This window comes from Euprymna scolopes, chromosome 41, assembly GCF_053919585.1.
Source record: "Euprymna scolopes isolate OS-2025 chromosome 41, ASM5391958v1, whole genome shotgun sequence".
Taxonomy (NCBI): domain Eukaryota; kingdom Metazoa; phylum Mollusca; class Cephalopoda; order Sepiida; family Sepiolidae; genus Euprymna; species Euprymna scolopes.
The window spans coordinates 33,778,486-33,850,574 of NC_136522.1; the positions used below are offsets into that span (position 1 = coordinate 33,778,486).

Consider the following 72,089-nt stretch of genomic DNA (forward strand, 5'->3'; position numbering starts at 1 on the left):
CTTTGCTCGGGCTGAATTGCTAGTAGAGAAATAAAATACTATATGGGTACTATTCAAAACTTGCCCAACCTGTGAATACACTTTATGTACGATTTCAAATGTTTAGACCAAAAATTGTCTGAGTAATTTCGTAGAGACCGCAGACCTAAATTTCTTTTTAAACATTTAGTATTTTGGGCTCAAATCAACATGCAAAGTTTTACCCATGTCCAAGAAAAATTTGGTAGAATCTGCAAATGTAAACTCTTTTAACTTTGACCTTTTTCGCAGTGAAATTTTCGCCCCAAACCTGATTAAGATGCTTGCCGCATGCCTGAATACCCGTTATGTATAAATTTTAAATGTCTAGACCAAAAAATTTTTTTTTTGTTTTTTTTTTTACATAGGCATAACCACTTATCAAGGCCCAGAGACCACTGGAGAATCAGGGTTAAGAGTGTACAGTAGTCAATTGGACAATATAGTAATTGTTAGTAATGGAAATTCAGTAAATGTTTTAACTTAAGTGGAACGGCTCATCAAGAACTTGTTTACGTTAGATTTGAAGACAACCATATTGTAGTCAGCTGGAAAGCAGGAAAACGGAAGACAATTCCACAGGCGTGCAGTTCTAATAAAAAAGCTTTGTTCATGGAATCTACGTTTAGGTTTAGGCACAGAAAAAGAGTGGGGAAATTATTGATAGTGTTTACAGCTAGACGAGTGATTCTTGTGAAAGTTTGGCGAGGGGGGACCATAGATTGAAGCTCAGTCGAACACTTTCCATGAAAATAACGATAAAACAGAGACAAACTCGCAACATCTCTTCTGTGAGATAGAGGTTGCAAGGAAGAGAAAAGGACATCTCCTACGAGGCTACGAAGTCTATTTTGAACTCTATCAAGGCAGGACAAGTCCTTTTTAGCAGCTCCTGCCCAGATGTGGCAAGAGTACTCCATCCTTGGACGTACCTGGCTCTTATATAGCTAGAGAATTGCATCAGCAGTGAGATATCTACTGGATCGATAGAAGGATCCCACCATTTTTCCAGTGGCCTTGGCAACAGATTTGATGTATGTGTTCCATTTAAGATCAGGAGTAAAGGTTAAGCCCAGAAGCTTGTTAAAACTAGAGGCCTCCCCAAAACGAGAGCCATTCATTTCAATTGAGGCCAGATGGGGATCAGAATGTTGATGATGTAAAGATAGAAGCTTGGTTTTAGATGCATTTAAAGTAACCAGCCACGCCTTTCCCCATTGTACTACATGCTCAAGATCAGAGAGAGAATCAAAGAGAACTTGGTCGTTTACTGTCTTAGATGTGCTACCATAGATGGTAGTGTCATCAGCATAAATGTTTATGAATGATGTAAGGATGTAATTTGGAAGATCATTAATGTACATCAGGAAAAGAGTTGGGCCCAGAATGGACCCCTGAGAGACTTCAGCATTAATACTGTGAGCTTCTGACTTTTGCCCATCAACTACTACTCTTATGAACCTATCAGATAGAAATAATTTAATAATTGAGAAGACATTTCCAGCTATACCATAGTTGGAGATCTTGTGAAGTAAACCTTTATGCCATATCCTATCAAAGGCCTTTGATATGTCAAGAACAATGGCCCTAGAAAGGTTGCCTCCGTCAAGAGATTCGCAAATCCTATGAGATATAACTGTAAGCACATCTGCCGTAGATCTATCAGAATGGAAACCATATTGTGTGTTACTAAGAAGGTTATTTTTGCTGAGATGGTTGATTAATTCTCTATTTAGCACAGATTCCAGCAACTTACTCATGATGCACAGGAAACTTATTGGTCTGTACTGAGAGGGGGATGAGCGATCACCTGAATTCTTAAATACAGGGCATACTGATGAAATTTTCCAGGGAGATGGGAAACTATTCTCCTTAAGACAACGTTTAAGCAGTTTTGTAAGTATGGCGCTAGTTCTGGTTGAAGTTTTTGAGTACTATAATTGGAATACTGTCAGGACCGGTTGCTTTACTGGAATCAAGGTTTTTGATTAGCTTGGCACCATCACGTACAGATATTTGTATATCACATAGCGTGTTTTCTAATGCAAGAGGAAATATTGGGGATTGTGGCCTTGGTCGCAAATGGTAGAATTAGCTGCAAAGATATTGGCAAAGAGTTTGGCTTTGTCTGATGCTGACGAGATTACCTCAGGTCCATTGATGATAGTTGGGATAGAGCACACACTTCTGTTCAGGATTCTGTTTGCTATTTGCCAAAACTGGTGGGAATCAAGCCACTGCTCAGCTACTTGACTTGACGGACTGAGCATACACCTCTCTTGCGTTCTTTATTACTTTTTTCTGGCAGTCCTGAAAGTGGCTTTAGTCTCCGTACATCTGTTACGTTTGAAGTAATGGAAAAAGTGATTTCTGTGTGCAATGGCAGCAGCACATTCTGGAGAGAACCTTGGCTGGCTGTTAGGTTTTTGCTGGAACTTTTTCGAGGGTATAAAACGGTCTATACCTACAATTAACCATTCCGTCAGGTCTGATACTATGAAAGACACATCCTTAATTCCTTAGCAGTTCAAATTTTCGACCCAAACCGATTAAAAAGCTTGCCCTATCTCTGAATACCCTTTATGTAAAATTTCAAATGTTTAAACCAGAAATTGTCTGAGTAATTTGATAGAGACCGAAACGGTCAATTTTTTTTTTTTAACTTTGACTCCTATTATGACCTCTTAACATTTATTGTTTTGGGCTCGAATCAAATTATTAAGCTAGATCCATGTCCAAGGTACCCATTTCTAAAATTTCAAGTGTTTAGACCAAAAATTGTTGGAGGAGTTTGGTAGAGTTCTCAAAGGTCAAATCGTTAAGTTTTGACCTCTTAATAGCCACATTTCTGTCTGAAAACCGATTACAAAGATTTTTTCAAATCTCAGTACACTGTATAGCAAATTTCGAGTCTGTAGACTGAAAATTGGCAGAATTATTGTGTCGGGAAATGTACACAAACCGACAGACAGACAGACACTTTCACCTTTATAGATAGATAGATAGATAGATAGATAGATAGATAGATAAATTCATGATTTATCTCAAACGCAAACTTATTTGCTACTAATTTACTATTGTTCTCAACTCCAAACTTATTACTTATAATCCACTATCCCAAAATTATTTGCTATTAATTTACTATTACTCTAAACGCAAAACTCGCTTATTATTAATTATTATTATTAATCTCAAACCCAAAATGATTTGGTACTGATTTACTATTTTTCAACTCCAAACTTATTTACTATTTATTCACTATTAATCTCAAACCCAAAATTATTTGCTATTAATTTACTATTACTCTAAACGCAAAACTCGCTTATTATTAATTATTATTATTAATCTCAAACCCAAAATGATTTGGTACTGATTTACTATTTTTCAACTCCAAACTTATTTACTATTTATTCACTATTAATCTCAAACCCAAAATTATTTGCTATTAATTTATTATTGTTCTCAAATCCAAACTTATTTACTCTTAATTCGCTATTAATCTCAAACCCAAAATGATTTGGTATTGATTTACTATTTTTCGCAACACAAAGCTTATTTACTACTTGCAGTTCAGCTCGTATATGCTCGAGCCCTTTGTACTGTTCATAACTTGCCCTATGTGTGAATATACTTTTGTGTAAAATTTTAAATGTTTAGACCAAAAATTGTCCAAGTAATTTCGTAGAGATCACAGAGGTCAATTTTTGTAAATTTTTACCCCAATTTTGACCCCTTAACATTTATTATTTTGGTTTCAAATCCAAATAAAATATTTGACCCATGTGCAAGTTACCTACATCTACAATTTCAAGTCTTTAACTTTGACCTTTAGCAGCCAAATTTCCGACCCAAAATTGATTAAAATGCTTACGCATGTCTAAATACCCGTTATATAAAACTTCAAATGTTTAGACCCAAAATTGGCTGAGTAGTTTGCTAGAAACCTCAAAGGTCAAATCTTTTGAACTTTTATATCTTGGCAGCTCAAATTTTCGACTCAAGCCGATTAAAAAAGCTTGTCCTCTCTGAATACCCTTTATGTAAAATTTTAAATGTTTAGACCAGAAATTGGCTGAGTAATTTGCTAGAGACCGCAGAGGTCATATTTTAAAAAACTTTGACCCAAATTTTTACCCCTTAAAATTTTGATTCCTTAAAATTTGTTTTTTTGTGCTCAAATCAAATTATAAAGTCGGACCCATGTCCAAGTAATCTACATCTAAAATTTCAAGTGTTTAGACCCAAAATTGGTGGAGGAGTTTTGTAGAGTTCTAAAAAGCGTTGAACTTTGACCCCTTAACCGCCAAATTTCTGTCCGAAAACTGATTAAAAAGCTTTTTCCCAAGTCAAACCTCGAGTCTGTAGACCGAAAATTGACAGAGTTCTTTGGTAGAGAAGTGTACACAGACAGACAGATAGACACATTTTCACTTTTATAGATATAGATTTGATATTTTTATATAAATAATTTATCATATCGTTTGTATTTTAAACATTAATAAATAATACTATTAATTCGAACCTTTTGTGTATTAATACTTTTTTTATATCATTTGGTATTTAAATATTAAGTTGTGGTATTTTAATATTGATAATTTATCTCATTATTTGATATTTTAATGTACACAATTCATCATATCGTTTGGCATTTTATATTAAAAAGTTTTTATATCTTTCGATATTTTAATATTAATAACTGATCATATCATTTGATATCTTTATGATAATGATTTATCATATCATTTGATATTTTTATATTAATAATTTGTCATAAAATTTGGTATTTTAATATTAATATTTCATCTAATCATTTGATATTTTAACAATTATAATTCTATCATATTATTTAGTATTTAAATATTAATAATTTATCATATAATTTTATATATTTATAAAAATAATTTATCATATAAATTGGTATTTTTGTATATATAATTAATAATATCATTTGATATTTTAACATTAATTATTTATCATATCATTTAATATTTTAATTATAATAATTTATCATACTATTTTAAATGTAAATATTTATAATTTATAATATTATTTGATATTTAAATATTAGTAATTTCATACCATATATCATAAGGAATGGAATATTAATTATCAATATTCTTTTTTATGCACATTTCTTTTATTTTTCGTTTTTTGAGGGGAGGAGGGAGTTTATTTTTATAAATGTATTTATGATATATTTTTTAATAAATGTGTTTCCATGTTTTCGTTATTGAAAACACAACAGATTAATCAAGGGTTGCAAAAAATCGTTTCATTTTTAACCAACTTCCGCAACCACACATGCGCGGCTAGCGTTCTTTCTTGAAATTGTTTTTTTTTTAACAACAACAACAACTTTCTTGAAATTGTTTTTTTTTAACAAGAAGAAGAAGAAGACTTCCACCAGGCAATGCCGGTTAGCGGGAACTGCTAGCTGTTAATATAAAAATACCAAATGATAAATTTTGATGATTTGAAATATGAAATGATGGGATAAATAATTATTATTAACATATCAAATGATAGGATGATATATAATTACAAAATATCAAATGATATGATAAATTATTAATCATAAAAAAACAAATAAGAATATAAATAATCAATATTAAATAGCCAAATCATATAATGAATCATTAATGTTAAAATACCAAATGATATGATAAATTATTAATGTTAAAATATTAAAAAATATAATAAATTATCATGGTAAAATTACCTAATTATATGATCAATTAATATAATTCAAAATATCAAATAATAAAATAAATTGATAATGTTAAAATACAAAATGATATGATATATTATTAATGTTAAAATATCAAATAATATTATAAATTATTTATATCAAAATACAAAATGATATAATAAATTAATATTAATGAAATATCTAATGATATTATCAATTATTCATGTTAGAAATACTAAATGATATGATAAATTATTAATTTTTAAATTCCAAATAATATCGTGAATTAATATTAATCAAAACATCAAATGATATGATAAATTATAAATATTACAAAAATAACGACGTGTTTAATTATTAATATTAAAATACAAACATGAATTATAAATTGTTATAAAATATCAAATAATATAATAAGTTATCAATATTAAATTACCAAATTATATGATATATTATTAATGTTGAAATATCAAATTATATGATATATTATTAATGTTGAAATATCAAATAATATGATAAATTATTCATATTAAAATATCAAATAAAATAATCAATTATTAATATTAAAATATGTAATAATATGAAAACTTAGTAATATTAAAATATCAGATGATATAATAAATTATTAATTCTAAAGTATCAAATGATATGATAAATTATTAATGTTAAAATACCAAATGATGTAATAAATTATGAATGTTAAAATACCAACTGATATGATAAATTATTAATATTTAAATACCAAATTATATAAAAAATATTATAAATATTAAAATATCAAATGATTTTTAAATTATAATTATAAAACTACCAAATGATAAAAGAAAGTATCAATAATAAAATATCAAATTATATAAAAATTATTTATATTAAAATATCCAACAATATGATTAATTAACAATTAATAATAATTAATTAATATTAAAACACTAAATTATATAACAAATCATTTATATTTAAATATTAAATGATACGACTAATTATGTATCTAAAAATACGAAATCTATCTATATATCTATAAAAATGAAAGTGTCTGTCTGTCTGTGTGTCTGTCTGTCTGCGTACTTTCCCTACACAATAACTCTGTAAATTATCAGTCTACATATTCGAAATTTGATATACAGGGTACTGAGATTTGAGAAAATCTTTGTAATCGGTTTTCAACCAGAAATTAGCATGTTAAGGGGTCAAAGTTCAACAATTTGACCTTTGAGAACTCTACCAAACTCCTCCGCCAATTTTGGGTCTACACACTCGAAATTTTAGATATAGGTTCTTTGGACATTGATCTAACTTAATAACTTGATATGAGCCCAAAACAATAAATGTTAAGGGGTCATAATAGGGGTCAAAGTTTAAAAACATTTGACTGCTTCGGTCTCTACAAAATTACTCAGACAATTTCTAGTCTATACATTTGAAATTTTACATAAAGGGTATTCAGAGATAGGGCAAGCTTTTTAATCGGTTTGGATTGAAAATTTGAGTTATCAATATATAAATGTATGTATGTATGTATGTATGTATGTATGTATGTCTGCCTAAAACTTTCGACAGAGGCGACGGATTTTCACAAGATCAGCATCGTTTTGAAGATTGACCCTTCAGAGGATAAATATCGAAAAATTGTCTAAAAACATTAATATCTTCACCTTCAACTGTGCACTTTTCGACAGGGGGAGATCGCTTTTTCGCAGATATTTTCGAAAGTCATCCTCTCCTTTCGATTGTCTAGCCTTAATTAAAACCTACGTGTCTTCCGGTTTGGCGATAATCGTAACAACAAAGACGTCAGGTTTTTTCCCGTTCTTTTCCTCTTTTGCGGTACGGGTTCGCGCCTGCCTTTCTACTACCATTTTTTTTTTTTGCTTAATATACACCTCCAAACACCCGGGCAAGGCCGGACACCCATGTGTGTGCAGTCAGCACAAACCCTGTTCAGGGTTTAACCGGCTTCCTCCGAAGGAAGAAGTTTCATGGGAGTATGAAATTCAAAAGCGGTCCCCAGTCGCATGTATATTCCCGTTAGGGGAGATGATGATGATGTTTTTGCAACATTTTGGAGGGAGGTGTCGACGTCCTCCTACATACAGCACCTGGACTTCCCAAATTGGTCACACATTTGAGTAATGACCAGGCTTAATGTTGTTTAACTTCGGTAATCTGACGGTAAAATACCAATGATATGATAAATTATTAATGTTAAAATATCAATTATATAATGAATTATTAATGTTAAAATTTCAAATGATATGATAATTTATTAATGTTAAATATCAATGGTATCATAAATTATTAATGTTAAACTATCAAATAATATGATGAATTTTTAATGTAAAAATATAAATGATATGATAAATTGTTAATTTTAAAATTTAAAGTGATATGATAACCTATTAATGTTAAAATATCAATGATATGATAAATTATTATTGTAAAAATTTCAAGGATATGATAAATTATTAATGTTAAAAAATCAAGGATATGATAAATTATTAAGGTTAAATTATCAACGATATAATAAATAATTAATGTAACAATATCAATATGATAAATTATTAATATTAAAATAACAAATGATATGATAAATTATTAATGTTAAAATATCAAATGATATGATAAATTATTAATGTAAAAATATCAAATGATATGATAAATTATTAATGTTAAAATTTCTAATTATATGATAAATTATTAATGTTTAAATATCAAATGATATGATAAATTATTAATGTTAAAATTTCAAATGATATGATAATTTATTAATGTTAAATATCAATGGTATCATAAATTATTAATGTTAAACTATCAAATAATATGATGAATTTTTAATGTAAAAATATCAATGATATGATAAATTATTAATGTTAAAATTTCAAATTATATGATAAATTATTAATGTTACAATATCAATGATTTGATAGATTATTACTGTTAAAATATCAACGATATGATGAATTATAATTGTTAAAATATCAAATAATATAATAAATTATTAATGTTAAAATAGCAATGATATAATAACTTATGAATGTTAAAACTTACAAATTTTATGATAAATTATTTATGTTAAAATATCAATGATACGATAAATTATTTATATTAAAATTTCAAATGATATGATAAATAATTAATGTTAAATATCAATGATATGATATATCATTAATGTTACAATTTCAAATGATATAATAAATTATAAATGTTAAAATATCAATGATATGATAAATTATTAATGTTAAAACTTCAAATTATATGATAAATTATTAATGTTAAAATATTAATGATATGATAAATTATTAATGTTAAAATATCAATGATATGATAAATTATTAATATTAAAATATCAATAATATGATAAATTATTAAAGTTAAAATTTCAATGATACAATAAATTATTAGTGTTAAAATTTGAAATGATATGATAAATTATTAATGTTAAAATTTGAAATGATATGATAAATTATTAATGCTGAAATTTCAAATTGTATGATAAATTATTAATGTTAAAATATCAAATGATATGATAATTTATTAATGTTAAAATATCAATTATATAATGAATTGTTAATGTAAAAATTTCAAATGATATGATAAATTATTAATGTTAAAATTTCAAATTATATGATAAATTATTAATGTTACAATATCAATGATTGTTGACGCCTTCTCTGTACTTCGTCTCTTTCTTGTTGACGCATTTGTATTTCTGCGAATAACTTGATAAGATTCTCCATTTTGTTTTTCAAATTAGTAAATCAGTCACTTTTACAATTTCCTTTCTTTAATAACTACGAACAACCTATTCCTTTTGTTACGTTATTAATTACGTACAAGAAAGAAAAAAAAATCCCTTCTTAGTACATTGAGAAAAAAAAATCACTTTTTTTTTCAAAACAGTCTACCTAATAAGTTCATGGTATCCTTGCGAAACATTTTTTTTTCTTTTTGTGTGCACTTTGCAGAAAGGGTTTACTGTAACTTTCAAGCTTTTTTTCCCCGTAGGCACTTTGAAATAAAGGTGTTGCTGTTTTTTTTTTAAATTTAAAAAAAAAAATTTTTTTTTTCAAGTATCCTGGGTTTTGAATTTCCTTTCCAAGTAGTCACAAAAAAATCTTGGTGTTTTGCAAGTATTCAGCGCTTGAATATCGCGTTCGACAATTTCGTAGTTGCTGCATTTTAAACATTGAATTCCTGAGTGAATTTTTTTTTTTCAATCTTTGACGAGTAAGTATTTCCCAAATACCACTGCTGAGTTTGATAGTGTATTTTCTCACGCGTAAATTTTTTTTCGAAATCCCGTCGCCACTGTTGTGTCTGTATCAATAACAACACGAACGCAGAAAGTAAAGGTAAAACAAATATATTAAGACGAAAAAATAATACATATTTACAAAGGTGCAGTTGTACTGCAGTTGGAACATTGTCCGGCAGAGGGGTCTTTCATGGAGCAACCGGCACATGTGTCTTGCCTATCCGGCGTTCGAACACAGCTCCCCGGTCTTGCTGACTTGATACCTTTATCTATATCTTGTTCACCCACGTATGCTAATTAGTGGGCGTCTCCACAACAATATCATTTGATATTTTTATATTAATAATTTTATCATATCATTTGGTATTTTAATATTTATAATTTATCATATTAGTTCGTATTTTAAAATTAATAATTGATTGTATCATTTGATATTTTCATATTAATATTTTATCATATTATATGTTATTGAAATATTAATAATTTATCATATAATTTGAAATTTAATTATTATAATTTTTCATATCATTTGGTATTTTAATATAATTAATTTATTGTCTCATTCGATATTTAATAATTATAATTTAATATACGATTTGGAATTCTAATATAATGAATTCATAATATCTTTTTATATTTTAATATTTATAATTTATCATATCATTTGATGTATTGTAATTATTATGAATTTATCATATCATTTGATACTTTTCTATTATTAATTTATCATATCGTATGCTGTTTTAATAATAATAATCTATTATATTATTTGATATTTTAATATTAATAATTTATATCATCATTTGGTATTTTATATTAACAATGTATTTTATCATTTGATATTTCAATATTAATAATTTATGATATCATTTGATATTTTAATATTAATAATTTTTTATATCATTTACTATTTTGATTAATATTAAAAATTTCTCATATCATTTGATATTTTAATAATAATCATTTACCATATTATTTGATATTTAATATTAAAGTTTGTCATATCATTTGGTATTTTTAGATTAATAATTTATTATATCATTTTTATTTTAATATTAAAAATTTTTCATATCGTTTGTTATTTTCATATAAAAACATTGTTATATCATTTGATTTTTAATATTAATAATTTCTAATATCATTTGATATTTTGATTAATATTAATACATATTCATATCGACCATCAATGAGATGGTGTGTGTTGTGTCTGTTCTGTAGGAGGAGCTGGCTGGAATTATTATGTCTCTCAGTTTTGTCCCTTAAACTGTTATCCCCCTTGGCCGGACATTTTTCTTATAGAGTTTCCCCTGACGGCAGGTTGACCGGTGTTTTTGTGTCCTAATTTTAGCTACCTTTCTAGCCGCATGGCTCGGTTTTTTATCTCCCATTATCCTTCACCGTTTTAGGCCATCTCTGGTAAAAAACAGTTGGATTGCTCCACTAACTTTCCGATGTCCCCGATGTTGTCTCTCCCATAATAAGAAACTAGCAGAAAGACGATTTTCTTCATTGAAGCGCAGCATTGACAACAAGTCAGAGACACAGAGACACTTCTTTTCATTCATGAAAAAGCTATTTGAGGATGGTCATTCTGAGGCTGCCCTCCTCACTCAGAAAGTGGGCATATCCTTCACACACAAACGCAATTATGGACCCAAAGATATCCTCAAAAGTCAATGGAAATTTACCAACATCTGGCTGAAACTTTCTGGGGCAGATGGAGAAGAGAATACTTGTCTTCGATCCAAACGCACAAAGTGGAGATCAGATAAACCCAACTTGGAACCAGGGAATGTGGTGTTGCTCAAAGACAATCAAGCTGTGAGAAACGAGTGGCCCTTAGGACTGATCACATACGTGTTTCCCAGTGAATACAACCTAGTGAGGAAAGTGGAAGTCAAGATTTCCAGAAAGGATGGCACAAAGCTCCTCCTCAAACCCATTACCGAGATTGTCCTTCTTTGTACCGAGAACTAGAAATCTTATGACCTCTAAGACGCCAGGCGAGGAGTATTATATCTCTCAGTTTTGTCCCTTAAACAGTTATCTCCCTTGGCCGGACATTTTCCGCTGACTTGACACCGGCAGATTGACCGGTGTTTTTGTGCTCTAATTTTAGCTGCCTTTCTAGCTGCATGGCTTTGTTTTTCATCTCTCATTATCCTTAGCTGTTTTAAGCCATCTCTAGTAAGAAACATAGTATTATCCACTTCTTAAAGACACTTTTTAATACCTTAATGTTATTTTTTATATTATTTCATTTCAACTACGAACTTTGTTTATTTTCTTTATCCACGTGTTCGGCCTCCTTGTTCCTAGCTGTATTGTTCATTTCCTTACGCATACGACTTCCCATTCAGCTCGTTTATAACTTTTTGTTCCTGCACTTTTTGTCTTTGCATTCTAAACAATGTTTTTTTTCTTTCAGTTTTTTACCATATCTACCTTCAATAAACCTGTTTATGGGATTTCCTGTTTTCAGAGTTTTGATTGCTAGTACGCGTTTAATGCTAACTGTTTAAGGATCGTATGTTTCTAAACAAACGCATCCTGAGGACAGTATAGGAATCTTCTCAGTCTCAATAGGGGCTGGCTGCTTGGTTTACTGCTTAGTAGTAATCCATTGTCGCTGGTTACACTGCTAATCATTTCGGGGATGGCGGGCTTGGTATGCAAGGCCAAGTCGCTATCATCCTCGTCACTGTCATCTGGATATTCAAGACGAATCCTCGGGCTGTTACCTGGATGAGAAGGGACCCTGAAGCAGTCATCTTTGTCGACCTTGTATGTACAAGCCCTTAACTTGGAGCCGGCAAACTTTTGAATGTATGTCCACTCATCTTGGACGAAACTAAGTATCGATCACGTCTTTATTTTTTGATAGGTTATTATGAAAGTACGCAATGTCTCTGACATTCACGTCCATATAAGGCCTACGTGCATGGTTGGGAGCTTTAAACCACTCACTGTAAACATGGTTGGTCTTGCGCCTACAATGCTGCTCTTCTATAAGATCCACATCATTGAAGTGGATGCGTTCATTGGTAAACTGGTCCCTATGATACAAGATTTCTCTGGGGGACAATCCGAGTGATCCAAACCTGCAGTTCAACGTGCAATAGAGAGCGAGAGTGTAGAGATCTGCGAACAAGCTGGGTCCAACTTGAGGAGCTCTTGTTGGACATCTTGGCCTTTTCAGCAAATGGGTTACAATTGACGTTTTTAGGGCTACCTATCTCTATTGTGATATGGTGTGAGCAGAAACTCATCATTTTTAGGGATTTGAAGCTGGGGGCAGAGTCTGTCCTTACGACAGCAGGTGGATGGGTCTGATGGACAAACAGGTCTTTAGAATAGCCTCCCGCAATGTGTTCTTTTGCTCATCTGGAATAAGGAGTGCAATGGTATAAGAGCTGATGTACTTCCGTAAAACAAAAATCAGCTGTCTTGATGATATCAGCAGCAAATCTAAACCCAAGTGCATTCGGGTGGGGTGGGGGGTTCACAGGACTGAGGAACAGCTACGAGTGGGGAGCTGCTTAATGAAGCGCATTGGGGACATGAGGATACAATTTTGATCACTGTTTGGGCCAGGTCCAAGGCATAGAAATACCGGCTCACTACCTGTTGCATCTGGTATTTGGTAGGGTGTCCCAGCTTAATATGCAGCACCATCAGTAAGGCATGTATGGCATGTTGCGGGACAATAATTGCATCCCGTTGTGGGAGAAGAAGACCCTTTCGACAAACAACTACCAGGCCATCCTGAGCTAATGTGGCACTCTGAAGATATCTTTTCACATCCTTAATGCCATTAAGTCGCTTTGATGGACAAGTTCCCTGCATCAGGTGTATCCGTGTTCGTCTATGGTCTGAGCACTCATTTTGAATTTCTTTCCATGTGGGACGGCTGGTATACAGGAGGTTTGATGATCCCTTAATTATCTTCTCAAGGGAAGTCCTAAAACTGGCGACCTGCTCCTACACCCGTAAGAAAGACCTGATGTGTTGGGTGCCTGCACTCAGGAGAATTACGGCTGGCAAAATCAGCAGGAAAGTTCGCTCTCCCCACAAGATGTTGGACGAAAGCCTGGAAACGGAAGACAGTTGACAGGAATGACGTTAATATGGGGCTGGTTGAGAACTGGCCTCGGCAGAGCTTCTCATAGGCCTGAACACAGGACTTGCTATCGGTGAGGGCGGACTCAACAACTGAATCAGATATGGGCCAAAATGTTTGATTGCTGCAGCAATAACCAATGCCTTGACTTCATAAGGTAACCAGGTGGGTTGATGGCCATGCAATCTCGCAGAAAAATGACCACAGAGCAGTAGATTCCCTCCTCTGTCTGTATACATCAGGGCACCAATACTGTGTTGTTTGACCGAACCGTCAATCGGATCCACAACTGGTCCGAGGACAGGGGTACATGAATGGTTTTTGCCAAAGTCAGGTGTTTCTGAGCAGTGGAGAATGCCTCACATAAGTTGTTAGACCAGTTTACAGCATCCTGTGACTCTTTTCCTGAAGTAGCTTCATCTAAAAAGCTAAGAAAGTAGGAACAGTTGGGAATGACACGGTTTAGGACCTTGCAAGCTCCTATCAACAGTCGTGGGAAGTTGACAGGAGCTAAGTGTAGCGATACAGTGGGGCCTAGCTTACAAGGATCTAACCATATCCATTAAAGGATAGTTGTTTGCTTAGAACATATTATGGTTTTGCTGGTGGATAATCCTAAATTAGAGATAGAGTTGTGAGGATAATCTACGCCAAACTGATGATAGGTCCTCAATGCTGTTCCCTCCACAGTAAAGATCATCAGCAAACTTTGCCACATATCCCTCCACCAGCAAACTTTGCCACATATCCCTCCACCAGCAAACTTTGCCACATATCCCTCCACCAGCAAACTTTGCCACATATCCCTCCACCAGCAAGTCGCCTAGTACTCTACACATTAGTTCCTCCAGAGTTGTTTCTGATCCTGGCATACTCATTGCGCACCTTGTATAGACACGCATGCCTCTGAAAGGGGCCACAACACCACAATATTTCATGGATTCCTTTGCCAAGGAATCCAATAGAAGGCACTAGTGAGGTCGGTTTTGATAATCCATCACCACTGACCTATCTTCCTTAGAGTTGAGTCAATGTTTGGCATGGCAGGTGGCCGAGACTTTGCATATCGACCAATGCTGGAAAATGCAGTAACTAGGCGATGACCTCCATTAGGTTTTTTGACAAGGAAGAATGGGCTCACATACTCCACTGCTACTTCGATATCTTCTGGACGGGAAAATACACCTATGCAGTACTCGGAGTCTGTTTTCATTCTATAAAGGAAGCCGGCCTCAAAGCTGGGCGGCTAAGTAGGAGCCACATTAATGGAAGCATTGAATTGACCAAATGAGCCACTATATCCAGGTAGATCCTCTCCAAAAAACGTCATAAAACTTGGAATCAAGCTGTTTAAATTTCAGCTTCTCTGCAGAGGATAACGTCATCTGGGTCGATGACCACACAGGAAGCAATGTTGTCATGGTGTTTGCTTGAAGTTCTGTAGGTACTCGGCATGTCAGAAGTTGTTGCTTGAACATGTTGTGACCTATGTATTTTTTGTGGTTCACTGGTGTTGTTGACAAGACACACATTTCCTCATACACTCCTTGTGATTATGGGTAGTGGCCAAGGCTTAACTGATACTACATGGCCTGAATCTCAACGAGGCTCAGTGGCAAATTCGTCTCATGTTGGGAGGGGATGTAGTAGAGCCATACCTGAATTGTGTGTCACCAATCCATATCTCAAACCTAATGGGTCTCACTGACAGGTCATTACTGCACATGAATGGGACACCGCCAAGTATCTCGGTATCAAGATCATGAAGCACATTGTGTCCTCTCTCTCCAGACTAAGCCTGATCTCTCCAACCACATTGAGGGGGGGGAGGATCCATCTGCTTGTTTGGCAGACTGGGAAGTTTTTGTGATTTTAGCGCCTAGGCGCTTAGCTGTTGAGTGTCGAATCATATTCCCAGTGGCACCACTCTCAACAACGATCCGTACCGGATGGTGATTTGAGAACATGTGGATGTAGGGGGATTGTTCGGTTTTCACTCGCCGTGAGGGTGTCATATTTTCATTGTCTATATGTAAATTGCTTAAGGTCTCTGGACAATCGGGCTCCTCATCATCAAAGATGTGAAAGATCTGGCGAGCCTTGGTTATATATCTATGGTCTGATTCAGGAAGGTAAATGCGTTCACTCAAAAAATGGTTTGTGTTGGGTCTCTTAGCCTGAGTACACAGTGGACAAGTCTTCTTCGGTTGTCGAAGTGGAGTAGAAAATATCCGGTTCACAGACGCTTCATTTCCCAACTCTTCAAGTCGAGAATCCAATGCCAGGGAGATCTCGGGCTTGATTGATGCTAATGTGCATGATCTCAAGTCCATCCCATAACATTGATTGACTAATTTCGGGAGGGCTGGAGGAAGTAGGCGCAACCAAGTGAGGACAATTAGATTCTCTAATATAGGGGGGACTGTCATGATGGCATATATTGGTGTCAGTGTTTAGTAAAGAGTCATCAACGAAGGTTGCAAGTCTCTGAAATAAATCTTATAGACGTTCGTCCGGTTCAAATCTTATGGAATCAAAGTCCAGAAATTGAGAGCCACTAGTCTGGAAGCCATAATGTTGTCTTATGGTTTGCCAAACAATTGTTGATGATGCTGAGCTCTTAACAATGGCACTCCGTGATATGCTGAAGCAGTAATTTGCCACTTGTCCCAACATCATCTCCGTAATATTATTTTTTTGGATAGCGGTGAGTCTGTTGACATCAGGTATTTCCATACCATCATTTGTGAAGCCCCGATGTGGATGAGCATGTGACTTTTTTTTCCAGTTTGTCTCAAGGAATGGGGCATAGTTGCTATCAAGAGACAGACAATATGCAAGGGTATTTCTCCATGCCTCAAAGAAAGAGATAGATTAATTATTTCCCAGGCACCAGGGGCGTGTGCAGACATACTGAATGAGATATACTTGAACAACTGGTATATGAAGAAGAGACACTTCGATAGTCCAGTCTCGTCACGATAATCCCTTCAGGCGGTCACCCAATTAGTTGGTGGGTAATATATTCCTTATTCAAAGAAAAAAAAATTTCATATTTTTACTCCTTCAGAATTGCCCCCACGCCAATAAATAAGGTATATCACACGAAACTGTTTGAAGAGACAAAGAGACTTTATTCTCGAGCGTACAGAACATAACTCAAAACAAAACAGAAAGCGCAAACACAAAAGGGAAGGGGCAGATGACAACTCAAATAACACTGTCATGCTGAGTTATCTCCCTTGACCGATATGGGATCATAATTCAATGCGTTAAATTCACGGTTGAAACTAGGACCTGTCTTAAACTTGTTCGGATGTGTTATGTTTTTGTTTGTGTGTACATTTTTCCTGGCCATCAGCAACAGCATCAGCGGAGTTTAAAAAAATAGAAGACGAAAAAAGTAAGCATTTCTAACTGATATTATAATTGAAACTGGTTGAAATAGCAGACGAAAAAAGTAAGTTTCTAAGTGAAATTTTAATTTAACTTTCAATTCACGGGTGAATCGAGGACCTTTGTCACACTTGCTCGGATCGATTATACTTTTGTTTGTGTGTACATCTTGCCTGGCTGTTGGCGACGGCATCGACGGTGACAAAACAACAATCGGAAAAAAAGGTAAGCATTTCCAACTGGATTTTTCGATTGAACCTGCTGGTATGAAACGAAGACATTTTGCTACATAGTCCCATTCAATAATTTATAAAGACGAAATTGTACTAATTAATATTCTTACAACATAGTTAGATAACCCACATAGTTTGAAACCATCTATTTCATATCAAAATGGCTTACCGATTGTTCATCTCTGAAGGAAGAGGGGAAAAATACTTGTAATAATTATAAAAACGATGATTATGGTAATCATTATAATAATCACTCCAGCTATGGAACAAAAATTAAACCATATTGGAGGCAGCATATCTAAGGATAGTAAGTACCCGATGTCAAACAGCAGCAATTTTAAATACCGGGTTGACATCTGGCGGTATTTAATGACCTTTCATGGCCAAAACTTGATCTTTAGTCCAGGTGAATATTTCTGAGATCTGATTTTTCATTTCTATGTACATCAAAAGGGTTATTCTTAAATCACATCTCCATGGTTGGAATATAATATAGGCCATCAACGCCAGAGCAGTTATTCGATATACTGCTGGCATACTTGACTGGAAGGTGGATGAATTGAAATGTTTGGACACAAAAACATATAAAATGCTTACAATTTATGGGACCTTTTCTAAGAAAGGGGATGTAGGTCGATTGTATCTACCTAGAAAGGAAGGTGGTCGAGGCTTACTTTGTGTTGAAGATGTTGTAAATATAGAAGAAGAAATCCTAACTAAATATATTTCTGAAAGCCATGAGATTCTTTTACATGAAGTGAAAAGAGAAAAAATGTTAAGACCTGTGATGAAGAAGAGTCAGCGATTACAAAAGAGAGAGGAAAAGATTATTTGGAAAGAAACTACACAGTGGATTCTTCAAGAATACTGAATTTAGAGATAAGGACAGCCGGAATTGGTTGGTCAGGGAAGATCTTAAAAGATTTACTGAGAGCACATTAATAGCAGCTGAGGAACAAGCCACTCACACTGAGTCCATCAAACACTACATCAACAAAACTGCAGAATCACTGATGTGCAGAATGTGTAATGAAAAGGAAGAAACATTGGCGCATTGTATCAGAATGCCCTATGCTAGTTCAACAGCAATATAAAAATGGAGACACGACAAAGTCGCTCAGATCCTACTCGTACACTGGAATATATGCAAACTCTATGCAATGAGAAGTGATACGAGCATAAACCAGAAGTAGCGCAGGAAAATGACAATGTCAAACTTCTTTGGGATATGCGCATACAGACTGATAAGGTCCTTGAATACTCCAGATATAATTTTACTAAATAAAATCAAAAGAATTTGCTCAATCATTGGCGTAGTTTGCCCTTTTGATAGCAGAGTGTGAGAGAAAAAACAAGAAAAAAAAATACGAAGATCTAAAATCTAGAAATGTAAAGAAGTCAAGGTGATTCCCATTGTAAGTGAAAAGATTGGAAACATAACAAAAAAGCCACCATAAATGGCTTAATCAGATTGACAAGACAATTTCTTTTATAATTTTGCAAAAGGCTTGCCTGTTGGGAACGGCGATAGTGTTAATGCACCTTGAATGTCTAAAGTCAAAGGAATTGACCTGTTCAAGAAAAAAAAATCCAACTAAAAACATTCAAAGGTTGAGACTATAATAATAATAATGATAATAATAATAATAATAATAATAATAATAATAATAATAATAATAATAATAATAATGATAATAATAATAATGTATTATGCTATCTAGTGTTTTAATATTAATAATTATTTTTCTGTTATTTGATATTTTAATATTATTAATAGTTTATTATGTCATATCGTATTATAATATTAATAATATATCCATTTGGTATTTTAATATTAATAATAATAAACTATGCAGTATATATTGAAAAAAATCTTAATTTCTTATGCTATTTGGTATGTTAATATTAATAATGATAATTTATTACGTCATCAGGCATTTTAATGTTAATAATTATTTATAATAAGCTAACGGAGGTGCCGGGCGTTGACCTGATTCTTTGTGTGTGTTCTATTGAAAACAACGCTAGCAAATAAATACTGGGAACTCAAGGAAAGCCAGTAGTCGAATGGAAAATAGTATGACAAGCAAACACCTGTAGAGACCTAGACGACCAATGTAGATTATGCCTTCATGAAAATTTTGCTATCCTGTACTTTAAAGAACCCCAACATCTATTAAACTGTAGGAGAGAAATAGCGAACAACTGTGTTCATAGGATAAAATTTACTCTAGGATAGAGATACAGAATAACTTTAAAAATAACAAAAACAATAGAAAATAAACAAATAAATAAAGAAAATAATGCATATACAAAAACTATCATGCATATATGTATGTGTGTGTGTATATATATATATATATATATATATATATATATATATATATATATATATATATATATATAACATTAAAAAAACCTAACCTAGATTTAAAACAGGTCAAGACACTAGATATCCAGGCTAAATAGAACACACACAAAGAATCAGGTCAACTAGAGGTCAAATGGGCTTTTGTCCTATAAGAGCATGTCCATTGGCTGATAGGAAGGGCACGGTGGATACTAGAAAGCTGATTGGCTAACTAAAATCTCAATAGAAGGTGCGTATATAAAAACGGCAGACAACCACAAAATTTGCGCATAAGCCTGAAGAATCCTAGAGTGGATGAAATGCGGAATATTCAGTGTAGCTTAATCGCCACATATATTTTATATATTACTATATATATATATATATATATATATATATATATATATATATATATATATATATATATATATATATATAAAAATGTGAACGTGTCTGTGTATCTGTCTGTGTGTCTGTCTGTGTGTGCACATTTCCCTACGCAGTAACTCTATCAATTTTCAGTCTACAGACTCGAAATTTGATATACAGGGTACTGTGATTTGGGAAAATCTTTGTAATCTGTTTTCAGTCAGAAATTTGGCTGTTAAGGGGTTAAAGTTCAACGATTTGACGTTTGAGAACTCTACCAAACTCCTCCGCCAATTTTTGGTCTAAACACTTGAAATTTTAGATATAGGTTCCTTGGACAGAGATCTAACTTAATAACTTGATTTGAACCCCAAACAATAAATGTTAAGGGGTCATAATAGGGTCAAATTTTAAAAAATTGACCGCTTTTTTTATACACCTCCAACACCCGGGCAACACCGGGCTGAAATGCTAGTCTATCTATAAAAGTGAACGTGTCTGTGTGTCTGTGTGTCTGTGTACATTTCCCTATGCAATAACTGCGTCAATTTTTAGTCTACTGACTCGAAATTTTATATACAGGGTACTGAGATTTGGGAAAATCTGTGATCGGTTTTGGCCAGAATTTGACTACCTCTACCAAACTCCTCCGATAATTTTGGGTCTAAACACTTGAAATATTAGATATAGGTTCCTTGGACATGGATCTAATGTAATAATTTGATTTGAGCCCAAAACAATAAATGTTAAGGGGTTATAATAGGGGTTCAAAGTTAAAAAAATTGACCGCTTTTTTTGTTTTTTTTTCTCAGCATACACCTTCAAACACACGGGCAATGCCGGGAACCCATGCTAGTATATCCATAAAAGTGAATGTGTGTGTGTGTGTGTGTGTGTGTATGTGTGTGAAAAGAGCATACCAGATGATGACCTTCAAGTGTGTGGCGCTCACCTAGTAGAGTTGCAAAGAGACATGTTTGAAAGATTTCACGAGCTTTTATTGGTAAAAATACCAGACTGTGTAATCAATCCATTCTTAGATGTCAGCAGTGAGGAAACAGAAAAGACAGAGGAAGAATTAATTGTAATCCAAAACGATATTGAGCTAAATCCGAAGTTCAAGAAATCGTATCAAGACTTTTGGCTACAAAAAAAAGGTCTCTGACTTCTTTCGAGTATTATGGAATAAGTTGAAGATATATTTTATTGCTTTTCCAACGTCACATTTGGTACACAGGGCTTTAGTGGAGTTGACTTTCTTCTTTCCAAGCAAAGGAACAGAGAATTACCAAACGTGGGAATCTATGTCTTCTTCTTAGTGAGTTTTAACTAGATGTTGAGAAACTAATATCCCTACACAATGTACACCCATCTTATTAGCAGCAATTGTGTATTTGTGTATTTGGGTAATTAAATAAAATTGTTCATTAAATTAAATATTATTTAAAAAAAAATGTCTTGTATTGAATGCTGTTGTTTTCAATAAAAAAAATGATCGAATGTTTGTATCGGAGGTAATTGTTAAGGTTACAATGATTTATTTGTTTTTAAACAAAATATTTTGTGTTTAATATTGTTGCTTTCAATTTGAAAAAAATGTACTTTTCTGTGTTTATTGAATGTAATTGTGTAGACAAAATAAAATGGTTTATTAAAAAATTTTGTTTTTGAAAAACAAATTTTGTGTTTAATATTTTTTAATTTTGAAAAACAAATTTTGTGTTTAATATTTTTTTAATTTTGAAAAACAAATTTTGTGTTTAATATTTTTTTAATTTTGAAAAACAAATTTTGTGCTTAATATTTTTCAATTTTGAAAAACAAATTTTGTGTTTAATATTTTTTAATTTTGAAAAACAAATTTTGTGTTTAATATTTGTTTAATTTTGTAAAACAAATTTTGTGTTTAATATTTTTTTAATTTTGAAAAACAAATTTTGTGTTTAATATTTTTTAATTTTGTAAAACAAATTTTGTGTTTAATATTTTTTAATTTTGAAAAACAAATTTTGTGTTTAATATTTTTTAATTTTGAAAAACAAATTTTGTGTTTAATATTTTTTAATTTTGTAAAACAAATTTTGTGTTTAATATTTTGTTAATTTTGTGAAACAAATTTTGTGTTTAATATTTTTTAATTTTGTAAAACAAATTTTGTGTTTAATATTTTTTTTAATTTTGTGAAACAAATTTTGTGTTTAATATATTTTAATTTTGTAAAACAAATTTTGAGTTTAATATTTTTTTAATTTTGAAAAACAAATTTTGTGTTTAATATTTTTTAATTTTGGGAGACAAATTTTGTGTTTAATATTTTGTAAAAAAAAATTTGTGTTTAATATTTTTTAATTTTGAAAAACAAATTTTGTGTTTAATATTCGTTTTATTTTGTAAAACAAATTTTGTGTTTAATATTTTTTAATTTTGTGAAACAAATTTTGTGTTTAATATTTTTTAATTTTGTAAAACAAATTTTGTGCTTAATATTTTTTTTAATTTTGTGAAACAAATTTTGTGTTTAATATTTTTTTAATTTTGTAAAACAAATTTTGTGTTTAATATTTTTTAATTTTGAAAAACAAATTTTGTGTTTAATATATTTTAATTTTAGGAGACAAATTTTGTGTTTAATATTTTTTTAATTTTGTAAAACAAATTTTGTGTTTAATATTTTTTAATTTTGGGAGACAAATTTTGTGTTTAATATTTTTTTAATTTTGAAAAATAAATGTTTGCATGTGATTATTAAGGGTAATTGTGAAGATTAAAAAAAATGTTTACAAACGACGAAATTGAGCTTGTGTATTTTATCATTGTTTTTTAAATACTTATTTTGTTTATAATACTGATGTTTTTACTTTGAAAAAAGAAAAAGGCTCACATGTGTTTATAGGGTAGGGGGCGCTAGGATCTTATTCTAGAAGACAAAGAGTGCCAGCCTGAAAAAGTTTGGGAAACCCTGTTTTAAACAGTATATTTCTGACAATGGTTAAGAAAATTGTTTGAAGTGAAAAAAAAAAAAAAAAAAAAAGAATTACTTTCATTGAAACAAAGTGGTTTTCTTCATGCTAACTCGCGGTGGATGATATTTCCCACTGCGGGGGATTGTATTTCCCACAACTAAATTGTTGAGTAATAGGCCCCATATATTAATTCCATACGACAAATAATAAATAAGAAAATAAAGCCGTCTGATATTTGGCTTCATGACAACGTCGAGTTGGTCAAAAAATCCTCACAACTTCATTGGATTTCCGTGATGGATTTCCATTTATTTATATGATGGAGGACTATAACGTTTCGTTTTGTTCAGGTTTGCTTTAAAAACTTTACGCGTGCTGGTGAGTTTAATTTTGCTTAGGAAATCAGGACAATATTTCACTCAACTGCCGTCTTACTCGTCAATTTAAACATCAGTGAAATGTCGTTACGATCTTAGTTTTGAACACGCACACACACACATACAAATAAAAATAAGATCTGCAAAACACACTTACAAATAAAAATAAAATTACTGCCGTCAATGAGCTTGCCATGCTAATAATAACATAGTTTTGGTATCACTGACTGGCTAAAGAATACATCAATCGGCTAGATTTCAAAACACGGAAGTTACTAACGCTTCATAAAATCATGTATTTGCCTAGGGGAGAAGGAGGACTGGGGCTCTCAGAGATCAACCACCAACATAGGGCAACAATAGTGAGCACAGGCCAGTATTTGAAAAGCTCCCACAACCACATCCTCTCAATGGTATATGAACATCAAGAGACAAGAGCCAGCAGAACAACATCAGTCACCCAGCTGGCCAAGCGTTTTGGTTAGGGCTGTCTCACAAATGAGGCTGAAACACTAAATAAGCCTGACACAGAAATAATAAGAAAAAGTCGGCAGAAATATACCGAGACCTTCTAAAAGAGGAACCTTAAAGAGTGGGACCAACATCAGCGTGCAAAGTATTTTCTGGGGGAATATGTAGACAAAGAAGGTTCCTTGGACTGACTCAAAAAGGGAGCCCTCCACCACGATCAGGAAAGGGTTATAATGGCTGCTCAAGACCAGGGATTGATGACCAATGCATTCAAGAAGATGGCAGGGATCAGTAATGACAAACAAATGCAGATTCTGCCACACGGAATTGGAAAGTGTGAGTCATCTAGTATCAAGTTGCAAGGTTCTTTTAGGGGATGGCTATTACACAACGAGACATGATGGAGTATGTACGTACATTCACTGGACCATTTTTAAGAAATTAAACATCCAGTATGGCAGCAATTCCTGGGAACATAAACTTGAAAGAACAGTTGAAATGACTTACATACATTACGATCAAGTAATCCCTACAGCCACCTACCTTGAAAATGCTGCTGTGAAACCTGACATAATTATATGGAATAAGTCAGAGAGAATGGCAACCTTGGTTGAAGTGAGTATCCCTAATGATGGAAGTCTGAACAGAGCTGAAAGGGAGAAACGGACCGAATATCAAGGTCTCATGTATGATATGAAAAGAAACTGGAATCTTAGAGAGATATCAATCATATCAGTTATTATAGGTGCTACAGAGCTTATGAAGAAGAACCTGAAGTCCTACCTAACTAATATTCCTGGTGAACCAAGTGCAAAAGAGATCCAGACAATTGCACTTAAGGGAACACCGAGGATACTAAAAAGAGTTCTCGGTGTGTTTCAATAAAAAGCATGGCAATGTTGCCAGCTGGTTTGGTTGCCCAGCGTTACAATCTTCAAAGAAAGAAAATTAAAAAAAAATACATACACACACACATAAATAAACACACGAAACACACATCCTGTTGCGGGGATGAAACATTATTTAAATAAATGTTGCTTAAAATTAACGAAAAAAATCATTAAACATGTTTTATTTTGTTTACTCAAATGTTTATTTTGAGAGATTAATTTAATATGAGATAAAAAAAAAAATAGACGAAAAGAAACAAATGACAACGTCCATCTTTACAAAATGATTAATTCTTATTGAAAACTTGTCAATATCATGTAAAAATTAATATGTTAGAAATGAATGAAAATTTAAAAAAAAACCTTCTGGTGTAAGAAAGGTGTTTGTAAGAAGTTTAGTACAAATGTTTATTTCGGCTGTCAACGTGTATCGTTTATGTGTGTGTAAATGAGGCATGCTTGTAAATGTGTGTGTATATTTGCGTACTTGTTTTGCCAGTGATGTGTGAACTGTGCACATGAGTTCCCTAAAAATGTTTATCGTTATCTATACTATTTGCTAAGTTCGGCAACAAGATTGCTGAGTTCGACAAGATACGCCTGAAGAAGGTCGGAGGTGACATCGATCGAAACATTTTAAAAACGACACACACGAAGAGAAACATCCAAATAATACGGCGAAAAAAAAACTGTTTGAGTTTTATAATAGGCAGCGCGAGATTTTGAATACAGAGAATCATTTTAAACGAATATTTACTTAGTTTTCTCTTTGCGCGTTCTTAACAAGGGCATTCTTAACAAGGGTGTTCTTAACAAGGGCATTCTTAACAAGGGCGTTCTTAACAAGGGTGTTCTTAACAAGGGCATTCTTAACAAGGGTGTTCTTAACAAGGGCATTCTTAACAAGGGTGTTCTTAACAAGGGTGTTCTTAACAAGGGCGTTATTAACAAGGGCGTTATTAACAAGGGCGTTATTAACAAGGGCGTTCTTAACAAGGGTGTTCTTAACAAGGGTGTTCTTAACAAGGGCATTCTTAACAAGGGCGTTCTTAACAAGGGCATTCTTAACAAGGGTGTTCTTAACAAGGGTGTTCTTAACAAGGGTGTTCTTAACAAGGGCGTTCTTAACAAGGGTGTTCTTAACAAGGGTGTTCTTAACAAGGGCATTCTTAACAAGGGAGTTCTTAACAAGGGTGTTCTTAACAAGGGCATTCTTAACAAGGGTGTTCTTAACAAGGGCGTTCTTAACAAGGGTGTTCTTAACAAGGACGTTCTTAACAAGGGCGTTCTTAACAAGGGTGTTCTTAACAAGGATGTTCTTAACAAGGGCGTTCTTAACAAGGGCGTTCTTAACAAGGGTGTTCTTAACAAGGGCGTTCTTAACAAGGGCATTCTTAACAAGGGCATTCTTAACAAGGGCGTTCTTAACAAGGGCATTCTTAACAAGGGCGTTCTTAACAAGGGCATTCTTAACAAGGGCATTCTTAACAAGGGCGTTCTTAACAAGGGCATTCTTAACAAGGGCGTTCTTAACAAGGGCGTTCTTAACAAGGGCGCACCAGTTGACGATATCCCAGCTTTTAGATTCTTAGTGACACACGCGTTCGATTATAGTCTCCACGTACACGAGGTCGTCATTTTTTAGCGTTGTATTATCGTGAATAACTCAGACTAGAATGGGGGGAGGGGGGAGACAGGAAAGAACAATGATAACTGTATTTACATGCACACACATTCTCACATAAACAGTTTGTCGTAGACGAATGTAAAGCAAGGAAACAAAACACGTAAGCAGGTTCTTAACCTGATGTATAAAAGGATAACACCACAAACACATCAAAGTCACAACACAATAAATAAAATATTTTGCCAGAGTCGTAGATAGAGAAAATGCGCTAAGCAATAGATACGTAAATATTACTTATTTTTTTTATGGTGTTCTGCGAGTCTATGCGACTGCCACCAGAAAATATACCTGACGAACGCAGTGTCAAAGTTCGTAAAAAAAAAAAAAGAAAAAAAAGGTAGCTTTATTGTATCACATCCGACGGTCTTAAAGTCAATGGCATTTTTTTAAATCATTATTTCGATGGAAGATGCCCAGTTGCACTTCAAATTTTGATTTCTACTCGTAAAACTTTTGCAGCAAGAATTTTTTTCTTCTTTACCACGAGTGGAAAGAACTTTCATATCTTTCCCCCGTTTGCCTAATTCCATTAACAGAGCCAAGAAATTTTCATCTATGAAATACATTGCCACAGGATTTCTTCCCTATGGGCTAACATTTGGTCGTCTACAAATCCAATCTCAAGAAATACTTCCCATTAATAATCAAATGTTATTCATTATTCTCAATCCTCTCATAATATTCTTCATTATTTAATTGACGATCTATCAATTTCACTAACTCTTATCCTCGAGTAACTTCTATACAGAATCATGCCAAAATGAACTTCAGCTGGCATAAACATGCTTAAGATAATAACTACTGCCGAACAGTTGATTCGAACCTTAGGCGGTGATTTTATAAATACAAATTAAAATAAAACAAATAAAACGTTTTATTAGTTCAGCTGATGACCGGAAGTTAGTTGCAATCCTATTATTTATTGTCGACAGTTTTTTTTTTGTTTTGGTGTGCGTATGTTCATTTGATGAACTTCAGATTCGGTTTTAGTTGCTCATTTCAAACGTTGCCACAACAGCTCGTCACAATTCATTTTTTATTATTTTCAATAAGAAAGAAAACGTTTTACGATTGGTTTTCTTCACTTGCTAACATTTTCGGTAAGTTTTTTTTTTTTTTTTTTTTTTTACAAAAAATATTGGCGCATTTTTCTTTTAGAGTATTCGTTAATTGCAGTAACGATTATAATTTGTTGTACAAATTCAAATTTTATGTAGAACATAATTTGTATAATTCTGATTTGCTATTAATTGATTTAATTACGAGCTTGTGCGCACGACAGGAATCGAATATGAAATGTGTTCCTTGTCTGAGAATAGTGCAAGTGATTTTTTTTTCTTAACCTACCCCGGTTAAATGTCCATTATCGAAACTCCACAAGTCCAAAACAATTACGGTTGAAAAATATTCCAAGTTTTAGTTAAACTAGACAAAAGTAATAAAGGTACTTACCGTTTCATATCTTCGAAACTACAAAAGCTGGCTTTTTCTATAAAAAGGAAACTTGTGGATATTACCCTCCTTCCAGCTGCGAGTTAACTAGTATTAAAACTTAGCGCTAGTCTCTATTTTTATAATAAACTATTTAGTCCAAATACATGTTAAAAATATTCCTTGGCTTGAGTTAATAACAAAATTTATATTTGCAGTTTACTGACCCATCCCTTCACAATTTGGTTTTGTCCATATTCGTTTCAGTCATCGTTTCTTGCTCTAAGCTTAAAAAGATGTTAAGTACTACGTGTTTCCTCTTAACCAAAGGAGGTTATGTAATTAGCAGAACTGGACTAATAATCTCTATATTAACTAGTTTTAGAAAATCACTTTTTCCTGATTCAATCTGTCGTCAGCCAAATGAATAACCGAATGAATCGTATTTTTCCTTTAAATTTTAAAGGTAATGTTGTAGTTCCTAACTATGAAACTTATGCCACTGTTTCTAATTTGATTTTCTCCAGACTCCAAAATGACTGTCTACCATCCGAAGAACACTGTGATACCGTATTCCAACGTTGGTGATATTTGGCGCACGAAAAAACCAGCCCCCATCTCTCATCGATACAAGCAAAATGGAGAGAAAGTTGACTCCTTCAAAAAATGTCAAGTTGAGATTCTATCCCGGTCATCGGAAATGAACGCTAATGTGAAGCCTTTTCATCCGCGAAACCGAGGCTTGGCTCGCTCCGAAGACTTGTGGAATATTTATTGCAACAATAAAGCTGATTCGATTATCTTCGATCGTCAGTTGGGGAATGGATGCTCTAGCTGGCCGGATGCTGGTGACCAAAATCTATCTAAGCATAACTTGCAGGTTAGGACGTACGAAGAAAGTGACTTCTGGGGTTACTTTCTTCCAAATGTCTTTTTTCCGACAGAAAGGAAAGTCACGTGGGGTCTAAGCGTACCCACGGACTGGAAGTCTCCCGCCGGTATCGATTTTCCCATCTCCCTAATCGACCAAATTGTTTCTGAGAACTCGCACCAAACCAAAGCTCCAGCTCCTTCATGTGCGAGTTCTAACGGGACTGATAACTCCGAATCTAAATCCGGGACACCACCTGAAAGAATTGCCATGTTACTCTCCAATAACAAGGCTGGACTTTCTTGTACAGATTATAACGCTGATAATATCTTGTTCGGAACCCCGTCGAGGTCCGAACCGCGCAAGAGGCGGCAACTTTCTGGATTATGTCGCGTCGTAGGTGATAATTGCTGTTTTAATCGAAGTAATTCGTCGCCTGTATTAACCACCCTTTAAGTGAAAACGTATGAGGCATTCGACCTGTTAACGTCATACTCTATTTCGGTGTCTACATTCGCAACCAACTTTGAAGGAACTCTCATCAATTGATTTTACAAGACTTATTTTTTAGTCATCAACTAAAACCACTCTCAAAATGAGATGGGCATATTTGCGATGAATACAATGAGAGGCTTTGATTTTCGCACATCAACTCAAAACGCGAGCCGACTCGGAAAACTGTAATACTCTTCCCTTTTGTCCGAAACTTAAGAACGTGATTTCTAAACGACGAAGTAGTAAGGCCAACATCGTAACAATTTTTTCTTATGATAAAAGGAAATTTGTTTTCTAAATCAACTGCTTTTTTTCTCGATCACTCCAGTTAATGAAATTGGTTGCTGCACCTCGAAGATAGTGGCGAATATAAACAAGGTTTTAATTTTTCACTAATTTTAATAGCGAGAACTTTATCAGTTAAGTATTTAATTATCAGTTAAGCTTGCTTTTCAATCGGCGTATAGAATAAAACGTCGCTTAATTTAAGGTCTTTACTCCCATTGCTCGTTTTTGGTGATGTTTTCCAAAACTTTTAATCTATAGGTTTTGTTCTGGACTTTAAGATCGACCCCCCCCCTCCTTATCACCCGGGGCCCTTCACTCTCTCCATGAAGCCAAAGTCTAGGTAGTCGATGAATCCTTGTAGTTCACGTATCCCAATCAACGCAGTGTTAATGATATTAAAACTGTAGAGAACGTGTCAACTCTGTATCGGTATCTGTCACCGCCCCTCCCCCGAAGAAACTCGATATTATGAAAATGGTTCCCTTCGTGAAATGGAGTTTACCATTAGATCAAATTTTGAAGCTTGAAATATCTAATGTTGCGAATATTTTGATACTTTCACTCTTACCTCGGTTCACTTCTTCACGACGTTTCCGTTGCTATGGATGTTGCTTTTGCAGAACCTCACATTTAACAGATTGTTAATTAAGACATTGACGCGGAGCGTAACGGATTAAGTTCCTGACTTAAAAATTGCTTCGAAACTAAATGTTTCGAATGTTTAACTGTAGTAAAGCTGATAACGGAAAATAAACATTTCTATCGCTGATTGAATGGTTTCGTGGTTTAAATAAAGGATCCAGTTTGAACTTGTATCCAAGTTCTGATTGTGACAATAGACCGAATTATTCAAATAATATACTTAAGTTATTTTCGAGTTAATATATTAACTCGAAAATAGAAAACTGTTAATCATTTTCTTTGAGTGAAATATTTTTTAATCGCTGAATACCGTCGAAGGCTAAACACCGACAATGAAAACGTTTCTATCGGATCTCCGTACTTAAATTAGCAACTTTTGGTAAGCTAGATGTATACACCAATCGGCTTCAAGTAATGCAAACTTTTTTTTTTTTTTTTTTACATCTGCAAGATGTTGAAAAACGAATGGCGACTCTTCGCTTTTGTAGACTTAAATATTTTAAATTTAAGAGGGGTTGAAATCTGAATAATTCCATTATTATAAACGGTAACTAAGTTTGATAGCATGAAAAAACAGCGTTTGCATTAGTCGCAAAGCAACAATATTTGACTTTTCTCTTAATTCATGATGGAAACTGCTTTGAATTACTGAGTTTAATAAAACTCAGTCTTGAAGTAGCAGAATCAAATGTTTCTTTATCCTTAAAAAAAAATAGCATTGTACAGGTGAAAGCCAGGAACCTTAAAAGTTAGGCTTTTAACATTTTTTAAAACATTTTTTTACTTTAATTTGAATAAATATTCGAATACAATTTTTAACATTTGTAAGTTACGCATGCGCGAGAAACACTCACACACAAGACCTTGATCATTTTATTAATAGATATCAATGTTTAAATATGATGGTTCGAAACCCTAAGAATATTTCTGAACCGTTGACAAATCAATTTTTGTCTTAAAAGTTAAGTATTACGGTTCTTTTATGTTGAAGGGAAATTTTACCCCAGGCGTCGTCGACGTATCAATGAATAGATTGGCGCAAACTCATCAGATTTCAATCTAAGATAATTTTGTGCTTGTTTAAATATGGTTTTAAACAAAACGGTACTTATGTCAATATATAAAAAAAATTACGAAAACTCAGTAAAATTGCTTAGTAAAAAATCTATTGCTGTGGTCTAAAAACAGTACGCCAGCCTTTAAAGGGGTGATGTGTCCTATATTAGCAATCTTTCTAGTTTTCACAACTAAGAAAATGAAATTTCCTCATTTCCCATAGGGAATTACAATGACAAATGTTCTATTCGATGAATTTTCGTAATTTTTGGATATGTCGCTATTTTCGACATGCTGCATTGTAAGAAATTTCCTACACACTCAATTTCCTCCCTGCAATAGCAAATGAATTCCACAAACAAAAGCCATACCTTTAAACTCAATTTATTCACAAACAGCAATGGAAGTTCTTTGGTTCTGGTATAGTCCTTTGCAAAATGGTGGCCCGATTTGCTACCATACGCATGGAGCCTTTAGTTTAAATTCCTATTGTTGGAATGTTAGTTCGACCTTCCTTTGGAAGGATCCATGGAGAACACAGCGGGAATGATGGCGCCTATAATCGGGCATAATGTGAGCCCCTTAGGACTCGAAGATCTAATATTTGGACAATAAACGTGGCGAACAGTTTCTTGAATGTCATCCTTGATCTGAATAGATTCAGCAATATAAGTTGTCTCTGCTTGTAAAGAAGTGTCCTTCATTCACCGACTGTTTGGTGTCCATGAAGAAATTGTCCTGGCTTCCTAGAGAGAACTGCTGTGGTTTTGAGTCTATCCCGTTCTGTGTTTTATTGGACTGAAAAATAAACGCATGAATACAAAAAAGGCGCCAAGTCAAATCACCTGACACCTTCAAATTTAAACCAATCAGACCGGCTACTAGAGCTATATGGCCGGCCTAAAAGGAAGATGGCAGTTGTATATGGAATTTCTCGCAGCGTATCTAATTTTTTTTTTTTTTTTTTTTTTTTTTTTGTTTAAAACCACATTTAAAAAAAATCGATCTGTCAATTCTATCTTAATAAGCACTTTGTGTGTGTGTAATTTCTACATGAATGTTCGATTTTAGCGTAATTACCGATTCAAATTACTTCCGGTTTTGAAATTAATCGGAAGTAAACGGTGTTACTTAATTTGAAAACCCTGCTAATATTACGCTCCTTTACTTGATCGATCCTTGCTGCAATATTACAATTTCAAAAGGCGTCATAAGCTATGACCTAACCTTAGCTACGACAGAAGAAATTAAAATTTTTCTAAGAAAACGAAGTAATTGATCACGTCCGAATCAACAAAGGAATGGTCAATCTATATGACTACTTGTATATTAACATTTAATACCTCTAAAACTCCAAGAAATCAAAATTGGATACACAATCGAAAAAGTAGAACCATACATACCAGCCCCTCTGAGATGCTTTAAATGTCATAAATATGGACACCATGGAAAAATTTGCAAAAGGTACAAAACCTGTGGAAAATGTGGTCTAAAAGAACCCAACCACATTGAAACGAATTCCCCACTGAAACTAAATGTCCAAATTGCCTGGAAAATCAAGTATATTCAAAAACATGCAAAACTTCCCCCAAAAAAAGAAATTGTGGAAGTAAAATATACCCTTCCTTGAAGTAAGGAAAATAGTAAACTCCCACCCCCAAAAATTATGCAGCCATCACAAAAAATTCTAACCAACTATGAAGACTTACTGAAACTAATTTCAGAACTTAAAAATCTAATTGAAACTTTAAAAACAAACCAAAATTAAACCCAGAAATAAATACCAGCACCCTTAAAAACTCAAGCGATCAATACCAAAAACGAGTCCCAAAGAACAAAATCTGATCAACAAAAACAAACCAACGTGAAAGATCCAAATCACAAACAAGGACAAAAGCAAACGATACACACACAATATCAAGATAGAAGCAGAACAGGAAAACACTATCTCCGTCCAAAAACCCAAATAAACATTAATAGTATTAATTGAAAACGAAACAAAATTTGAATTAATCGAAACGAGTCGCAGAGATAAATCCAACTCCAAAAACAAGACCAACCAAATAGAAAAAATAAACTGAAGACCAAGCAATTGGGGGCGTTTATAAAGAAAAACTCTCATCACAACAAATTTGACAAATAAAAACTAAAAACTTCAGAAACCAGACGGATATAAAAAAACAAAGAACCTATTCATGAAACACAGAACCAAATTCTTACAATGGAATTGTAGAGGAATGACCTAATCATGAAGAAATATCAAATCAGCAATCTGTCTACAAGAAATGCTATTCAAAGAAAATCGTATTAAAGAAACCAACATAACATTTCAACTGTTTACACCTAAAATTGAAGGAATGTGGTATAGTTCTAAAAGGTCAAATCTTTGGACTTTGACCCTTGGCTGCGAAAAATCTCCATCTAATTAGATAGCGAGCTCAATGTCTGAATACACTGCAAGTTAAAATATTTTAGGCCCAAAATTGGCAGAATAGTTTAGACCACAAAGGTCAAATCTGCAAACTTTGACCCCCCCCTTGGCAGCCAAATGTTCGGTCCAAAACGAATTAAAAAGATTGATCTCATTATGCTTTGTCAAAGTTCAAGTGTTTATATCGAGTAGTTTGGTAGACCACAAAGGTAAAATACTCTTGAACTTTGCCCCTAATTTTGACTCCTAAGCATTTTTTTTTTTTTTTTTTTTTTTTTTTTAAGCTCAAACCAAAATATAAAGTTTGATCCTGGTTCAATTAATCTTGAGATTTCAATTGTTTGAACACAATATTTAGTAGAGATCAAAGTATAAAACTTTTGGAAATTTGACCCTTTAGCCGTTATCTTTTTTGGGCTCATAACAAATGAAAAAGTTTGACCCAGATCAAAGTAATTTATATCTAAAACTTCACAAATTTAGACCTAAAATTGTTAAGTTTCAAGTGATTAGATCCTATAGTTTGGTAGAAAAAGCAAAGGTCAAATATGTTAAATTTTGACCCTAATTGTGACACCTTAGCATTAGTTTTTTTTTCTCAACGGAAATTAAAAAGTTCGATTCAGGTCCAAGTAACCTACACATGAAATGTCAAAATTGGAGGAGTGTGGTAGAGTTCTAAAAGGTCAAATCGTTAAACTTTGACCCCTTGGCTGCCAAATTTCCACCCAAAATCTATTTAGATATATATCGGAATATAGTTTGGTATATTTTGCAATGTTAAATTTAATTTAAGCTGTTCAATTTTTCCAGTACGATTTTTGTTATCGGCATCTTTTATTTTAATTTTTATTTAGCTTTAAAAGATAAAAATTTAAGTTATTTTTTTTTAAATATTACCTTAAAATGTTTAATTACAAAAACAAACTTGGTTTTAAAATGATTGAATTTTTTTATTAATTCAATGAGGAAATTTAACTTGCTAAATTTTAATTTACGATTTTGCTTGTAATAATTACAATTAAAAAAAAAAAATCTGCCTTATTTAAAAAAATGAAACCTATTTGGCTGTTTTCTTTAAAGTTAAAAGTTTTTCCAGTTTTAGTTTTGTGATTGCTTTGATGCTCATTTTGGTCCGTATTTTTGGTAATTCTAATATTGTTTCCAAGAAAACTGCATTAATTTTGAGGCTATAAATTATTATAGTAAACTGGTGTAAATTTATACCCAAATGAACAACGTAGCAACCACGCAGGGGATGCTACAGGCAAGAAACAATTAATATTCCAGTTCTGTATTGAAAAATCACATGTATATAATATATATATTTTATATATTATATTTATTATATTTATATATTTTATATATAAATTATATATATATATATAAATTATATATATATATAAATTATATATATATATAAATTATATATATATATAAATTATATATATATATAAATTATATATATATATAAATTATATATATATATAAATTATATATATATATAAATTATATATATATATAAATTATATATATATATAAATTATATATATATATAAATTATATATATATATAAATTATATATATATATAAATTATATATATATATAAATTATATATATATATAAATTATATATATATATAAATTATATATATATATAAATTATATATATATATAAATTATATATATATATAAATTATATATATATATAAATTATATATATATATAAATTATATATATATATAAATTATATATATATATAAATTATATATATATATAAATTATATATATATATAAATTATATATATATATATAAATTATATATATATATATAAATTATATATATATATATAAATTATATATATATATATAAATTATATATATATATATAAATTATATATATATATATAAATTATATATATATATATAAATTATATATATATATATAAATTATATATATATATATAAATTATATATATATATATAAATTATATATATATATATAAATTATATATATATATATAAATTATATATATATATATATAAATTATATATATATATATAAATTATATATATATAAATTATATATATATATATAAATTATATATATATATATAAATTATATATATATATATAAATTATATATATATATATAAATTATATATATATATATAAATTATATATATATATATAAATTATATATATATATATAAATTATATATATATATATAAATTATATATATATATATAAATTATATATATATATATAAATTATATATATATATATAAATTATATATATATATATAAATTATATATATATATATAAATTATATATATATATATAAATTATATATATATATATAAATTATATATATATATATAAATTATATATATATATATAAATTATATATATATATATATAAATTATATATATATATATAAATTATATATATATATATATAAATTATATATATATATATATAAATTATATATATATATATATAAATTATATATATATATATATATAAATTATATATATATATATATATAAATTATATATATATATATATAAATTATATATATATATATATATAAATTATATATATATATATATATAAATTATATATATATATATATATAAATTATATATATATATATATAAATTATATATATATATATATAAATTATATATATATATATATAAATTATATATATATATATAAATTATATATATAAATTATATATATATATATATATATATAAATTATATATATATATATATATATATATAAATTATATATATATATATATATATATATAAATTATATATATATATATATAAATTATATATATATATATATAAATTATATATATATATATATAAATTATATATATATATATATAAATTATATATATATATATATATATAAATTATATATATATATATATATATAAATTATATATATATATATATATATAAATTATATATATATATATATATATAAATTATATATATATATATATATATATAAATTATATATATATATATATATATATAAATTATATATATATATATATATATAAATTATATATATATATATATATATAAATTATATATATATATATATATATATAAATTATATATATATATATATATATAAATTATATATATATATATATATATAAATTATATATATATATATATATATAAATTATATATATATATATATATATAAATTATATATATATATATATATAAATTATATATATATATATATAAATTATATATATATATATATAAATTATATATATATATATATAAATTATATATATATATATAAATTATATATATATATATATATATATAAATTATATATATATATATAAATTATATATATATATATATATATATAAATTATATATATATATATATATATATATAAATTATATATATATATATATATATATATAAATTATATATATATATATATATATATATAAATTATATATATATATATATATATATATATATAAATTATATATATATATATATATATATATATATAAATTATATATATATATATATATATATATATAAATTATATATATATATATAAATTATATATATATATATATATATATATATATATATATATATATATATATATATAAATTATATATATATATATATATATAAATTATATATATATATATATATATAAATTATATATATATATATATATATAAATTATATATATATATATATATATAAATTATATATATATATATATATATAAATTATATATATATATATATATATAAATTATATATATATATATATATATAAATTATATATATATATATATATATATATATATAAATTATATATATATATATATATATATATATATAAATTATATATATATATATATATATATATAAATTATATATATATATATATATATATATAAATTATATATATATATATATATATATATATATATAAATTATATATATATATATATATATATATATATATAAATTATATATATATATATATATATATATATATATAAATTATATATATATATATATATATATATATATATATAAATTATATATATATATATATATATATATATATAAATTATATATATATATATATATATATATATATATAAATTATATATATATATATATATATATATATATAAATTATATATATATATATATATATATATATATATATATATATATAAATTATATATATATATATATATATATATATAAATTATATATATATATATATATATATATATATATATATATAAATTATATATATATATATATATATATATATAAATTATATATATATATATATATATATATAAATTATATATATATATATATATATATATAAATTATATATATATATATATATATATATATAAATTATATATATATATATATATATATATATAAATTATATATATATATATATATATATATATAAATTATATATATATATATATATATATATATAAATTATATATATATATATATATATATATATAAATTATATATATATATATATATATATATATATATATATATATATATATATATATATATATATAAATTATATATATATATATATATATATATATATATAAATTATATATATATATATATATATATATAAATTATATATATATATATATATATATATATAAATTATATATATATATATATATATAAATTATATATATATATATATATATATATATATATAAATTATATATATATATATATATATATATAAATTATATATATATATATATATATATATATAAATTATATATATATATATATATATATATAAATTATATATATATATATATATATATATATAAATTATATATATATATATATATATATATATATATATATAAATTATATATATATATATATATATATATATATATATATAAATTATATATATATATATATATATATATATATATATAAATTATATATATATATATATATATATATATATATATATAAATTATATATATATATATATATATATATATATATATATATATATATATATATATATATAAATTATATATATATATATATATATATATATATATATATATATATATATATATATATATATATATAAATTATATATATATATATATATATATATATAAATTATATATATATATATATATATATATATATATATATATATAAATTATATATATATATATATATATATATATATATATATATATAAATTATATATATATATATATATATATATATAAATTATATATATATATATATATATATATATAAATTATATATATATATATATATATATATATAAATTATATATATATATATATATATATATATATATATATATATATATATATAAATTATATATATATATATATATATATATATAAATTATATATATATATATATATATATATATATATATATATAAATTATATATATATATATATATATATATATATATATATATAAATTATATATATATATATATATATATATATATATATATATATATAAATTATATATATATATATATATATATATATATATATATATATATATAAATTATATATATATATATATATATATATATATATATATATATATATATATATATAAATTATATATATATATATATATATATATAAATTATATATATATATATATATATATATATATATATATATATATATATATATATATATATATATATATATATATATATATATATAAATTATATATATATATATATATATATATATATAAATTATATATATATATATATATATATATATATATATATATATATATATATATATATATATATAAATTATATATATATATATATATATATATATATATATATATATATATATATATATATATATAAATTATATATATATATATATATATATATAAATTATATATATATATATATATATATATATATATATATATATATATATATATATATATACTAGGGGAATATGAGCTTAACCTGTACTTTTCGGGCGGTCCTAATTTTCCGTTCTGAAAGTGCTATTTTTACGTCTTTATTCACTTTGGCCATTTTTACCGTGCCATTATTCCGATGTCATTTTATTTATTTGTGAGACACGATCCCAAATATTAGCCTCTTATGTTTCAAGTTAAACTAATACAATTTTTATTTTTGACTAAATTTGAACCTTCGTTATTTATTTTTCATACTCGAATTTTTCGTCTTTTGTTATATTGTCGAGGGTATACGGCACCAGGATCAATATATTAATACGGATTATATATATATATATATATATATATATATATATATTACTAGCATTTCAGCCCGGCGTTGCCCGGGTGTTTGGAGGTGTATGCTGAGCAAAAAAAAGTAAATTTTATTTTAATTTGACCCCTTAAAATTTAGTTTCGGGCTCAAATCACTTTATTAAATTAGATCCAGGTTCAAGGAACCTATATCTAAAATTTCAAGTGTCTAGACCCAAAATTGTCGGAGGAGTTTGGTAGAGTTCTTAAAGGTCAAATCGTTGAAGTTTGACCCCTTAACAGCCAAATTTCTGGCTGACACCCGTCACATCGATTTTCCCAAATCTCAGTACCCGGTATTTCAAATTTCGAGTCTATAGACTAAAAATTGACAGTACTTGCGTAGGGAAATGTACAGACAGACACGTTCACTTTTATAGATATATAATATATTATATTATAATATTATAATATTATAATATTATATTATATATTATTCGGACCTGGTATTGAGAATTTACAGAACTTCAGTGCATACAACGTTCTTTATTTATTTATTTTTTTATTTTTTATTTTTTTTTTTTTGGCATGAATGAATAGACTATTTTTGCTACCCACTCGATAACATCCAACATAAAGTTGTCCCTGAGAGAAGCAAGATTTTTTTTTTTCAAGTGCATTCTAGCCACGGACAATGTCTACCCTTGGAATTTATTTATTGACAATACAAATGAAACCGGAAGAGGAAACTGTATTCTTCTGAACACATACGGCGCTTCTCTTCCTGATGTAGTCAATGTCACCTTAGGTATCAAGACCTCCTCTCCTTTTCCACATCAAGTAATTATTGTAGCGTTATGTTTTCGGACATTCTATTAACAAGTCTAGTACCATTGCACAATTTTGGTGTTATATTTTAGGTGAATTACAGGACCTCCCACCTTGAGGGCCAAAACAGGATCGGCAAGACCTGACATATCAGGACTATTAAGAAATTCAGTGTCTAGCATACATCGATTAATTGCTCTGACAATTGAATTTATGGGTGCCAATATAGCTCTTTCACGGAGCCAATCGTGATTGTAAAAATTGTCAATCAGATTTAGGAAAACTGATGTTATAAGATCGTCGAGAGTATTGACAAGGCTACATATATTAATTTTGTGGCCAGTGGAATCTGCTGGAACTTTTCCGTGGCCAAGTGTCAGAAGGTTCTGGGAAAACTTTTCCATTGCTCCATCTCCATTAAGTTTAACATGCGTGTTAGTTGTTAACTGAAGGGTTTTTACTCGCCTCCATAAATAGGACGATTTTAGGCATGCACCTACCTAATCAGCTCTGGTTTCCTTTGGGACCACAGGTAGTGTTTGGCGAAAGTCACCTGAAAGTATAAGGGTAACACCATCCATGGATCTTTAGTCAGCCCTTATATCCCGTAGAGTTCTATCTAAAGCCTCAAAAGCCCCTTTATGAGCCATGGTGCACTCGTCCCACACAATAATTTGTTTGTCGAAGGAGCTGTGTTCTGGTGATATCACAAATTGTCGTTTGAGCTGAAAGTGGTATTTTAAGCATTCAGTGTGCTGTTTTGCCACCAGGAAGAAGAATAGCAACGATGCCAGATGACGTGACGGCAATAGTTTTAGTTTGCCTAACTTTGGCCAATATTAATTTGGAAACAAATGTTTTTCCGATGCCTCCAGGTGCATCCAGAAAGAAAATTCCACCAGCACGTCTGAAAACGTTGTTGGTAACTGTGTTGAAAACGAACAGCTGCTCAGGAAGTAACTTAGGCATCATTTCATTGATGTACCTTGTTAAAGAGTCGACATCATAGGATTTTTCCTAAAGTATTAGTTGGAATTTGCTCATTGTCGGTGTGTTCAGTTTGTGGCAGACGATATGATTGCAAATTTTTTCCACTTATAAGAATAAGTCTGTTCTCTATATCTTTTAACACCCTATTGTAAAACTCATCACAATCAAGTTGAATCTCTGGAAGGTGTACTTGAGTTTGATGAAAAAAAAAATCTTCAGAAAGGCTATTTCTGAATTTCAACTACAAGTTAAATGCGTTTCCAACACTGCAGAACTGTAATAGCTTAAATAGTTTGTCTCCGAGCTGAATGAGGCAGCAATTTCAGCTAATGTGGCTTCCCAGCGAGTGTCCTAAAGTAAACCTCAAATCATACAGACTTCTCAGTAGGTAGGCCAAACTTGATTACCAAATTTACGAAGATCTTCAAAGCTTGTTGGCTCTTGAACTTCATAAAGCAGAATTCGGAAGTAGAAACATTCGTATTGATTTAGAGGTACAGTATAGACACATCCCAGGCAATCATTCCATTTAATACCTTCAGCACCTTCAACTCATCTACCGATAATTCTGCGAATCCAACGCTTCTTATTCCATGTGTAGTATGAAGGAATTTCAGAATAAATTAATGTTTTGGTGAAGTCATCGCTTTCACACGGTCTGCAGAAAGTTGTCTGTCCATATTTTGTGCGGTTGGATGCCTATCATGGATAGGGAATCAAATATTCGCCGAAATGCCTCATTACTGCTAATGTAACGCCCTACCTGATATTGTAGGACTTCATCTCTTGTATTGTCGTTCTGGAGACCAAAGGAGGCAGCATCAGAACCCTTGTTTGTACTTACATATTTGATACATTGAACAGCACAAAATTCGACATTTATGTGGGCGTCAAAGGTGTTGCTAAGAAATGGGCAGTATGGGATGACCCATCTGTTGTCGATTTTGTAATCTCTTAACGTCGCAGTGAAGCCACCATCTTAGGGTCTTTGTCGTCTGTACAATGGATATCCATCGGTATCTAATAAACTGGCGAGGATACCTTTTTGTTCATATCCTGTTGTCTTAAATGCATGATAAGTCTCTTCTAAAGCTAGGGCCGCATGATCCATGAATCATATGCGCCTTTACCATATTATATAAATCCCTGTCAACAGACGAATCTGGTAGTTCTGCAGAGATAATTTTATCAATTCATTCGAACTTATATTATTCACAAGCCAAATTAGAATATGAGCATGAGGACGACCTCTTTTCTGCCATTCAATTGTATACATGTTTCCTTGGACTGGTCCAAAAATCTCACCAAGTTTTATCAAATCTGTCAATTAAGTTTCAAGTGAAATACTCTTGCTAAGATATCATGACGGTTTGTTGTAAGCAAAAAGTTAAACCTGGGCTTCCTTTCAAGTTGGGTTACAAGTAAAAGTTAAAAACAAAGCAAGCCTTCCATAGTGCCTCACAATTGTCATCACATCCTGAGTCCTTTCGTGCATACAGTGGGGTCCACCAGTAAATGTGGAGGGCAGAATACAAAGCTTGCCTAGATTGTTTGGATCTGCATCTCTGTTAAGACCATTCCTCAAATGTATGTAGCTGTCACAACGCAATTTTGCCTGATTATTTGTAACATAAGCGTTCTGATTCCATTTTAGCACTCATGTTAGTAGCATACTGATTGTAAAGGTCTTGAAACCGATGTAAATGATTGTAATAAATATTTTTAATATTAAAATCACCAGTATCATTATTCTGGTAATTATCCTTTTGGTCCTGAATCATAAATCTGTATGCATAGAAATCCTTACAAGTAACTTTTTTGGAAAAATTAAATTCTGAAGTAGATGTGTCAAATTGAGGAATTCCAAAGTAGTAGCCGTCTTCTCCACAAACAAGCATTGAAGAATATTGAAGCACGTCGTATAATCTGAGCCTCGTTTATGCACTAGACCAGCATCCCGGTGTCTGATGACAATATTTCTGGAATGGTGTTGGTCAGCACTAAGAAGGATTGCGATTTCATTAAAAGGAGCATTAAATCTACCTGCATGTTCAGTGGATGGTCGCTTGTCTGCATAGATAACAATGCTAACATTCTCAGCAGGAGTTAATTCTAGAGCATATTTGAAGCTCCGTACATAGTTGTTTTGTTCATGAAGCATACTTTGAAGGTCAAATCAATTTTAGTCGACTGTTGGACTCGATTGTACCATTGTTGCAGGCAAATGCGAACAAATTCCTTTGAGCTTTTTTCATTAGTTGATGCCTCGATGCACTTATCGATGACCTCCCCACTTTTTTTTTTTTTTTTTCATAATTGATAGATATATTCTCAAAATTAACAGCTGTAATAGAAGTGTAATGAAAGTAATGCAAAATAGACTGACGAAATTATTACAATCAATTGTTTGTTTAAATTTGTTCAAAAATGTAAAAAATAATCTTAAATACCTGAGAAATTCAAAATTAAGATAAATTAAGAAATATTAAAGCAGTCAGTAAGAGAAAGATGTAAATAGAAAATATCGTAACATAAGGAAAAGTTGCAACGAAAATGTGATATAATTCAACAAAAGGAAAGAATTTCAAACCCAACGTAAGAGTTACATTTTAAAAGGCAGTTTTCGTATTTACGATGTGTTTTGGGTTTCGTACAAATTGTATTTCGTAAAAATTGTATTTTTAAAGGTTCACTTAGGGAAACATGAAAAAATGTGCAATTTTAAAATTTAAACAAATCCTCTAATATAAACATAGCTGCAAAATATCTCCATCTTGAGGGAATTAAAAACTCTTTAAATGAGGCGTGGTTATGATTTAGGTTTGTGTGCGTGTTGCCATAGTAACATGGCAGTTTCATGTGCATGCGTGTGTGTTGCTATAGAAACCAGACGTAAGATTTGGATGCAAATGGCAATTTTCGTATATAAAATGTCTTTCGGGGGTAGTTTCGTATAATTTTTTTTTTTTTTTTTTTTTTTTAATCTTCACTTTGAAAAAATTAACACCCTCCCCTCAACATTAACAGTAAATTGCCTTTCATTTAATGCTGAAATCAAGATGATTGTAATCATCGTTTATGAGGAGTTTTGATTATTAGATTATCCAATGAAAACTGTTCCTAGTGTCCATACACACTTTTTGCTTTTATAGATTAAATAATGGCAAAAAACCTACATGTTATGTAAAAAAAAAAAAAAAAAAAAAAAAAAAAAAAAGGTACCGACCCCAGTAAGTAAAAGAGCAAACTAGATAAGATTGAAAATGATATTTGGAAAAGGGTTAGAATCGAACCCAGTAAGAAAAAGGTTAAAAAAGAATATTGAAATGCGACGAATGTCGAATGATTGTCATTGTTCTTGGAAATAATTAAATATTATTCATGTCACAGTTAGATATGAACATGCAGTTTAGAAATAATGATTAACAAAGAGATTAGAAATGAAACCATTTAGAAATTTCTTTGTTACCAGAGTCGTGTGGATGCATGTGCAACATGAACGTGTAATTGTTACCAGAGTCGTGTGGATGCATGTGCAACATGAACGTGTAATTGTTACCAGAGTCGTGTGGATGCATGTGCAAAATGAACGTGTAATTTGAAACCTGCAGGAGTCACATTGTTTGATCACGTCTCTGATGTGAAGAAAGGAGATTCTCAGTATATTGAGACAGGGTCAAAATCAGACGGCGACTTGGGAGAGTCGAGTTGGAGACTGAACTGACGCCCTCTTTGCGGCGAGAGGTGGGGGAGAAGATAGGACAATGTAATCCTAAAGGCTTGAATCCCTGACGATCATCACCAGCTGGTATGAATAAAAAGATCTTCATATATTTTGTAAAAATGTCTTCGCCGTCGTCTTTCAACAACTGAAAGGTAAATGTGTTTTGTCTATCAGCTTGCAGATGAACTTTGTATACCCCCCCCCCTCAAAGTATTGTCTGCCATCATTAATAATGTATCTTCCCTGCTGATGAGTTAAGACTATAAATATCTCGCAGCTCCGTATTATAAGAATTATCACCAATCGTCATGATGTATCAACAATATGTCTCAGCCTCTGTTATAAATGTATCCTGTCATGTCAGCAGCAATAAACACCTTCGATAAATATGCACACCACTATTCAATATACACTCTGCCATATATGTACACACAAGATAAACACTCTGAAATATACAGGGTGACATTCAATTGTTTTTCTGAGCATTTTTACAGTCAACGGAGAAAGAAAGGCCAAAGACCCTAGTGTTTTGATGTGATGTTTTGAATATAATAAACTAGTTATGACCAAAGTTTCATTTCATTCGGACAAAACACTAAGAAATGGGGCCCATTTTTTTTTTTTTTGGGGGGGGGGGGGTCATACGATATATGCACACCACTATTTAATACATGCACCCAGCCAATGGGCCCATGTCTACAATAGACCTATCAATATGTAGTCCGTCAATCTATATGGACTTCCACTGGGACATATTAGAAGACCAACATAGAAGCTACTACCCTATCACACTCAAAAGTAATAATAAAAAAAAAAACATCAGGAGAAAAAGCTCCAAAATGGAAGCTACACAAAACTGCGTAACATTTGGCAACCTATGCAAACATTCTAAAAAAACACTAAAACATTTACAAACATTAAACAATATGGTCATCAAAACTTCAAACCCCCACAAAAACCCCATTTCACTGGTTTAATAAAACATGCAAAAAAAAAAAAAAAAAAAAAGCTGTCAAAGAAAAAAAAAAAACACTTAAAGTTTAAACAAAACCCAACAGCAGTTAACATACAAAAACAGAAGCACGTGCTAAAGCAATGTACACTATAAAACAAAACTAATAACACATGAAATATAATAAAAATAGCAGGAAAAGAAACACGGGTCATAAATTACTTGACTAAAACTGATGGAACAAAATGCATAGAGAAAAAGAAATAACTGATCTACTAGTTGAAGAATTCTCCAAAAATTCATGAAACAGTATTCAGCATCATTTCAAATTCACAAAGAAACAGCAGAAAAAGGAAAACATAATTTTACAACTAGTAACAAAGAAACATAACGTACCATTCAGCATTAAAAAAAAAAAAAAAAAAAAAAAAAAAGTTAGAGCAATAAACCAAACTAGAAATACAGGTCAAATTTTCAAAAATAAAAACAAATTATCAAAATTTCTAAAACAATTACCAAAATCATCTTTAAAAGTATTACTTGACATTATATAAATCTCACCTGTCTAATTGTATGTATGTCTGCCAAAAAACTATTGAAAGAGGCGACGGATTTTCATGAGATTGGCATCTTTTTGAAGTTCGACTTTTTGGACGACAATTGTTGAAAAATTAGGCTAAGAACATTAATTCTTTCACATCCAACTGGGCACTTCTCTACAGGAAGGAGTCACTTTGTTTTTGCCTATATTTTCGAAAGTTATTTTGACTTAATTTAAACCTTTGCCACTTCTGGTGTGGTGATGGGCGAAAAAGCAAATACATTACTTTTTTTTTTTTTTTTTTTTTTTTTTTTTTTTTTTTTTTTTTTTTCACGTTCTTTGCCTCCTTTGCGGTACGGGTTGGAGCCTGCCTGCCTACTACCAAATTTTTTTTTTTTTTTTTTTTTTGCCCACACTCCTAAACACCTGGGCAACGCCGGGCACTCAGGCTAGTGTAAAATAAAATATGGGATACGGGAGAAATACCAGAATCCTGGTTTGAATCAATCATACCAATTGTTAAACTAAAGATCCAACTAGTTACAGACATGGCCCTAACTAGCTGCTTTTCCAAAACTATGGAAATAATGATAAACTGGTTAATGTGATGTCTAGAAAAAAACAACCTATCAAAATATCAGAGCAAATAGACGGAAACAAAGTACAAATGACTTTTTAAAACATGCCAACAATAGAAAGAAAGATACATTGGATCAACAAAAATGGATTCAAGCCAAAAACAAAACTGTTTGTATCCATTTCTGTAAAAAAAACAAAAAATATCTCAACCCACAACTCCAATTTCAAGGAAACCTGATTCCAATAGTACAACATACAAAATTTTTAGGTGTAACACCAAACAAACTTAATTTTAACACATATCAATAACTAGAAGCAAAAATGCCCAAAAGCAATAAAAATCGTAAAAGTAATATCAAAAACAGACTTAGGAGCAGACCAGGACGCAATGTTAAAAATATATCATGCAAATATTAAATATTCAAGAGTAGTGGTTGATGGGCAGAAATCAGAAGCCCTCAGTATTAATGCTGGAGTCCCTCAGTGGTCCATCCTGGGCCTAACTCTCTTCCTGATGTACATCAATAATCTCTCAAAACACATACTTAAATCATTCGTTGACATCTATGCTGATGACACAACCATCTATGGCAATACATCAAAGGCCATAAATGACAAAGTTCTCTCGTATTCTCTCCTCTAATCTCGAGCACATGGTACAATGAGGGAAGAGGTGGCTGGTTACTTTTAATGCATCTAAAACCAAGCTCCTATCTTTACATCATCAATGCTCTGATCCCCATCTGGCATAAATTGAAATGGATGGCTCTCATCTAGGGGAAGCTCCATGTTTTGATAAGCTTCTGGGCTTGACCTTTACTCCTGATCTGAAATGGAACACGTACATCAAGTCAGTTGCCAAGGTCGCTGAAAAAATGGTAGGATCCTTCAATTGCTCCAGAAGATATCTCACTGCTGATGCAATTTTCTATCTATATAAAAGCCAAGTACGTCCAAGGATGGAATACTGTTGCCACATCTGGGCAGGAGCTGCTAAAAACAGCCTATCCTGCCTTGACAGAGTACAAAATAGGCTTTGTGGCTTAGTGGGGAATGCCTTTTTCTCTTCCCTGCAACCTCTGTCCCACAGAAGAGATGTTGCGAGCCTGTCTTTATTTTATCGTTATTTCCATGGCAAGTGCTCGTCTGAACTCCAATCTTCATCCCCCCCTCGCTAATCTTTCATAATAAACACCCGTCTAGCTGAAACCACTGTCAAAAATTTTCCCCACTCTTTATCTGTGCCAAAACCAAAACGTAGATTCCATGAACAAAGCTTCTTTCTTAGAAGTGCATGCCTGTGGAACTCTGTTCCATTTGCGTGTTTCCCACCTGACTACAACCTGGATGTCTTCAAGTCCAACATAAACAAATTCCTGAAGAACTGCCCCCTTAAGTAAGACACTTTATCAAATCTACAATACTAACGTACTGTACACGCAATAACCCATATCCCTGAGTGGCTTCCGGGCCTTGACTGTTAGGAAATAGGTCGAACATAAGAAAGAAATATGGTAAATTATGTTTTCCCGGAAGTGAGAGTCAGCTGATCGGATCTGCATGTGATCAGGTTAGCTGGAGTCAGTGAGTTTTGGTTTGGACGTAGAGAAGAACAGACAGCTTAACAGTTCGTACCCTCCCCTTCACTGGGGGAGGGATCGCTGACGTGTGTGAAAATAAGACTTTGAAAGAACTATACAAGCAAAGACATTCACTTTCCATTCTTCTGCGATCAACATCTGGAAGGTGAATAAAAACTATATAAAACTATTCATCGTCTTGAAGTGAATGAATATTCGTCCAAAACAGGTTTCCAGTCTCCCCTCCAAGAACAAGATGGATTCCAGGTGGACAAGATCAACGACGCAGGAAGATAATACATGTACCACACACACAACTGCTTATGAACAATTAGATATGAATACATCACAAATAGAAAGCAACATTTAGACGATCACACAACGGTGCCCCTTTTATAATACAACATGATAAGTGGTGACTACCTTGTAAAGAAAAAAAAAATTAGACTATGGGTGCATCGCATATAGCTCTACCTGTAAATCCTATCTTAAAAAAATTAACAATACAAAACAAAGGGTTTAGACTTAATCTGGGAGCATACCAAACATCACCCATGGAAAAGGCTTATACACAGAAGCCAATGAACCTCTACATTTAAGATGGCAGATACAATACGCAATAAAATTACAAATTAATCCAAACAATCCAACACCCGAGAAAACTTTTAACCTGCAATATAAAAACTTTTACACCAAAAATATACCCTCTTTGAGTATCGTATCAAAGAAATAACTCAAATTAATGAAAACCCTCGCACGCATGGTCACATGCATAGTAACAGATCACCATAGACATTGAAAACCCAAGCACTAATTTAACTCTTTCTAAACACAGAAATAATACAAACAATCTAATAGAAGCCACTTTGGCAAATTTAGGGAAACCACGTTTTGTCGAGACTTAGTTGTATTGTATAAAAGGACAAAAAGAAAACATCGTTGTGAACAGAATTAGAATTGGACTAAACTAAACTAACACACGCATACTTAATTGAAACTATAGAAAAACCAAAATGCACATTCTATAACCAGCAAATGACAAAACTCATACTAACAGAAATACAGAGATATCAGAAATAAATATTACGGAATCAGAAATAAATATTATGGAAAATATGAAATGAATATTACGGAAAAAATGAAATTATAGAAACATTTCTTTGACTCTCTTAAGGCTGTGCTACCTCAACGTGATGAGTCGGTAACGGATATCTGAAGTCTTCAGACTAAAGACGTCATCCCGAGCCTGGATGGTTGGAAGACAAATGGCTAAGAGTACAGCCACCCAGAGGTATACATATTAGTTCCGAAGAATACAACTAAGTCTTGACAAAATGTGGTTCCCTCTGGGGGCTACAGGAATGAATGTCAGTGGTGGCTGACCAAGTCGGTAGGGTTACTAGTGACCTGGTGAAGTGTTCGTGTGGCAGAAGGTTTCCAAATGCGAGGGGTCTTTGCATGCACTGCTCGGTGAAGCACTCTGCGGAAGTAAACAAGGAATGGTCTGAACAGTCCTGTGAGGTGAAGAATCAGTGGAGAAGAGGATTACACCCTTTCTCTGCTGATGAATGGTAAATTCGAGTCAAGGATGGAACTGTATGTTGCAATTGTGGAAAAACTTGGCTGTGAAGTGATGCCTCGTAAGATTCCGGGCAAATGCAGTTCCGTCTTGGGGGAGAAGGAAGGAGTTGCCAACCGAAGTGGTGAGTTGTGGTGATGCGCCAAAGAGGACGAACCAGATCGAGCAATGGGTCGAGAGCATGAAGATCATGCTTTGTGCCAAGAGATTATTCGCCAGGTGGAGCTGCTTGTCAGAGAGGTTACTCCAGACTCGGACATGCCTCTCGTTGAGTTGCAGCAGACACTAAATCTTGTCTGCTGAGGTTCAAACGATGGGGTAGTGACTGAGTAGTTGAGCTTGTTCTTCCTCAGGTTCCTAGCGCCGAGCAAGGGAAAGGATGGCAAAAAGCGAGGTGGGGAACCAGGGATAATAATGGCAATCCCATAAAAGGGGAAGCGCTCAGACAGACCCCGGAACATGAGAAAGGCATGTAGAAAGGAGGCATATGCAGCGACCCAAAGACTCTACACGACTAACAAGAAAGGATGCGTGGTTCAGTACTTTCTGGGAGATGGAGGGAGGCAAAATATGCTGAACAACCCCTCCCAGCAGGCAGTGTCGAATACTGGTTTGACAAACTGTCTGCTCCAGGTGAGGCAGATAATAGGCCGGTGGGTTCTTGCAAGGACGAGGCATGAGGGCTGCTCACGGCCCTAAAGGCCATGGCTGGATCAGCTCCTGGTTCGGACGGCCTCTTCCCTGCTGACGCCCTGCCAATACTAAAGATCATCGTGTTCCTTAACATGGTGCTGTTGGCAAAAATACCTCCTCTGGTCCTGTGTTGTAGCAGGGTCACATTGGTCTCCAAGTCTGAAGAAACCGTTGACCTCTCTCAACTGCAACCTATTTCAGTCTCCCCTGCGCTGCTTACATAAAATCCTGGCGTGCAGATGGGGACAGCAGTGTGATTTTCACAGCCAGTTTTGCCTTCTAGGTATGCAATGGCTGCTTAGAGTCCACGATGGCCCTCCATGCACTCATACATAGTGCCTATTTGGACACAAGGAACCTCTGTGCAGTCATGATGGACTTATCCAAAGCGGTTGACACTGTCAAGCATGACTCCATACACCGGGCAGCTCAGAAATTTGGGGCCCTGCCCCAACTCCTGCGTTACATCCGTGCTAGCGACGAAAATTAGGACAGTAGAGGAAGTCCTGAAATTGGTGGAAATGAGACTCAACCCAACTAAGTCACGGGCAATCACCATAAAAGCCCATAGAAAACAGAAATTCGTCTTAAACTGAGCATGAGAAGTGGACTAATTAGGGACCTGGAAGTTGATGAGCCTTTCGACTATCTTGGTGTCAGATATGGTTGAAGGGGTATTAACCCGACTGCCTTTCCCCACAGACGGTTCATGGCTGGATTGAGAAGCTCATGTTCACTCCCCTTAGGCCGTACCAGTGCATTGAGCTGCTGATGAATTATGCAATTTCTAGACTGCTCCACCCGTTGGTGTTGGGAAACATGCTTAAGGCCCTTGACGTTACGATCTGAGGGGGCATGCACCATTGGTTGAGGCTCCCGAAAGACTGCTCAGTCGACTTCTTTCACACTGCCATCTCAGACAGGGAACTTAGCCTTCCAGCTCTGGCTGTGTCAGTTCTGCTTATGAGACAGTGTACGTACGAGAAGCTGTTTGCCGCAGCAAGCTCAGGCATAGTGTGAGAGTCCATTCATAACCCTGCGTTCTGGATCGTGCTCAATATAGTGAACTGCTGTGAACGTACGTAGTAAGGTGGTGAGGGACCCCAAGAATGCTGAGATGGAGTGGGCCACAGTTCTGCACCAGTCATTTGACAGTGCCGGATTCACTAACGCCAGCGACTCTAAGGCCTCCCACCTCTGGCTCTGCCATCCCCAGTGGGTGTTTCTCATGCTCCATATCTGGTGCATCAGTCTCTGGTGTACGCTGTTGAGTATAAAATCGAGGCGGGCAAGGGGCAGCCACTTGGATGGTGATCTGCGGTGCCATGGATGGTGCGGCCAAATAGTCTCGGCCACATTGAGATGCACTGTGCATTAACACGATGCAAGATGTGCATGATACAACCTTCTGGCAAAGTTTCTCTGTCAGAAAGACCCTATGGTTCACAAAGAGACTAGGGTCCTGATGCAGAGAAGCTTCCTCAAGCCAGACCTTGTAGTGCAGACCACACAAGTGCTCTATATTCTAGATGTGACTGTCGTAGGTGATGATGAACTTACCGTTGGGTATCAGGGGAAAATGGACAAATATGACTTCCCCTTATTCAACAATATCCTCCATTCCCAAATACTGGCTAGGAGCAACCTCTTCTCGGTAAAGCATGCCCTGATCGTGCTAACGTACTGGAGTCTGCTTCACCCTGTGAGCAGTATCACTCTTCGTGCTCTGCGTCTCTCTCTATGTCTCTGCGTCTCTCTCTGCGTGACCTTGCTTTCCTTGTGATGATCGGCTCTCTGAAATGTTACGATACATACATGCGTGGTACGTAAAAATCATCTATGCCCAAAGATGAACACTGGCTGGGAATTGTCTCTCCGTTCATCAGTCATGAGATTGAAGACCGTTGACAGGGCACTTCGGTGCCTCCCTTCTGTGGCTGGTCATTTGAACACATAACGACCTCTGTGTGCGTGGAAGAGTGGACTCAGGATCAGAGTTATTTGAATGGTACCGGTAGTGGGTGGTGGTGGTACCCGGTTCACATCTCCTGCCCCACTAGTGAACTCTCCAACCCCACTGGTGTTCTTGTCTCACTAGTGGCAAGAAGGCAGACCAATGCCTGCTGACCAGCCACAGAAAAACAACTAACAATAGCATCACACCAAATCATTGAATATAAAAAAAAAATACAACTTTTCAAATTACTCAAAACAAGACTAATAAAACCTTAAAAGCAATCAAATGTTTAATAATTATTAAAAATTTGTGCAATTTTCTGACTTTAGTAATTATTATGTACAATTTTATTTAAAAATTATTAAAACTAAATTTTTTTTTTTAATATTCCAAGTTATGGACATGTGACTACATAAAGGTTTACTAATTTGCATATTCCTTTGAAAAACGAGCGTTAATTATTCATTTTTTATTATTTCTTATTAGATGACTGGTTTCATTTAATTATTACGCTGATTTCTATTTATGCATAGTTTCTACATTCTGCATAATTGCATAGAATTTAAGATGAAAAAAAACGTTCTAGCACATGGAAATATATATAAAATTTTTTAAAAAAATTTTACTCTCTTTCACAACGCTATGCCCCTCCCATTTTTTTTTTTTTTTTTTTAATTTCCAACGACTTTTCTGTTTCTGAAATGGAAGTGTCATACATTTTACTGCATCAAAAAATATTTAAAAAATTTTTTTGAACTGATGTTTTGTTTTCTTAATTTTATTCATCCAGAGGAAGTCTCAAAATAAAGACGAAACGTTAATGAACACATAACTTGTTTGTTCCTTCTTTTCTCTCTCTCTCTCTCACACATATATATATATATATATATATATATATATATATATATATATATATATATATGTATTACCTTATTTGTATGTGTGTGAAAAGTCTCTACCAAACTCCTCTTTGAATAGTTGTTACTGCAGAGCACAAGCGGAGGGGGGGGGGTCAAGATACTCCAGCAGTGTTTCTCCTGCTATGAGAAGAATGGTGATGAGTTCCCGAAGGTGGTAACATGTGACAAGACATGAGTTTGGCACTATGAGCACGAGTCCAAATGGCAGTTCATAATGTGGAAGCATGTAGGTTCTCCAGTGAAGAATTTAGTCCAATTTGTCCGTGAAGATGATGCTCACAATATTTGGGATATGCAAAGCCCAATCATCATTGCATTCCTTGAGAAAGAAAGGAAACACTGAACATTGCCAACTACTGTGAATTACTGGGGCAGGTCAAGAAAGACATAAAAACCATCAGTTAGAAAGCATCTTCCATCATAATGACGCATAACCTCACACAGCAACCCAAACTGTGCATAATAGACAGGACTAGGAACTGATCCCTTATTTTCTTATAGTCCAGACATTGTCTCTTCGGACTTTCACCTGTTTGGTCCCTTGAAAGTGTTCACGAGGCACAAAGTTTGGAAGCTACGATAGTCCAGTGCTGCGAGATTTTTACACTGAGGAAATATGGAATCTTGTACACACATGGGAAAAGTGTGTGATATTGACTACTTTTTATTTAAAAGTAAGGTTCTTTCTGTATTAGTCTTTATACTGAAAATTCCTCTTATATATTCAATGACCCTTGTAGAATGAAGATAATTTCAACTGCAGAATTTCCACAGATTCTGCTAATCATAAATAATATGGAAAACACCCGGGACTTTGTAATGGCTATCAATAGGATGATCTCAACTCGGGCCATTTAGTTTTCTTATTATTTCCATTTTTACAATTCCTTTGGATTAAAGTCGAAGGTAATTTACGAGTAAGCAGGAAACAATTATGACATTGAGATTATCTACAGACAAGTCTGTTTATTAATGGTGTAGCAACACACACACACACACACACACATATATCTATATATATATATTTATATATATATATATATATATATATATATATATATATATATATATATATATATATATAGAGAGAGAGAGAGAGAGAGAGAGTAGTAGTAATTACTTTTACTATTTAGTAAATGGTATGCTCAATATCCTGGATAGAGCAGGTACGTTTAAGGGCCATGAGATGAAGAATCTGTTGTTATAATGTATTCTAGGCAAAATACGAAAACCAAAATAGGAATAATATAGTATCATATATCGTAAGTTGTATAAGTTAGTCAATGCAAAGTGCTCAATATTTTGGATAAAACATGTACGTATACACTCTCTATTGCTCTGGAAAAACAACATGACTGTGTTTTGTTATACTATTTCATTAAGAAAAAAGTAATCAGCGTTAACCGGGAGTCATAATATCAATATTGCAGTATTAGCAGTTCCGACCGACTTTGCTCGGGCCCTATGTAGTGTTCATAAGGTTATGTGCATATGTATATATTAAAAAGTGTGAATCTGTAAAGTAATGCCTTTCTGTATAATAGTCTTCCTTGACTACCATAGAGAAAAGACAGACCAACATTTTCACTTTTATAGATAGATAGATAGACAGATTGGATGCAATATATAGTAATGATTTAAAATGTATAAAAAAACTCACCGAGAATCAAAACCCAAATGTTCAGCTCGCAATTTATTTTGCCTCTGCCGTCAATGACTGGGCTATGAAAACATGTTTACTGCAAGGCTAAAAATTAAAATATGAACCAATAACTACTAAGTTATGCATTCATAATGCCCGCGTTCGACCTTCACTTGGCAAATTTCATTTTCTTTTAATTTTCACACTTTTGCACCAATTTTTCTGGGCTAAAACCCAAATATAAAGTTTTGCATGGATTCAAATACCTTGAATATGAAGTTTCATGTCTGTAGACCAAAAACTCTAGGCGGAATTTGCTAGGCAAAATTTGTTAAACAAAAAGATATACGTATACATAAATATATATGGAAACAATTTTGTGTTTACTATAAACTTTTTACGCAAATATTATGCAAGTATAAATCATGTAGAATATTTGCATGAATATAATTACACGTAATTGTTAACTAAAGATGATCACCCCATTAGAAAACCAAAGCAACTAATAGGGAATTAATTAAAATGAATTTTTAACAGAATATGCAAATTAGCTAGATCTTTTGCTAGTGAATGCAATTCCACAACCCATGCATAAGAAAATTGTATTTTCTTTTTAAATAAATAGAAAAGAGGGTTTTTAATATGACTATCAATACACACCAAAGGAAAACGAATTTATAGGAGTAGAGATTACATTTGGTAAGTGTACACCCGTATGTTTCTACGTAAAAGTAAAAAACTACATAAGATATACGCATGATCAATTTTTTTCAATTTCTTCATTTGCTTTTTCTAATGAATTTTTTTACTCAAATTCTTTGATTTTCTGCATTAATTTTTTTTAACTTGAATTCAATAATTTTTTTGTCCATTTATCATATTCTATTTTCATTCAAATTTTTTACATTCGTTTTTAAATTAATTATTTAATTCCTTTTTATTTTCATTCATATTTTTTACATTCATTTTTAAATTAATTATTTCATTCCTTTTTATTTTCATTCATATTTTTTACATTCGTTTTCAAATTAATTATTTCATTCCTTTTTATTTTCATTCAAATTTTTTACATTCGTTTTTAAATTATTCCATTCCTTTTTATTTTCATTCAAATTTTTTACATTCATTTTTAAATTAATTATTTCATTCCTTTTTATTTTCATTCAAATTTTTTACATTCATTTTTAAATTAATTATTTCATTCCTTTTTATTTTCATTCAAATTTTTTACATTCATTTTTAAATTACTTATTTCATTCCTTTTTATTTTCATTCAAATTTTTTACATTCATTTTTAAATTAATTATTTCATTCCTTTTTATTTTCATTCAAATTTTTTACATTCGTTTTTAAATTATTCCATTCCTTTTTATTTTCATTCAAATTTTTTACATTCGTTTTTAAATTATTCCATTCCTTTTTATTTTCATTCAAATTTTTTACATTCGTTTTTAAATTAATTATTTCATTCCTTTTTATTTTCATTCATATTTTTTACATTCGTTTTTAAATTACTTATTTCATTCCTTTTTATTTTCATTCATATTTTTTACATTCGTTTTTAAATTACTTATTTCATTCCTTTTTATTTTCATTCAAATTTTTTACATTCGTTTTTAAATTACTTATTTCATTCCTTTTTATTTTCATTCAAATTTTTTACATTCGTTTTTAAATTATTCCATTCCTTTTTATTTTCATTCAAATGTTTTACATTCATTTTTAAATTAATTATTTCATTCCTTTTTATTTTCATTCATATTTTTTACATTCATTTTTAAATTATTTCATTCCTTTTTATTTTCATTCAAAATTTTTACATTCGTTTTTAAATTACTTATTTCATTCCTTTTTATTTTCATTAAAATTTTTTACATTCGTTTTTAAATTACTTATTTCATTCCTTTTTATTTTCATTCATATTTTTTACATTCGTTTTTAAATTATTCCATTCCTTTTTATGTTCATTCAAATTTTTTACATTCGTTTTTAAATTACTTATTTCATTCCTTTTTATTTGCATTCATATTTTTTACATTCATTTTTAAATTATTCCATTCCTTTTTATTTTCATTCAAATTTTTTACATTCGTTTTTAAATTAATTATTTCATTCCTTTTTATTTTCATTCAAATTTTTTACATTCGTTTTAAAATTATTCCATTCCTTTTTATTTTCATTCAAATTTTTTACATTCGTTTTTAAATTAATTATTTAATTCCTTTTTATTTTCATTCATATTTTTTACATTCGTTTTTAAATTATTTATTTCATTCCTTTTTATTTTCATTCAAATTTTTTACATTCGTTTTTAAATTAATTATTTAATTCATTTTAATTTTCATTCAAATTTTTTACATTCGTTTTTAAATTACTTATTTCATTCCTTTTTATTTTCATTCAAATTTTTTACATTCGTTTTTAAATTACTTATTTCATTCCTTTTTATTTTCATTCAAATTTTTTACATTCGTTTTTAAATTACTTATTTCATTCCTTTTTATTTTCATTCATATTTTTTACATTCGTTTTTAAATTAATTATTTCATTCCTTTTTATTTTCATTCAAATTTTTTACATTCGTTTTTAAATTAATAATTTCATTCCTTTTTATTTTCATTCAAATTTTTTACATTCGTTTTTAAATTATTCCATTCCTTTTTATTTTCATTCAAATTTTTTACATTCGTTTTTAAATTAATTATTTAATTCCTTTTTATTTTCATTCACATTTTTTACATTCATTTTTAAATTTATTTTTTCATTCCTTTTTATTTTCATTCATATTTTTTACATTCGTTTTCAAATTAATTATTTCATTCCTTTTTATTTTCATTCAAATTTTTTACATTCGTTTTTAAATTATTCCATTCCTTTTTATTTTCATTCAAATTTTTTACATTCATTTTTAAATTAATTATTTCATTCCTTTTTATTTTCATTCAAATTTTTTACATTCATTTTTAAATTAATTATTTCATTCCTTTTTATTTTCATTCAAATTTTTTACATTCATTTTTAAATTACTTATTTCATTCCTTTTTATTTTCATTCAAATTTTTTACATTCATTTTTAAATTAATTATTTCATTCCTTTTTATTTTCATTCAAATTTTTTACATTCGTTTTTAAATTATTCCATTCCTTTTTATTTTCATTCAAATTTTTTACATTCGTTTTTAAATTATTCCATTCCTTTTTATTTTCATTCAAATTTTTTACATTCGTTTTTAAATTAATTATTTCATTCCTTTTTATTTTCATTCATATTTTTTACATTCGTTTTTAAATTACTTATTTCATTCCTTTTTATTTTCATTCATATTTTTTACATTCGTTTTTAAATTACTTATTTCATTCCTTTTTATTTTCATTCAAATTTTTTACATTCGTTTTTAAATTACTTATTTCATTCCTTTTTATTTTCATTCAAATTTTTTACATTCGTTTTTAAATTATTCCATTCCTTTTTATTTTCATTCAAATGTTTTACATTCATTTTTAAATTAATTATTTCATTCCTTTTTATTTTCATTCATATTTTTTACATTCATTTTTAAATTATTTCATTCCTTTTTATTTTCATTCAAAATTTTTACATTCGTTTTTAAATTACTTATTTCATTCCTTTTTATTTTCATTAAAATTTTTTACATTCGTTTTTAAATTACTTATTTCATTCCTTTTTATTTTCATTCATATTTTTTACATTCGTTTTTAAATTATTCCATTCCTTTTTATGTTCATTCAAATTTTTTACATTCGTTTTTAAATTACTTATTTCATTCCTTTTTATTTGCATTCATATTTTTTACATTCATTTTTAAATTATTCCATTCCTTTTTATTTTCATTCAAATTTTTTACATTCGTTTTTAAATTAATTATTTCATTCCTTTTTATTTTCATTCAAATTTTTTACATTCGTTTTAAAATTATTCCATTCCTTTTTATTTTCATTCAAATTTTTTACATTCGTTTTTAAATTAATTATTTAATTCCTTTTTATTTTCATTCATATTTTTTACATTCGTTTTTAAATTATTTATTTCATTCCTTTTTATTTTCATTCAAATTTTTTACATTCGTTTTTAAATTACTTATTTCATTCCTTTTTATTTTCATTCAAATTTTTTACATTCGTTTTTAAATTACTTATTTCATTCCTTTTTATTTTCATTCATATTTTTTACATTCGTTTTTAAATTAATTATTTCATTCCTTTTTATTTTCATTCAAATTTTTTACATTCGTTTTTAAATTAATAATTTCATTCCTTTTTATTTTCATTCAAATTTTTTACATTCGTTTTTAAATTATTCCATTCCTTTTTATTTTCATTCAAATTTTTTACATTCGTTTTTAAATTAATTATTTAATTCCTTTTTATTTTCATTCACATTTTTTACATTCATTTTTAAATTTATTTTTTCATTCCTTTTTATTTTCATTCATATTTTTTACATTCGTTTTCAAATTAATTATTTCATTCCTTTTTATTTTCATTCAAATTTTTTACATTCGTTTTTAAATTACTTATTTCATTCCTTTTTATTTTCATTCAAATTTTTTACATTCGTTTTTAAATTATTCCATTCCTTTTTATTTTCATTCAAATTTTTTACATTCATTTTTAAATTAATTATTTCATTCCTTTTTATTTTCATTCAAATTTTTTACATTCATTTTTAAATTAATTATTTCATTCCTTTTTATTTTCATTCAAATTTTTTACATTCATTTTTAAATTACTTATTTCATTCCTTTTTATTTTCATTCAAATTTTTTACATTCATTTTTAAATTAATTATTTCATTCCTTTTTATTTTCATTCAAATTTTTTACATTCGTTTTTAAATTATTCCATTCCTTTTTATTTTCATTCAAATTTTTTACATTCATTTTAAAATTAATTATTTCATTCCTTTTTATTTTCATTCATATTTTTTACATTCGTTTTTAAATTACTGATTTCATTCCTTTTTATTTTCATTCATATTTTTTACATTCGTTTTTAAATTACTTATTTCATTCCTTTTTATTTTCATTCAAATTTTTTACATTCGTTTTTAAATTACTTATTTCATTCCTTTTTATTTGCATTCATATTTTTTACATTCGTTTTGAAATTACTTATTTCATTCCTTTTTATTTTCATTCAAATTTTTTACATTCGTTTTTAAATTATTCCATTCCTTTTTATTTTCATTCAAATTTTTTACATTCGTTTTTAAATTACTTATTTCATTCGTTTTTATTTTCATTCATATTTTTTACATTCGTTTTTAAATTATTCCATTCCTTTTTATTTTCATTGAAATTTTTAACATTCATTTTTAAATTAATTATTTCATTCCTTTTTATTTTCATTCAAATTTTTTACATTCATTTTTAAATTAATTATTTCATTCCTTTTTATTTTCATTCAAATTTTTTACATTCGTTTTTAAATTAATTAGTTCATTCCTTTTTATTTTCATTCATATTTTTTACATTCGTTATTAAATTGATCCATTCCTTTTTATTTTCATTCAAATTTTTACATTCGTTTTTAAATTATTCCAGTCCTTTTTATTTTCATTCAAATTTTTTACATTCGTTTTTAAATTAATTATTTCATTTCTTTTTATTTTCATTCATATTTTTTACATTCGTTTTTAAATTACTTATTTCATTCCTTTTTATTGTTATTCAAATTTTTTACATTCGTTTTTAAATTATTCCATTCCTTTTTATTTTCATTCAAATTTTTTACATTCATTTTTAAATTAATTATTTCATTCCTTTTTATTTTCATTCAAATTTTTTACATTCGTTTTTAAATTAATTATTTCCTTCCTTTTTTTTTCATTCATATTTTTTCCATTCGTTTTTAAATTATTCCATTCCTTTTTATTTTCATTCAAATTTTTTACATTCGTTTCGAAATTACTTATTTCATTCCTTTTTATTTTCATTCAATTTTTTTACATTCGTTTTTAAATTAATTATTTAATTCCTTTTTATTTTCATTCATATTTTTTACATTCATTTTAAAATTAATTATTTCATTCCTTTTTATTTTCATTCATATTTTTTACATTCGGTTTTAAATTATTCCATTCCTTTTTATTTTCATTCAAATTTTTTACATTCGTTTCTAAATTACTTATTTCATTCCTTTTTATTTTCATTCATATTTTTTACATTCATTTTAAAATTAATTATTTCATTCCTTTTATTTTTCATTCAAATTTTTTACATTCGTTTTTAAATTATTCCATTCCTTTTTATTTTCATTTAAATTTTTTACATTCATTTTTAAATTAATTATTTCATTCCTTTTTATTTTCATTCAAATGTTTTACATTCGTTTTTAAATTATTCCATTCCTTTTTATTTTCATTCAAATTTTTTACATTCGTTTTTAAATTACTTATTTCATTCCATTTTTATTTTAATTCATATTTTTTACATTCGTTTTTAAATTACTTATTTCATTCCTTTTTATTTTAATTCAAATTTTTTACATTCGTTTTTAAATTACTTATTTCATTCCTTTTTATTTTCATTCAAATTTTTTACATTCATTTTTAAATTAATTATTTCATTCCTTTTTATTTTCATTCAAATTTGTTACATTCGTTTTTAAATTACTTATTTCATTCCTTTTTATTTTCATTCAAATTTTTTACATTCGTTTTTAAATTAATTATTTCATTCCTTTTTATTTTCATTCATATTTTTTACATTCGTTTTTAAATTAATTATTTCATTCCTTTTTTTTTCATTCATATTTTTTACATTCGTTTTTAAATTATTCCATTCCTTTTTATTTTCATTCAAATTTTTTACATTCGTTTTTAAATTACTTATTTCATTCGTTTTTATTTTCATTCATATTTTTTACATTCGTTTTTAAATTATTCCATTCCTTTTTATTTTCATTGAAATTTTTAACATTCATTTTTAAATTAATTATTTCATTCCTTTTTATTTTCATTCAAATTTTTTACATTCATTTTTAAATTAATTATTTCATTCCTTTTTATTTTCATTCAAATTTTTTACATTCGTTTTTAAATTAATTAGTTCATTCCTTTTTATTTTCATTCATATTTTTTACATTCGTTATTAAATTGATCCATTCCTTTTTATTTTCATTCAAATTTTTACATTCGTTTTTAAATTATTCCAGTCCTTTTTATTTTCATTAAAATTTTTTACATTCATTTTTAAATTAATTATTTCATTTCTTTTTATTTTCATTCATATTTTTTACATTCGTTTTTAAATTACTTATTTCATTCCTTTTTATTGTCATTCAAATTTTTTACATTCGTTTTTAAATTAGTCCATTCCTTTTTATTTTCATTCAAATTTTTTACATTCCTTTTTAAATTACTTATTTCATTCCTTTTTATTTTCATTCAAATTTTTTACATTCGTTTTTAAATTACTTATTTCATTCCTTTTTATTTTCATTCAAATTTTTTACATTCGTTTTTAAATTAATTATTTCATTCCTTTTAATTTTCATTCAAATTTTTTACATTCGTTTTTAAATTACTTATTTCATTCCTTTTTATTTTCATTCAAATTTTTTACATTCGTTTTTAAATTACTTATTTCATTCCTTTTTATTTTCATTCAAATTTTTTACATTCGTTTTTAAATTAATTATTTCATTCCTTTTTATTTTCATTCATATTTTTTACATTCGTTTTTAAATTAATTATTTCATTCCTTTTTATTTTCATTCAAATTTTTTACATTCGTTTTTAAATTAATTATTTCATTCCTTTTTATTTTCATTCAAATTTTTTACATTCGTTTTTAAATTAATTATTTCATTCCTTTTTATTTTCATTCAAATTTTTTACATTCGTTTTTAAATTATTCCAGTCCTTTTTATTTTCATTCAAATTTTTTACATTCGTTTGTAAATTAATTATTTCATTCCTTTTTATTTTAATTCAAATTTTTTACATTCGTTTTTAAATTATTCCATTCCTTTTTATTTTCATTAAAACTTTTTACATTCGTTTTTAAATTACTTATTTCATTCCTTTTTATTTTCCTTCATATTTTTTACATTCGTTTTTAAATTAATTATTTCATTCCTTTTTAGTTTCATTCAAATTTTTTACATTCGTTTTTAAATTAATTATTTCATTCCTTTTTATTTTCATTCAAATTTTTTACATTCTTATTTAAATTACTTATTTCATTCCTTTTTATTTGCATTCAAATTTTTTACATTCATTTTTAAATTAATTATTTCATTACTTTTTATTTTCATTCATATTTTTTACATTCGTTTTTAAATTACTTATTTCATTCCTTTTTATTTTCATTCAAATTTTTTACATTCGTTTTAAAATTATTCCATTCCTTTTTATTTTCATTCAAATTTTTTACATTCCTTTTTAAATTACTTATTTCATTCCTTTTTATTTTCATTCAAATTTTTTACATTCGTTTTTAAATTACTTATTTCATTCCTTTTTATTTTCATTCAAATTTTTTACATTCGTTTTTAAATTATTCCATTCCTTTTTATTTTAATTCATATTTTTTACATTCGTTTTTAAATTACTTATTTCATTCCTTTTTATTTTCATTCAAATTTTTTACATTCGTTTTTAAATTAATTATTTCATTCCTTTTATTTTTCATTCAAATTTTTTACATTCGTTTTTAAATTATTCCATTCCTTTTTATTTTCATTTAAATTTTTTACATTCATTTTTAAATTAATTATTTCATTCCTTTTTATTTTCATTCAAATGTTTTACATTCGTTTTTAAATTATTCCATTCCTTTTTATTTTCATTCAAATTTTTTACATTCGTTTTTAAATTACTTATTTCATTCCTTTTTATTTTCATTCAAATTTTTTACATTCGTTTTTAAATTAATTATTTCATTCCTTTTTATTTTCATTCAAATTTTTTACATTCGTTTTAAAATTATTCCATTCCTTTTTATTTTCATTCAAATTTTTTACATTCGTTTTTAAATTAATTATTTCATTCCTTTTTATTTTCATTCATATTTTTTACATTCGTTTTTAAATTACTTATTTCATTCCTTTTTATTTTCATTCAAATTTTTTACATTCGTTTTTAAATTAATTTTTTCATTCCTTTTAATTTTCATTCAAATTTTTTACATTCGTTTTTAAATTAATTATTTCATTCCTTTTTATTTTCATTCAAATTTTTTACATTCGTTTTTAAATTACTTATTTCATTCCTTTTTATTTTCATTCAAATTTTTTACATTCGTTTTTAAATTAATTATTTCATTCCTTTTTATTTTCATTCATATTTTTTACATTCGTTTTTAAATTATTCCATTCCTTTTTATTTTCATTAAAATTTTTTACATTCGTTTTTAAATTACTTATTTCATACCTTTTTATTTTCCTTCATATTTTTTACATTCGTTTTTAAATTAATTATTTCATTCCTTTTTAGTTTCATACAAATTTTTTACATTCGTTTTTAAATTATTTCATTCCTTTTTATTTTCATTCAAATTTTTTACATTCGTTTTTAAATTATTCCATTCCTTTTTATTTTCATTCAAATTTTTTACATTCGTTTTTAAATTACTTATTTCATTCCTTTTTATTTTCCTTCATATTTTTTACATTCGTTTTTAAATTAATTATTTCATTCCTTTTTAGTTTCATTCAAATTTTTTACATTCGTTTTTAAATTAATTATTTCATTCCTTTTTATTTTCATTCAAATTTTTTACATTCGTATTTAAATTACTTATTTCATTCCTTTTTATTTGCATTCAAATTTTTTACATTCATTTTTAAATTAATTATTTCATTCCTTTTTATTTTCATTCATATTTTTTACATTCGTTTTTAAATTACTTATTTCATTCCTTTTTATTTTCATTCAAATTTTTTACATTCGTTTTAAAATTATTCCATTCCTTTTTATTTTCATTAAAATTTTTTACATTCCTTTTTAAATTACTTATTTCATTCCTTTTTATTTTCATTTAAATTTTTTACATTCGTTTTTAAATAACTTATTTCATTCCTTTTTATTTTCATTCAAATTTTTTACATTCGTTTTTAAATTATTCCATTCCTTTTTATTTTCATTCAAATTTTTTACATTCGTTTTTAAATTACTTACTTCATTCCTTTTTATTTTCATTCAAATTTTTTACATTCGTTTTTAAATTAATTATTTCATTCCTTTTATTTTTCATTCAAATTTTTTACATTCGTTTTTAAATTATTCCATTCCTTTTTATTTTCATTTAAATTTTTTACATTAATTTTTAAATTAATTATTTCATTCCTTTTTATTTTCATTCACATGTTTTACATTCGTTTTTAAATTATTCCATTCCTTTTTATTTGCATTCAAATTTTTTACATTCGTTTTTAAATTACTTATTTCATTCCATTTTTATTTTAATTCATATTTTTTACATTCGTTTTTAAATTACTTATTTCATTCCTTTTTATTTTCATTCAAATTTTTTACATTCGTTTTTAAATTACTTATTTCATTCCTTTTTATTTTCATTCAAATTTTTTACATTCATTTTTAAATTAATTATTTCATTCCTTTTTATTTTCATTCAAATTTTTTACATTCGTTTTTAAATTACTTATTTCATTCCTTTTTATTTTCATTCAAATTTTTTACATTCGTTTTTAAATTACTTAGTTCATTCCTTTTTATTTTCATTCAAATTTTTTACATTCGTTTTTAAATTAATTATTTCATTCCTTTTATTTTTCATTCAAATTTTTTACATTCGTTTTTAAATTATTCCATTCCTTTTTATTTTCATTTAAATTTTTTACATTCATTTTTAAATTAATTATTTCATTCCTTTTTATTTTCATTCAAATGTTTTTCATTCGTTTTTAAATTATTCCATTCCTTTTTATTTGCATTCAAATTTTTTACATTCGTTTTTAAATTACTTATTTCATTCCATTTTTATTTTAATTCATATTTTTTACATTCGTTTTTAAATTACTTATTTCATTCCTTTTTATTTTCATTCAAATTTTTTACATTCGTTTTTAAATTACTTATTTCATTCCTTTTTATTTTCATTCAAATTTTTTACATTCATTTTTAAATTAATTATTTCATTCCTTTTTATTTTCATTCAAATTTTTTACATTCGTTTTTAAATTACTTATTTCATTCCTTTTTATTTTCATTCAAATTTTTTACATTCGTTTTTAAATTACTTATTTCATTCCTTTTTATTTTCATTCAAATTTTTTACATTCGTTTTTAAATTAATTATTTCATTCCTTTGTATTTTCATTCATATTTTTTACATTCGTTTTTAAATTAATTATTTCATTCCTTTTTATTTTCATTCAAATTTTTTACATTCGTTTTTAAATTAATTATTTCATTCCTTTTTATTTTCATTCAAATTTTTTACATTCGTTTTTAAATTAATTATTTCATTCCTTTTATTTTTCATTCAAATTTTTTACATTCGTTTTTAAATTATTCCATTCCTTTTTATTTTCATTTAAATTTTTTACATTCATTTTTAAATTAATTATTTCATTCCTTTTTATTTTCATTCAAATGTTTTACATTCGTTTTTAAATTATTCCATTCCTTTTTATTTTCATTCAAATTTTTTACATTCGTTTTTAAATTACTTATTTCATTCCATTTTTATTTTAATTCATATTTTTTACATTCGTTTTTAAATTACTTATTTCATTCCTTTTTATTTTCATTCAAATTTTTTACATTCGTTTTTAAATTACTTATTTCATTCCTTTTTATTTCTATTCAAATTTTTTACATTCATTTTTAAATTAATTATTTCATTCCTTTTTATTTTCATTCAAATTTTTTACATTCGTTTTTAAATTACTTATTTCATTCCTTTTTATTTTCATTCAAATTTTTTACATTCGTTTTTAAATTAATTATTTCATTCCTTTTTATTTTCATTCAAATTTTTTACATTCGTTTTTAAATTAATTATTTCATTCCTTTTTTTTTTCATTCATATTTTTTACATTCGTTTTTAAATTTTTCCATTCCTTTTTATTTTCATTCAAATTTTTTACATTCGTTTTTAAATTACTTATTTCATTCGTTTTTATTTTCATTCATATTTTTTACATTCGTTTTTAAATTATTCCATTCCTTTTTATTTTCATTGAAATTTTTAACATTCATTTTTAAATTAATTATTTCATTCCTTTTTATTTTCATTCAAATTTTTTACATTCATTTTTAAATTAATTATTTCATTCCTTTTTATTTTCATTCAAATTTTTTACATTCGTTTTTAAATTAATTATTTCATTCCTTTTTATTTTCATTCATATTTTTTACATTCGTTATTAAATTGATCCATTCCTTTTTATTTTCATTCAAATTTTTACATTCGTTTTTAAATTATTCCAGTCCTGTTTATTTTCATTCAAATTTTTTACATTCATTTTTAAATTAATTATTTCATTTCTTTTTATTTTCATTCATATTTTTACATTCGTTTTTAAATTACTTATTTCATTCCTTTTTATTGTCATTCAAATTTTTTACATTCGTTTTTAAATTATTCCATCCCTTTTTTTTTTCATTCAAATTTTTTACATTCATTTTTAAATTAATTATTTCATTCCTTTTTATTTTCATTCAAATTTTTTACATTCGTTTTTAAATTAATTATTTCATTCCTTTTTATTTTCATTCATATTTTTTCCATTCGTTTTTAAATTATTCCATTCCTTTTTATTTTCATTCAAATTTTTTACATTCGTTTCTAAATTACTTATTTCATTCCTTTTTATTTTCATTCAATTTTTTTACATTCGTTTTTAAATTAATTATTTAATTCCTTTTTATTTTCATTCATATTTTTTACATTCATTTTAAAATTAATTATTTCATTCCTTTTTATTTTCATTCATATTTTTTACATTCGTTTTTAAATTATTCCATTCCTTTTTATTTTCATTCAAATTTTTTACATTCGTTTCTAAATTACTTATTTCATTCCTTTTTATTTTCATTCATATTTTTTACATTCATTTTAAAATTAATTATTTCATTCCTTTTATTTTTCATTCAAATTTTTTACATTCGTTTTTAAATTATTCCATTCCTTTTTATTTTCATTTAAATTTTTTACATTCATTTTTAAATTAATTATTTCATTCCTTTTTATTTTCATTCAAATGTTTTACATTCGTTTTTAAATTATTCCATTCCTTTTTATTTTCATTCAAATTTTTTACATTCGTTTTTAAATTACTTATTTCATTCCATTTTTATTTTAATTCATATTTTTTACATTCGTTTTTAAATTACTTATTTCATTCCTTTTTATTTTCATTCAAATTTTTTACATTCGTTTTTAAATTACTTATTTCATTCCTTTTTATTTTCATTCAAATTTTTTACATTCATTTTTAAATTAATTATTTCATTCCTTTTTATTTTCATTCAAATTTTTTACATTCGTTTTTAAATTAATTATTTCATTCCTTTTTATTTTCATTCATATTTTTTACATTCGTTTTTAAATTAATTATTTCATTCCTTTTTTTTTTCATTCATATTTTTTACATTCGTTTTTAAATTATTCCATTCCTTTTTATTTTCATTCAAATTTTTTACATTCGTTTTTAAATTACTTATTTCATTCGTTTTTATTTTCATTCATATTTTTTACATTCGTTTTTAAATTATTCCATTCCTTTTTATTTTCATTGAAATTTTTAACATTCACTTTTAAATTAATTATTTCATTCCTTTTTATTTTCATTCAAATTTTTTACATTCATTTTTAAATTAATTATTTCATTCCATTTTATTTTCATTCAAATTTTTTACATTCGTTTTTAAATTAATTAGTTCATTCCTTTTTATTTTCATTCATATTTTTTACATTCGTTATTTAATTGATCCATTCCTTTTTATTTTCATTCAAATTTTTACATTCGTTTTTAAATTATTCCAGTCCTTTTTATTTTCATTCAAATTTTTTACATTCATTTTTAAATTAATTATTTCATTTCTTTTTATTTTCATTCATATTTTTTACATTCGTTTTTAAATTACTTATTTCATTCCTTTTTATTGTCATTCAAATTTTTTACATTCGTTTTTAAATTAGTCCATTCCTTTTTATTTTCATTCAAATTTTTTACATTCATTTTTAAATTAATTATTTCATTCCTTTTTATTTTCATTCAAATTTTTTACATTCGTTTTTAAATTAATTATTTCATTCCTTTTTATTTTCATTCATATTTTTTCCATTCGTTTTTAAATTATTCCATTCCTTTTTATTTTCATTCAAATTTTTTACATTCGTTTCTAAATTACTTATTTCATTCCTTTTTATTTTCATTCAATTTTTTTACATTCGTTTTTAAATTAATTATTTAATTCCTTTTTATTTTCATTCATATTTTTTACATTCATTTTAAAATTAATTATTTGATTCCTTTTTATTTTCATTCATATTTTTTACATTCGTTTTTAAATTATTCCATTCCTTTTTATTTTCATTCAAATTTTTTACATTCGTTTCTAAATTAATTTTTTCATTCCTTTTTATTTTCATTCATATTGTTTACATTCATTTTAAAATTAATTATTTCATTCCTTTTTATTTTCATTCATATTTTTTACATTCATTTTAAAATTACTTATTTCATTCCTGTTTATTGTCATTCAAATTTTTTACATTCGTTTTTAAATTAGTCCATTCCTTTTTATTTTCATTCAAATTTTTTACATTCATTTTTAAATTATTCCATTCCTTTTTATTTTCATTCAAATTTTTTACATTCATTTTTAAATTAATTATTTCATTCCTTTTTATTTTCATTCATATTTTTTACATTCGTTTTTAAATCCCTTGTTTCATTCCTTTTTATTTTCATTCAAATTTTTTACATTCGTTTTTAAATTACTTATTTCATTCCTTTTTATTTTCATTCAAATTTTTTACATTCGTTTTTAAATTACTTATTTCATTCCTTTTTATTTTCATTCAAATTTGTTACATTCGTTTTTAAATTATTCCATTCCTTTTTATTTTCATTCAAATTTTTTACATTCATTTTTAAAGTAATTATTTCATTCCTTTTTATTTTCATTCATATTTTTTCACATTCGTTTTTAAATTAATTAGTTCATTCCTTGTTATTTTCATTCAAATTTTTTACATTCGTTTTTTAATTATTCCATTCCTTTTTATTTTCATTCAAATTTTTCACATTCATTTTTAAATTAATTATTTCATTCCTTTTTATTTTCATTCAAATTTTTTACATTCATTTTTAAATTAATTCTTTCATTCCTTTTTATTTTCATTCAAATTTTTTACATTCATTTTTAAATTATTTCATTCCTTTTTATTTTCATTCAAATTTTTTACATTCATTTTTTAATTAATTATTTCATTCCTTTTTATTTTTATTCAAATTTTTTACATTCATTTTTAAATTATTTAATTCCTTTTTATTTTTATTCAAATTTTTTACATTCATTTTTAAAATCATTATTTCATCCCTTTTTATTTTCATTCATTTTTAAATTAATTATTTCATTTCGTTTTTATTTTCATTCAAATTTTTTACATTCATTTGTAAATTAATTATTTAATTCCTTTTTATTTTCATTCAAATTTTTTTTGAATTCATTTTTAAATTATTTCATTCCTTTTTATTTTCATTCAAATTTTTTACATTCATTTTTAAATT

The 72,089-nt window shown here is 28.3% G+C and overlaps 1 long non-coding RNA gene across 1 annotated transcript; it reads left to right on the top strand.

Annotated features, from left to right (window-relative positions):
- Positions 1 to 27,754: 27,754 nt before the first annotated feature.
- On the top strand, positions 27,755 to 32,831 carry LOC145266466 (uncharacterized). The gene is made up of 2 exons (XR_013864719.1): positions 27,755 to 27,915; positions 28,774 to 32,831. It is a non-coding gene; the product is annotated as an uncharacterized LOC145266466 (long non-coding RNA).
- The last annotated feature ends 39,258 nt before the right edge of the window (positions 32,832 to 72,089 follow it).